Here is a 72,089-nt window from a genome sequence, read left to right on the forward strand (position 1 = left end):
ACCCAGGCGGCCGAAATAGTGTCAAGAAAGGAGGTAAATTAGATGTTGATGCTCTAACTCTTTTAACTAGTTCTGTGCAGGCACTTTCAAGCAAGTTCGATAGATTACAAACTGGATCTTCTAATAATGTGCTAGAAACTTGTCAAATGTGTAATACTCAAGGTCACATCGCACCTAATTGCCCACGAAATTCGAATGAGGTATCAATTGAGGAAGCCAATGCCTTCTACAATTCCAACCCTAAAAGACCATACGATCCCCATTCTAATACTTATAATGAAGGTTGGAAGAATCACCCAAATTTCTCATACAAAAACACCCAGGCTCAGCAAAATCCACCTCCGCCCCCACCTCGAAACAACAATTATAATCCACCTGGTTTTCAACCAAGACCACCCCTAGTACAACAACCCATGCAACCTATGCAACCACTCCCTCAAAAATCCAATCTCGAACTAATGATGGAGAACTTCATCAACACCACAAATAATTCCATCCAACAGTTACAAGCCCAGAATAAGCTCATGGAAAATCAAATAAGCCAACTTGCTCATCAAGTCGGCCAATCTTCAAAAACACCAGGTACGTTTCCTGGCCAAACAGAGCAACCACAAAAGGGGCACATGAATGCTGTAATTTTAAGGAGTGGAAAACAGTTGGAAGACCTTCCCGTAAGGGAACCATCAACGATAGATATTGAGGGAATGAGTGAAAAACAGGGGATTTTGCAAAATTCTTCTTCGCCCGGTCAGACCGGGCAATGTCCGCCCGATCGGGCGCGAGAAGCAGTCGACGAAAAACAGGGGACTGTGCGAATTTCTTCTTCGCCCGGTCAGACCGGGCAAGGTCCGCCCGATCGGGCGCAAGAAGAAATTCCAGACAAACAGAAGAACATAAGCAGCTCTTCTTCGCCCGGTCAGACCGGGCAATCACTGCCCGACTGGGCGGGAGATCCAGACAGCCTAATTCCAAGGAATGATGTTCAAGAAAAGCCACGGGAACCGATCCCACCTCTCGCCCCATACATGCCAAGAGTCCCTTTCCCACAGAGGTTAGCCCAGGCTAAGTTAGAGAAAAAGTACGGTAAATTTCTAGACATCCTTAAGAAACTTCACATTAATATACCGTTCTTGGATGCAATTTCTGAAATGCCTTCTTATGCAAAGTTTTTGAAAGACATGCTATCTAACAAGAAGAAGCTTGCAGAGAATGCTACTGTTTCTCTAACTGCAGAATGTAGTGCCATTCTGCAAAACACTCTTCCTAAGAAACTAGGTGATCCAGGCAGCTATTCAATCCCAGTGAAGCTCGGAGATATAGAGATCAATAGAGCGCTATGCGATCTTGGTGCAAGTGTAAGCCTTATGCCGCTCTCCATCTGCGAAAAGCTTCAAATGGGTGAGCTAAAGCCTACAAGGATATCTCTGCAACTTGCAGACAGGTCAGTTAAATTTCCCCTCGGTATACTTGAAGATGTTCCATTGCGAGTTGGTAAATTCTTTATTCCATGTGATTTTGTTGTTATGGAAATGGAAGAAGATGCCCATGTCCCTATTATTCTTGGTAGACCATTCTTAGCTACTGCAGGTGCAATTATTGACATGAAGAATGGGAAAATAACATTTGAAGTAGGGGATGAGAAAATGGAGTATTCATTACTGAATGCTATGGGAAATCCGTCTATGGGTGAGACTATTTGTCAAGTGGATGTCCTCGATGATCTACAACAAGAACAACTTCCCCTGATCAAAAAGGAAGATGCTCTTGAAACGGTGTTGATAGGGAGTATCCATGATGAAGATTGGGAAGTAAGGGAGTACACGAGGCTACTAGAAGACGCAAAAGCTAATCCAATCATCGCTCCAGTCAAGGAAGTCCTTAGTACATCGAGTGTTGGGGAGAGTTCGACGCCTCCCGAGGTAGAGTTGAAACCCCTTCCATCTAATCTTAAATATGCATATCTTGGTCCTAAAAATACATACCCTGTTATTGTTAATGCTGAGCTTAATAACATTGAATTAGAGAAACTTCTCGCTGTTTTAAGAAAATATAGAAATGTTATTGGGTATACCATTGATGATATCAAGGGTATTAATCCCTCTTTTTGTATGCATAAGATCATTCTTGAGGACGATCATGCCTCCTCTAGAGAACCTCAAAGAAGGCTAAATCCAACTATGATGGAGGTAGTCAAGAAAGAGGTTCTCAAATTGCTTGCTGCAGGAATAATCTACCCTATCTCAGATAGTAAGTGGGTTAGTCCTGTACAAGTAGTACCAAAGAAAGGAGGTATGACAGTTGTCAAGAATGACAAAGGCGAGCCTGTTGCCACAAGAACTGTTACAGGGTGGCGGATGTGCATTGATTACAGAAAATTAAATAAAGCCACCCGTAAAGATCATTTCCCCTTGCCTTTCATTGATCAAATGCTCGAACGATTGGCTAACCATTCCTTTTTCTGTTACTTGGATGGATATTCCGGTTTTTTTCAAATCCCCATCCGCCCTTGTGATCAGGAAAAGACTACATTCACATGTCCATATGGCACCTTCGCATATCGCAGAATGCCATTCGGACTGTGTAATGCCCCAGCCACGTTCCAACGGTGTATGATGGCTATTTTCTCAGGTCTCATAGAAAATTCTATGGAAGTTTTTATGGATGATTTTTCTGTTTATGGTTCATCTTTCGATATTTGCCTTGATAATCTAACAAAGGTGCTCCATAGATGCCAGGATGTCAATCTGATATTGAACTGGGAGAAGTGCCATTTTATGGTACAATAGGGAATCGTTTTAGGCCATGTAGTTTCAAACAAAGGGATTGAGGTGGACAAAGCCAAAGTAGAGGTAATAGAGAAACTTCCCCCTCCAAATTCTGTGAAAGAAGGAGAGCAAGTCCTTCTATTCAATTCAAGGTTGAAACTATTTCCAGGGAAACTCAGGTCAAGATGGTCGGGCCCTTTCACGGTCTACAAAGCATATCCTTATGGCACCATTGAATTATGGAACAACACCGGGGGCACCTTCAAAGTCAATGGACAAAGGGTGAAGCACTATCGAGCGGGAGATCCTATTGAAGAAAAGTCAGATATCACATTCTCTTCCTCACCACAAACTCAATGAGGATGAATACGGTCAAGCTAATGACCTTCTAAACAAGCGCTTGCGGGAGGCAACCCGATTCTTTTTGAGGAGCCGTCGAGATTCCTATGCTCTCCTTACGCTGCAATGAGGCCATTGCCGCATTTAGCTTGGGGGAGTTGCTTCGTACATGTGGTACTCTCTCTCTCCTTATCTCTCTTATCTTTCTTGTTTTATTTTAGTGTAGTTATTTTAGTTGTTTTTTTAAAAAAAAAAAAAAAAAAAAAACATACAAAAAATACGATCCAATGAATAATAAATCATGCTTCCCTGTGCCCCATTCATGAAAATTGTTTTAATTCTTGGTATATGATGACGAGTATTGTGGATAGGTTAGCCATGATTTGATGTTTGATTACTTGGATGTCTTAACATGAGTCAATTTTGCCCAACTACTTGTGAATATAGTGCTTGACTAGTTGATTTGGTTAGGAATGTGTGTTAGTTCCTGGTATGTCAATGAAGTTGAGTATTGGTTTATAACTTTGAGTAATGTTTGCATGACTCATTAATATGCACATTGAGGAGGACGAAGGCATTTGTTCCTCTAGGTGGCTTTCAGACGATATTAGATACATTTGTTCCCTTCTTGCTACCCATGTTGTTGCTTGTGCCCTTTTATTGTTTATTTTGCCACATTACAAGCCTATTTAAGCCCCATTGGTTACTAGTCCCAAGCTTGGCTTGGGGGAGCTAATAGTGAGTGAGGTGAGGGAGTTGTAGTGTGCATGTAATCTGCACAATTTTGGGTGGATTTGAGAAGTTTTTATTTGTTCTTATTGTTGTGGATTGAAAAAATTGAAAATTTATTGTGCAAAGAAAAAATTCCAATGTGAGATGAAAAAAAAGGGAAAAGAAAGAGCAAAAGAAAAAAATTGTTTCAATGTTCAAGTGTTCTAATTGAAGGCTGCTCAAGAAAAAAAAAAGGAGAGTTCAAAGTTTGTTTGTTCACTCAAGTTCTATAATTTTATATTTTGTATATATGAGTGAAATTTTAAGTGTTGGAAATTTTTAATATAATTGGATGTTTGGTGAATTTTTGGTAGAGTTGAGTTGTGTTGGAGATGATTTGGTCATTAATTCATTTTGACCTTGGTTTTATTTATTAGGATTTTGGCTCCCTTAAGCATAGCTTTACTCTTACATTTTCCCAAATATTTCCTACCTTTTATCCTAGCCTTACATTACAAGCTTTGAAGACCTTCTGACCTTTGTGCATAGAGTTGTGTGAATGTGAAATTAGTTGTTTTCCAATGCAAAGAATGATTTGATATATTTCGAGTCGACTGCTAGGTTGAGTGCTTGTTTTCTTTAAACACACGAGTGCGTGAGTTTGGGAGGGCATTGTTCACATTTAAAGGAGTTGGATGGAGAGCGATCGAGTATATCTTTTACTCGCCACATAAATGAGAGTTGAGTGTGTGAACACTAGTCTTGAATTCTATATGCTCTTGGGGTTTGCTCTATTTGACTATTGTCAGACAGGATGAGTAGTCAGATGGATTTGATTGGTTGACTTTGATGCATAACTGTCGAGTTTACCTTTAATCGTATTTATTGATTTGAATTGCTTTTGGGGTGAAGTATTGATTTATTTATTCATTGCTTTGCTTAGGGACAAGCAAAGGTTTAGCTTGGGGGAATTTGATATACGTGTTTTATACAATGGTTTTCCCCGGTTTTACTTAGTAATTTTATATGGTTTTGAGCTCTACGGAGCCATTTCTTGCTAACAATCTCTTCTTTAGTGTATTCGATTGTTTTAGTAAGCTTTTCAGGAATATGAAGCGTTTCTAGGCAATTGGACGTGTTTTTAGTAGATTCGGAAGAGTTGATAGCCAAGAACTGCAATTTATGTGGAGTGCCCGACCGGGCATGGCTTGCCCGGGCAGACCGGGCAATGAAGAGTTCACAGGAAGAAGCCCAATTCTGAACGGTGCAACGCGCGCCCGATCGGGCAGGCTTCGCCCGGTCAGACCGGGCGATGAAGAAGTCAAGTTATGAAGATGCAATTCTGGAAACGTGTTACGCGCGCCCGACCGGGCGAGGTTCGCCCGGTCTGACCGGGCAAAGAAGGAAAACTGTCGTATTTTACGCAGCCTTCCTCCGCCCGATCGGGCGAGATCTGCCCGGTCTGACCGGGCGATGTTCAAGATTGCGCGATTTCAGCTATTTCCGAATTTCTATCTTTTGGGGGTATAAATACCCTTTTGTAATTAACTTTTAAAAGGGGAGTTTTTCATTAGTTTTTCTCCTTAAGCCCTAGAAAACTCTCAAGAACCCTAGTTTTATTTCCTTTAAGAAATTTCAATCTTTTAATCCCAGATTAATCAATTGTTCATCAACAATTTGAGTTCTTTCAATTGGAGTAATTGGTATTTATCTTACTTCACTCTTTTCTGATATTCACTGTTCTCTAAATATGTTTTCTTTACTGTTTCTTGTTTTTGAACTTGATTTTGATTTTATTATGATGTGTGAGTAGTTTCCTTAATCCGGGATCTTGCTAAGCCCGATTATGATTGATGTATAAAGTAGATCTTTAAATTCCCCAATAATAATCCCAATTGACATGCTTAATTGATTGTGTTTATGCCAATACTAGATTAGGAATAATTAGTATTGTTATCATCCCTTTGTTCTTATTGCAACGGAAGTTGGGTATTAACGGGATTAGGTTATTCCAATTAAGGGTTTGAAGATCATCACGGAAGTAGATGATTGAATAATTAGGAATCTAGGCATGGTGTTTAATGTCCCTTATTCGCTTGATTCCACGGAAGTAGGCTTGATAGTTAATTTGGGAAGCCATTGATAACTTGGAAGAGACCTTTGGTATTATTATTAGGGATTGCTTTTCTTCTTGTCAATTGATTTATATATTGGGGGTAGATTTATTAGTTTATCAATCATAATCGTGGTAATGCTTGATCTTGGATGCTTTAGTTTATTGATTAATATTTCCTCTAGTTAATTGTGTTATTTAATATATTAGTTGATTATTATCATCCATTATTGATTGGTGACGTGCTTAGTGATTAATTGAGTCTGATTAATTGAATGAACCATAGTCTCTTGGGATTCGATCCTTACTTGCCCTACTACACAGTTAGAAGGAATAGTTAGGTTATTTTTGTTAGGTACGCGATAAGCCTATCAGTCATCTCTGTCAGTCTGGAAGCTCGCGTCAGTATAACCTTCAACAACCAAATCATTACAGCCACCATAGACTAGGAATTTATCCTTGTTCCTTTTCAGGTACTTTAGGATATTCTTGGCCACATTCCAATGCGCCTCTCTTGGGTCTGATTGGTATCAGTTCGTAGCACTCAAGGCATACGATTAATCCGACCTAGTACATAGCATGGCTTACATGACTGATTCAATAAGTGGAGCGTATGGAATCTGACTCATTCTCTCTCGATCATCAGGTGTCTGTGGACACTGTTTCTTGCCGAGAGTTATGCCATGGGACATAGGCAGGTGCCCTCTTTTGGCCCTTTCCATGTTGAATTGTGCCAGCACCTTATCTATATAAGTACTTTGGCTCAATCCAATCATCCTCTTAGATCTATCCCTATAGATCTTGATCCCCAATATGTACTGTGCCTCTCCCATGTTATTCATTGAAAAACACTTTCCCAGCCAGCCCTTTACGAACTCTAACAGTTTAGTGCTGTTTCCAATGAGTAATATGTCATCAACATATAAGACTAGGAATGCGATGTCACTCCCACTGACCTTTTTGTAGACACAAGATTCATCTAGATTCTTAATAAAACCAAATTTGCTAATGGCTTCATCGAATCCCAGATTCCAACTTCTGCTTGCCTGTTTAGTCCATAAATGGACTTCTTAAGCTTGCATACCTTCCCGGCATTGCTTGGATTAACAAAACCTTTCGGCTGTGTCATATACACAGTTTCTTCTAAAATCCCATTAAGGAAGGCGGTTTTGATATCCATTTTCTATATTTCGTAATTGTAATATGTAGCAATCTCTAGGATGATCCGGACGGACTTAAGCATTGCAACTGGCGAAAAGGTTTCATCATAATCAACTCCGTGAATTTACCTGTAACCTTTTTCCACCAGTCTAGCTATGTATATAGATACATTTCCATCTTTGTCTGTTTTCAATTTGAAAATGCATTTGCATCCGATAGGTTTGTAACCTTCGGGCAAATTAACCAAGTCCCATACTTGATTTTCAGACATGGATTCCATCTCGGATTTCATGGACTCTTGCCATTTAGCAGAGTCAGGGCTTGTCATTTCTTGTTTGTATGTCGTTGGCTCATCTCCATCCAAAACTAGGATGTCTTGATCTTTGGTTAAGACAATACCAAGGTATCTTTCTGGTTGAGATTTTAGCCGTTGCGACCTACGTAGGGTAATAAGTTGAGCATTTGCATTGTCAGTTTGACTCTGACCAATGTCGACAGCTGTTTCTAAAGCACCTTGATTAACAGTTTTGTCATGTTGACTTTGTTGCTCTACCTCTCGAATTTTGTCGAGTTCGATTTTCCTCCCACTTGTCAGTTTGGAAAGGTGTTCCTTCTCCAAAAAGACACCATCAAGAGCAACAAACACTTTGTTCTTGGATTTATTGTAGAAGTAATACCCCTTGGTTTCTTTTGGGTATTCCACAAAGAAACACTTGTCTGATTTTGGGTGAAGTTTGTCAGAAATAAATCTCTTGACATATGCTTCGCAACCCCAAATCTTAGGTAAAGACAACCTCGGAGGTTTCTTCGTCCATAATTCATATGGAGTCTTTTCGATAACTTTTGACGAAGTGCGGTTCAGTGTTAGTACCGCAGTTAGAAGTGCGTGTCCCCAGAAAGAGATAGGAAGTTCACTAAGACCCATCATTGATCAAACCATGTCTAACAAGGTTCCATTCCTTCGTTCGGATACTCCGTTCCATTGTGGATTTCCGGGAGGTGTCAACTCTGAAAGAATACTATTTTATTTCAAGTGATTGTCGAATTCATGGCTCTAATACACGCCACCTCGATCCGATCGAAGTGCTTTTATTTTCTTGCCAAGTTGATTTTCAACTTCACTCTGAAATTCTTTGAATTTGTCAAAAGATTCAAATTTGTTCGACATAAGGTAAGCATAACCATATCTAATATAGTCGTCGATGAAGGTAATGAAATATCGATAACCTTGCCTTGCGGGTGTACTCATTGGTCCACATACATCCGTATGTATTAGACCCAATAAGTCACTTGCTCTTTCTCATAACTTGGAGAATGGCTGCTTTATCATCTTGCCCAATAGACATCCTTTGCAATTTTCAAACGACTCTAAGTAGAATGAGTCTAGAACACTTTCTTGAAGAAGTTTCTTGATGCGTTTGCCGTTAATGTGGCCAAGACGACAATGCCACAAGTAGGTTTGATTCGACTCGCTGGTCATAGCCCTTTTGACAGTATCATGAATTTGTATGAACATATGAAATTTTATAGAACATATAAACAAGACATTTCAAAAACCAACCATTGATTAAGTCTTGTGATCAAAGTAACTTGGTGTCCAACACCATAGATCAAAAGTATGTTCAAAAGCATGAGAAATAACCATTGTTTAATTACAAGCCATAGACAAAATAAATGTGCCTACAAGCACGATCAAAAGACCATTTTTGTCGTCCGCTTGTCGATGCACATGGTATCCAATACCCTCTCACTTGTGATGCCCTTTCACTTGGTTCCTGAAAAGGAAACATAAAGTGAGTTACACACGGTATCCAATACCTATGAATATCTTTATACATAAGTGTTAATGAAGATATCTGAGGCTGATGCCACATTCCTCTCCTCCTTATCCTTTCAGAAGAGCTTGCATTCCCTCTTGTAGTGGCCTTGCCCACCACAATAGAAGCATCGCATCTTCGCCTTGTTATTGAACTCCCTCTTCCTTGCTCTCAAGGGCCTCTCGGTCGCTCCATAGGAGGTGGCTCAGCTAAGCAATTGCACCACCTCTCTTAAAGAGCGTGTCTCCTTTCCCGTAGCTATATGTACTCTAAGTGCATCATAGCCCGAATGGAGTGAAGCAAGTAAGATATGTCCCGCCATCTCATCCTCTAATGAGATTCTGAGAAGCTACATGTGCTTGAAGAGCCTAGTCATTCCAAGCACATGAGGCATACCGGGTCTCAATTTGGTATTGTAGACCCTTGACCAAAGCCAACGTCTTTCCTTAGCAAGACAACCCACATCCGGTGGCTTTATCTTCATGTTTGAGAGTGATCTAGTCAAATCAAACACGAGTCCATCATAGTTTCCATTGTCACTCTTGGTGACTCTTACATTGGCAACATCCTCAAGTGCTTTAAGGAAAATGTCCGGAAAATAGAAGGAGAGCTTTTCCTTCCAATCTTTCGGGATGGAATTAGCCATTAGATGTGTGACTTTCTTGTAATCGAAAGACCATTTATCATGAGCTTCATCGCTCATGATTCCCTTAGAGAAGAATCTGGGAATAGGAATATCAAGAGTGTACTCCAAGGAACAATTCCGAAGAGTTTTCCTAAGTTCCTCCTCCCATTCCTTGAAGTTGACCAAGTTAAGGCTAAAAGCCAACTTGTCGGGGAGTTTCGGGCATATAGAATTGTTGTTTTAGTTACTTGCAGACATGTTTCTACAATTGAAAGAATTTGAAATGAAAAACCATTTATAAACCAATAAGTTTGAAATTTAAAGCGTTCATGCGAATTTTCAATCTTATTGAGCATTTTATCCACGCATTAACATTAGTCCCTTTAGGCGAGAATAAAATGATTCGAAGATCCCAAAAATCAAAAAGTGATTAAGCATGCTTTGACTTGTCTTAACACTTAAGATTTTAGGGCAAGCAATCCAATTGCTAATAGCTCTAAGCTACTCTTGGTTTGATAAAACGTCGCATCCAATGCTTCCTTGACATTTTATCTCCATTGCCACGACATCTAAGGACTCCTTACCGATATCGTTAAGCTTAACCAAGTCGACTTGTATACCTAGTATACCGTACGTTCCTAGGGAAGCGCTGATGCCTCGCTTTGGCGTAGCCCATCACAACGCCCATTAGTTCGGTAAGTGTTGTTCTTGTAATGGAAAATTTGGCTCAATATTATAGGGACTTAGGGTTTCTATGTTGGTTGATTTAAGTGAACTTAATTAATCCTCGCAACATTTGAAATCCTAAACATGCATCTATCATACAATTCAATCATATATCAATAATATATATCATAAGTATAAGATGCATTTGGAAACTAGCATGACCCCTTGAAATCATCAAATCTTCAAGGGTCTCGATGCAACTTCTTTGGCTTGTTTTCTTAGAAACGTCGTCTTCGAGATATCTTCTCCAGCAAATCATCTTCTAGCTACAACGACTAGGAATAATCTAAATATTAAGGTACAAAAAAATACGCAACTGTACGCAGACCGTATTTAGATTTACAAAAATACATAACGGATCGCAGTCCGTATTTACTATCCTAGTCGGGCCCCACTAGTTGCCATTTTCACAAAACCTGCGAAACAATGTACACATTTCATTCATCCATTCAGTATATGTGACTGACCCATGCATTTTACAGTGATAAACAAGTAACAATGCATAAAACGCGCAAACTAATAACTAATTTAGGTGGTTAATCTAATTAACGCGCCTAATTAAAACTAGTCAAAGTTGTTAAATATTTTATGTGATTAAAACGCAATTAGTTCATGCAATTAACGAAGCTCCCACTAAATTCCGCATCCAACTTAATTAATCCAATTAATTAAGCCGGTTAACCCAAAATTTTGTTAAAAATATTTTTTCAAGAGCCGGAAGAATCGAGACCTAGCCTCGTTAAAATAATTAAATATTAAAACGGCAAAAAATCGCAAAACTCATAGCCTACGTAACATAAAAATCAGCCCACTAAAACCGAGTGCCTAGCATCCTAGCCATGGGGCTAGGCTTGCTAGGCACCAAGGCTTGGGATGGTGTGTGCTTGGGCTCAAGCATGCTTGCCTAGCAAGCCATGCTACGCGTACTAGCACCAGCAGCATCGCAACATGCGTGCTGGCGCTGGGAGTGTGGGGCTGGGCCTGCTGGGGCTCGCTACGTTGCTGCCCAGCAGCTCTTGCGAGCAATGTCTAGCAACCATGCACCACACAAGGCACGCAATAAGTGCACACTCCTAGCCATGCGCACCTAGGCATCACCATGCGCACCTAGGCAGCCACATGTGGGCTGCGTGAGCAGCCCGGCTAGCCTTGGTGGCGCTTGGGTGATTTTACCTCGATTTGTGTGCTTTTATCTTGGGATTTTATTCCCGATATATGTCTGACATAAAATTAATTCTTATTTTATTTTAGAAACAATTTAGGGCAAAATTAAAAATAAAATAAGTCCAACTTAATTAAATTCAATTTTAATAGTGCACAAGCTTAAATTCTTCAAGAATCATTCTTTAAATCAATTAAAGTTCCAACCAAATAAACAATTAAAGATTGGATCTTTAACATATTAGGGACTTCAAAATTACACATTCACCATACACGTTTACATTTGAAGAAAATTATTTGAAAAAATGTGAGAATTTCAAGTTTATGTGAAAAATGAACTCACCAAATTAAGCAACAACTATGACTTCATAGACCTGCTTAATAAGGTTTATAATTGCAGTAGATTAGTGATGCAACCATACATTTAATCTACCTTTAACATGCCATAATTATTCAAGGTTTAAAGATTTAAATTTTTTCGTCAAAAATGGACAAACCCCTCGAAAAACATGTTTCCGGGTGGATTTTGGCTTTTGGACAGTTTTCATAAGGGACTAAAACAATTTAGAACATCGATTCCACCCAAAAATCACTATTTTTGAGTCGAACTCTAGGTTCGTTGGCCAAAATTAGTAAAACACGAGATTAAAATTAATTAAAACAAGCTTCTAATCTAATTAGAAAGCAAAACCAGAATTTAAATCGATTTTAAATCACCTCAATTAATTATTAGTTACAATAATTAAAATGAGCGCGGCTCCGATACCGCTGTTGGGTTTCATAGCGTCTAACGTTACGCAGAAGAGAAACCTGCCCAAGACCCGCTCACTAATTAAAGAACCTAAATATTTAATCACATAATTAACAACATAAAAGAGAGAAAGAGATAAGACATCCGTACCCTTGACGCGTGCTTCACTCGATTCACGAGCTCTAACTTCAAAGCCCGAGCCTCGCAAGTGCGATGACCTCCTACGGCTCGCACCCTCGACCCGACCCGAACGGTCCTAGTCCCGAAGGTTGGTCGGGACTTGACCAATAAAAACTAGAGTATTACGAACTTAAGGTTTTCTCACTTTACTAAGGAGATGCCTTTTTAGTTCCACTCAAGTGAGTTTCCTAAAACCCAAAACTTGGGTATTTATAGGGAAATGAACCTTGATTTCCCATTCTCAATCAATGTGGGAGATTTGCATTTTCCCTTATTTTATTTTAATCAAAAATAAAATAAAATGCTAAATCAATAAACAAGGTACAAGTGGCAATGGGAGAGGAAGAATTAGGTGAGAACCATTTTAGGGGGGGAGGGGGACCATAACCTTGCTCATCAAGCAAGGCCCTTGAAATCGATCCCCACTCAAAACTGGACCACTCCACCACTTGGCTGGCTGGCAACCTGCCTTGGTTGCCAAGGGTGCTAGCTGGCGCCTAGCACCAAGGCTGGGTATCCTAGCCAGCCAGTACGCCTATGCATGCGTGCTTCTATGCGAGTACCGCTGTTGCCTATACGCTGCTATGCGAGGTGCTGGGCTGCTGTTATGCGAGGCCTAGCACGCATAGCGTGTTGCTTCTTGGTGCCCCTACGCTGGCACGCAAGCACAACATGCAGCAGTGCCTTGCCCAGCTTGTCTAGCAAGCACGCGCAGCCTAGCACTTACATGTGCAGCACGTTGCTAGGCATGTGCGATGCTTAGCTGGGTGCTTGGCCTAGCATTCTAGCAAGCACGCAACGCACCATGCTTGCGATGCTTGTGGGCTGTGCTTTCCCATGCCTAGCATGATGCGATGGCTAGCACTGCTATGCTAGCACGCCTAACCACGCATGCACATCCACACCACACGTATGCACGCATCTTGCGATGCTTGTGCCATGCGATGTGCATGTGCTAGGGGATGCTAGGCACCCATGATGCGCATGGGTTCGTGACCTCGCCTAGCCTAGCCCTTGCATGGCTAGGCCAATGCGAGGCTACGGCTTGGCACGAAGTTTTCGCTTGCTTGATTTCACATCTCGTCAACTTCTAAATTCGACTCGACTTGCGACGCTTGGTCTCGACGCTCTAAGCTTGATATTCAACGTCTTTGTTCGTAATACTCTAATGACTTATCTAATCCTTCGGATTAATTCATCGATTCGGATCGATTCGTCGATTCGGATCGGTTATTCCATTGGGGTGCGATCCGAAGGGTTCAGTTAAGATTAAGCCGTAATATTAATTATGCATTAATATTACTGATCGGAAGCGGCCTCCACCTAGGCATTTCGATCACTTGACCTCATTGAAGAATTAGCTTTCTAATAATTCCGAACCCTCTATCGGAATAATACACTTGTTGGAAGGACACCATTCATTTCATGTCCCTTCGTAGTTTTGAGTCACATTCAAGGGATACCATTAGAAAAAACGTTAAAAAAAATCTTTAAAAAAAATAATAAAAGACAATCGTTCGAAAAAAAATTAAAAAAAAAATCTTGCTCGAACAGGTGGCACGCGCAACTCATTGAGTTGCGTGACCACACCCAGCGGAAGTCCAGAGGTCGCACGCACAACTTTAAACCTTGCGCGCGCCTTTTGCTACGAGACCACTTTGATTCTTCGTTAACTGTTTGCTGGTCCAAACAATATCATTATTTATGAATTGTTGAAAGGCGATGATATCCTTTTGAACATAATTTGCGTCTTTTTTCTTTCTTCCTCTTTCTTTACTTTTTTCTTTTTTCTTTTTCAAGAACAAGCGTGTCAGTTTTCTTAACTTGTACTTCCTTTAGGGCTTGTTATCAAGCTTGGGAACGACGACATCCGGGCACTCGCATTCTACATTTACCATCTAACAATCCACCCTCTTTTCCCTTTGTCAACTCATCTAAAAGTCCAACAATGTCAACTATTGAACAACTCCAAGAAGAGATTATTCTTATGAGAGAGAAAAAGGCTCAAGAACCAAGCTTAGAAGAATTAAGAAACTTGAAAAGGCCGAAAAGAAAGAGGACGAGGCTCTAGCTATAAAACAAAAAATGGATGCTTTAGCCAAACCAGAGAAGACGTTGGAGAAACTTGTTCTTCGTTCTATAATGGGGAACAAGTACTTTGACACAGAAAAGTTTGCTCCTCCTGTTGGACTTAATCTACCTGAAAATTTTATAGCTACAGACTTACCAATGTTTAAGATGACCAATAATCCAAAATTCATTTGATGAGTTTTACTGGAACCATAGCTTTAAAGGGAGTTGATCCTAAGCTCTATGCTTGAAAATTTCTTTTATCTCTAGACCCAGTCGCAAGAGAGTGGTACTATGGGCTAGATGCCAAATTTAAAAGTACTTGGAAGATGTAGAATCGGCTTTCATCACCCAATATGAGAGTAACGTAGAGTTCAAATCAACTTTGCGTGAACTTGAAATGCTTAAGCAAGGCGAAGATGAAGGTTTCCTTGATTTCTATGGTAGATGGCGTGAAAAAACGGCCTACCTTGCCCAAAGGCTGCCTAAACTCGAGTTAGTACAAAAATTCATTGACAATTGTCATGAAAAGTATAATAAACATCTATGCTACCTTGGTTTAGACACTTTTCAAAAGGTCTATTCTGTGGCCACTAGGATTGAAGATGATCTAGCCAAAGAAAAGGCAAACAAGCCTCATCATCATCAACCTAAGAACAATTACAAGAAGGGGAATGATAACACTTCATCCTCTATTAATGTTTTCGCAAAGTCCACACAATATAATAATAACAATAATCGAAGAGCATGGACGAAAGAAAGAAAATTTACACAATTCCCTTTAACTTATAAAGAACTCTTGGAAAAATTAACTGAAAAGGGACTACTCTTTCGAACTGGGCCAACACTTCCTGCTTCCATAGAAAAAAGAAATCCTCAATGGGATGACAATGCTTATTGTACTTATCATAGGGGTGTTAGGCATGATACTGAACGTTGCATTATTTTGAAACAAGATCTAGTAGACATTGGGAAAATTCATACGCCTAAGCCCAGTAATAATGTTTCCCCACTGGGAATATTTCACGTTGATGAGGACCATGTGAGGAGTGATGTGTTTAATTCCTTGGATTACATCACTCCCATAGGGAAACCTCTAACCACAACACTCATAGGGGCAACTAATAAGGTGTGTGGATTATGGGACGATGACTTTAAAGACTTATATGTCTCAAAATATGCCGTCGTCCCACCTCCACCTTGTCTTCAAGTGGAAACAGGTGGAGCGCTTGATTGAGATCAATATCTGGTAAGATCAAAAGAATTATCAAACCTTTCCCTAGATGAACAATGACATCAAGCACAACTCATGGAACATTTAGAAACGGAGACACATGCGACACCTTTAGAAGAAAATTGGTTCATGAGTGCTAAGACTAACCCAAACGAGATCGATCACTTGACTCGTTCTGGGCGAAACTATCTAACACAACCAAATGGATCTTCGACCAACCAAGGTTAAGTTAAAAATCCAACACCACCTCCCCCTGAGGTTGAGGATCCATTAGTAAAACAACTTCGTCATCTAAGGCGAATGTTAGCATTTGGGAACTCCTAAGTACCTCTAAGGAACATAGGAATTATCTAATGAATTCTTTAATTGCTTTGTCTGTAAGTACGGACACAACCCCTGGGGATCTCGTTAGCTTGCTTACTAGCGAAAAATCTAACAAGTCAATCACCTTTACTAGTGATGATTTGCCATTGAAAGACACCACCCATAATAATTCATTATATCTAACTATGGGGTGCACGGGACACAATATCCCACTTACTTTAGTTGATAATGAGTCCGCTATCAAACACGATATAGAAACCTATTAGAAACATGCTTAGCATTAGTGTAGGCAACTAAAAAACTACGACATTTACATGCTTCCCCACACCACTCATGTGATTTCTCAACATAATCCAATAAAGTATTTGTTTGAACAACCACACATACAAGGAAATATATCCAAATGGTTGGTAATGTTCGCCGAATTCAACCTCAAATATATTCCTAAAAAGTCAATAAAAGGAAAAGTAATATCCAATTTTTTGGCTCAACACCCCATTCAAACAAGGCATGAAGAAACCACTCATCTTCCGGATGAGGAAATTCTCACCACACAAGATGACAAATGGGTAATGTATTTTGACGGCGAATCTAACCAAAAAGGGTGTGGCGTAGGAGTATTACTCATAAGTCTAGAGGGAGAACATACCTCATCGAGCAGTGAATTGATGCAGTCTATATTGACCTGGTTCACGCTCAGCACCGCCTCCTTCTCGGACCAGGTGAGGGTCCTCAGCATCCTCTTGGCATAATTTTAGAGGTCCGGCCAACGAGAAGAGGAATCCGCATCAATAGATTTATCGGTTAAGTATTGAGCTTAGGCGGCACCTATATTCAGCCGGCTGCTTGAAGAATCCCCTTATTGGGTAGCTTGGGACTTGACTCGCATAGGCCCAAGCAGCCAGGGGGGGATCAAAGGTGAGAGCCATACCTTGATTTTCAGGCTGAGGGGTCATCCCACCGCCAGCCGCATTGGAGTCGGACGCTACAGCAAGCACCCGGCTTGAGGGAATTTCGGGCTCCCTCGTTCCAACCTTAGCCAGCCCTGTGCTTAGGACAAGGTCTTTCAGGCTTTTGACTACTGAGGTAGGCCTCTCAGGCACAGGCGGCCTTCCGATAGAGGCAGGGGCAACCGGAACCCTTCTTGATTTGGAAGCAGGCTGGGAGGGCTCCTCTCCCGGTCTCTTCATCATCCGTCTTAAAGAACGAGGATAATTCTTGCTCCCCGTCTTAAAAAGAAAACCAAATGGCCGGTTAATATCAAATTAGCTTAAAACCATACAAACGGTAAAAGAGCTCAGCCGGCGCTTACCCCATCATCTTTGGCCGCTAGTTGGGCCTTCTTTTTCTCCAACTGATCTTTCCAAATCTCTGCAGCAGATTTAGTCAGTGTGTTTTCAGGAGGCACCATCTCTAATCCTTTCTCTACAAGGAAGAAAATTCAAAAAGTTAAAACCCATTCAAGTATGATACAGACGCCATAAAGTGCAGGTTAACAATAAACATACGTCTGCTCCACATTGTGCTAAGGCCACAGGCGGAAAGGAACGCCTAGTATTTAAGCCAGTCCAGATGAGGGACCCAGTTCTTGGGGACAATTACTTTTGTCCCATCATCCAAAGGCAAGGAGGTCTTTTTGAAGAGACCCGTCTCCATTATTTGTGTCCAAGCCTCTTCCGATACTCTAGGAAGGGTGCACTTCTTTCCAAGGAGAGCCGGGTGTGTATTGTAGCGACGCAGCCGGTGGTTTTGTTGCAGCGATGGGGAAGAAACCATGTAAAACTTTCTCTTCTAGTTGCTCCACTTTGACGGCTTGTCAAGCGTCATCATGTATTCCGGATGCGTGGTCAATGTACACCACGCATTCCAGCCGCCTAGGGCACGGTTGAGGTAGTGCATATATGCAAACGTCTCCAAGCTAGGCGTTATATCCTGCATCTAACAGGCTGCTATATATCCTTGTATATTAACCCAAGAGTTGGGTGTTAGCTTCCAAACGCCAAGGTCGTAACCCCTTATAATGGCTTTTATTGTATTATGGAGGGGGAACCGGAGGCCGGCTTCGAACGCCGCCTCATAGCAGCCGAAATAATCATCGGCATGATTAAGGTCGTCATCCCAAACGACGGTTGCCTCAAAAGGCGGCACAACAATCTCCCATCCTACCCTAACCGGGCGCTTTTTCAAAAATGCGGGTAAGGTGACATTTAGAGTGACCACATCCCGGGCGGTCATGTGCGCCTCTGTTGGATTGTTGACAGAGGGCCATTTATATGCCTCCTCATCCTCTTGAGGGGCGTCCGGTTCAAAAGTAGAATTTGTAGAGTACAATTGTTGGACGGTCTCTTCGCCGTTCGTATCCTCGGATTCGTCCAAGATATCATTTCCGGGCGTGCTAGGTACACCTGGCTGGTCATAAGGTACGAAGTCAGCCGGAGCTTCGGCTGAGCTGTCTGACTGATATTCGGGATCTACAGTCGTCCGTCTCGTCCGAGCCATTCTGTCCTACACATGAACAAAGACGGTCGGATTCGCAGAAGAGTAAGGGTAGTCCAAACACCCCCAGACGGTATCCCCAGTCCTAGACTCAACCGAATCCGATGACCAGATGATAACTGTCCTAGGTCGTGCTGTGTGTGTGTTGGGTGAATCCATTATTATTTACAAGCTATACAACCGAAAAAAACTCAAAAAAGTTGCAAGGGGTAGAGACGGTACCTTAAAGATGCTTTGAGTGAAGGGAAAGTAGGCTATCCGGATCAGCAGCCAAAAATCTTTTTGTTGCTTGCTAGATACACATACGAAAGTCCGGATGTATCCCCTTGAAGTGCAACTGAAAATTTGAGAAGCAACCTTGACGGTTGTCCGGATGTACCCTCTTCAAAGAGAAACTGAATTGTTGAAACAACCCAACCGTTTTTCTGCAATCTTGCTTAATGATACCCCAGATGGTAGACCAGATGAGGGTATATTGAGAGCAAAGGGAAGGAATTTGAGTATGGACAAGCAGGACTTATGAATTTGGAGCAAAGAGCACTCAAACGGTGATCGAAGGAGTAAAGAAAAGGAAGATGGTTTTTAATAAAATAACAGTCGGTATCAGAGCGTTCTCTCAGAAAATTCTCTCAACAAAAGTTTGCAAAGTGGGCAAATAAGAGAAGGGGAACAGTCATCTCCCCAGAACCCCAGAAGGCGAACCGTCATCTCCCCAATTCGAATTCAAAATTTGAATTCAAAAAAAAGGAGACGAAACATCACCTTCTAAGAGCGTGACACTTGTCACATGTGCCACGTGGCAAGCCACGTCACACTTGTGAGGGGAAAATGTTTAGGGTAAAAATAACCTGTCCACGTGGCCCTATAGCATGCCAACACATGTCAGCCTCAAACAGGTCCTAGGGGATCCAATCCTCTACTAACACATGGCACTTTAACCCTAAAAGGAGAACTGATCCCCTTCCACTATAAATAGAGGAAAATCCTCATTTATTACACATTCTTAAATATACACACAAAAACCGAGCAATATTAATTGTAGAATCCTCTCGGAATCCGAGGGAAAAACCTTTACATTCCGCACTTTTATACATCCAGAAACGTTCTAACTTGATCGTCGGAGGCAGAATTCCACCCAACCGGAGTTTCCGTGGTTTTGCAGGTACAGACGGGCGACGCGCATTCTTGGAATTTTAACTCTCCCAAGGGACTCCAAAAACCCCGAAACAATGGGTTCTAATTAAGTTTGATATGGAGCGAGACTTTCACTCCTCACCTTCCACCTTTTGGAAATTTGGTTGATAATAAGGGAGGAATCTCCAAAAATGCGAAGTTTCTTAACTCCTAGTGTTAACCCTGTTTCGAGGCCTACCACACATGCTTCATATTCCGCATCATTGTTGGTAACGTCGAAGTCGAGCTTTATGGAAATTGGAATATGCTCTTCCTTGGGTGACACTAATAGGATTCCTACACCACATCCTTTTTGGTTAGACGCACCTTCAAGTTATAGTGTCCAAGTGTTATCCTCAGTGACCATTAACTCTTCGTCATGAAATTCATTTTCTTGCATTGGTGTTAAGTCTTCAATTGAAAAGTCTGCCAAGAAATTAAAGACTACGAATCCTTTGATGGACTTTGGAGGCATGAACCTTAGATCAAATTGAATTAAGTTGACTATCCATCTTGATATTATTCCATTAAGTGTGGATTTCTCAAAGAGATACTTGAGCGAATCCATTCAAGACACCACATGGACTATGTGAACGAGCATGTAATGTCTGAACTTCTTGTGGCCAACATAAGTGTGAGGCACAACTTCTCAAGTGGTGTGTAGCAAACTGCATATTTAAGCATTTTCTTACTTAGGTAATAAATGGCATTCTCTTTTCCTTCCACTTCTTGTGCGAGCATAGCCCCTATTGTCTCTTTAGTCACTGTCAAGTATAGACGAAGAGGAATGTTTAGTAATGATGGCGCTAGTACGGGAGGATTTGCAAGGTAGGCTTTGATCTTACCAAAGGCTTCTTAACACTCGTCGTCCCATATCACAAGCACATTCTTCTTAAGTTTCTTGAATATTGGTTTACACACCAAGGCGAGTTTTTTTATGAACCTACTTATGTATTGGAACCGGCCAATGAATCCTCGAATTTACTTCTCGGTCTTGGGCGGCGGCATTGACATGATAGCCTTGATTTTAGTGGGGTTTATTTCAATTCCTCTAGAGCTAATGACATAGCCTAGAAGTTTTCCTAAGGTAACCCCAAATGCACACTTGGCTGGATTTAGTCTCATGTTGTACTTGCTAAGGCTTTCGAAGGATTTTATCAAGGCTATTTGATGACCAGGGCAATCTTTAGATTTTACAATCATATCGTCCATATACACCACGACTTCTTTATGCATCATGCAATGAAGTATGGGAGTTGCTGCTCTTTACTACGTGGCACCCGCGTTTTTCAACCCGAATGGCATCACCGTATAGTAGTAAATGCCCCATGGCCTTATAAATGTAGTCTTTTCCATGTCTTCTTCTACCATAAGAATCTGGTTATATCCTATGCACCCATCCATAAATGAGAGAAGTGCGTGATTGGTTGTATTATCTACTAGAATGTTGATGTGTGGTAGAGGGAAATCGTCCTTAGGGCTAGCTTTGTTGAGATCTCTGTAGTCGACACACATTCTTATCCTACCATCCTTCTTAGGGATTGGTACTACATTAGTGACCCATTTTGGATACTTGGACACCTTGATAAAACCTATAATTATTTAGTGGGGGTTATAGTCAAGAGGGGTCTTTTCATCTTCTTCAATAAAAAAGACCTCTTCGGCATTGAAGCCCCATAAATCTTCGTTGTGCCCATCGTGCTCCATATGAATGCTTGGTTTGTCAATCGCTTTGATTCTCATGGGGGATGCATCGACCGTGATATGAATTCCTCCAACTATAGCCTTTACTTGTTGGTGGAAAGATGAAGGGATGGCCTTGGGTCATGGATCCAAGGGCGTCCCAACAATAGGTTGAATGAGGCCTTGTATCTACTACTTGAAAAGTAGTGCTACGTTCAATGACTTCTAGAGTAACATTCATGGTGATGGTTACAAGGGCTTGGCGACAAGTGTTGTCATAGGGCCCTTATGCCTTGTGTGGATGGAGTTAAGTCTTCATCCTTTATTCCCAACATTCTAGCAGCGCGAAGTGGGCATACATTGATTGTTGAACCATTGTCTACGAGGGTCATTGGCTCATTCATTCTTTTGCACACCATTGTGAGGTTTAAGGCTTTGTTATGTTTATCACCTTTCGGAGGTAAGTCTTTATTAGAAAAGGTGATTAAATTGTTGAGACAGGGGAGGTGACTTGTGAGGAAGTTGGCCAACCCTTCTTGAGTAGTCTCAGAATCTATTCCTACCTTTTCTAGAGCATCAATTACTTCAAACTATGCTCATGAGATGAAGCTAGAAGCTTCTAAATATTCATCTCCACCTTGGTCTGTTTTAGTTGCTTAACAATGTCATTGTCTTCAATAATGGGTGTTGGAGCTTGTTGAGTTGTAGGTATAGGCATAGTTATGACTGGTTGGTGTACTCTCCCGGACCTTGTAAGCATAGTTATTGGGGAGTCCTCATCCCAAATGTCATCATTGTCTTCAAGTCGGTAGAGTGCAGCAAGTGGTGATTCCACCATATCTTTGCGGTATACGTCCTCATTGTCACTGTCCTAAATCCCATTGATGTAGGCATCATTGTCCCACATTCTACTAGCATCCACTCTTGGGACGTTGATGAAAAGTTTCCCATCATCTATAAGTCCTTGGACAAGTTCCTTGAACTTGAAGAACTTTTCAGTTGTATGACCTCCGGATTTATGATACTTGCAGTAGATTTTGTCCATCCTTTTAAGGGACTCGAGTTGTTTGGGTTCAAAAGTCTTGACCATACCCCTGTCGAGGAGCATGTCAAAGGCTCTTTCATAAGTAGTGCCTATAGGTGTGTAAGCCCTCGTTTTCCTTTTTTTTCTAGGGGTTCAACAGCATTGAAGATAAATGGCTTTCTTCCAACATTTTTTGGTTTATGAGAGGGAGAAGAGGTATCACAGTTTCTTTTAAGGATAGACTTGCTTTCCAGGTTGTTTACCTTCCTGTAATGGACTTGAAGTTCGAGGCTTAATTCTTGAAGAGCGCCACAAAGGTTACTCAAATCCACATTGATGGAATTTTGGGAGGAACTAGCAATGTCCTTATTGGTAGTCTCATCATGGAAATCAGTGGCATCAAAGAAAATTCCCTCTTCTTCTTCAATGGCATGAATTTCTTCCATTGAAGTATTTTCAACCGGCTTAAGAAGGAGTGGTGGATCTAATGGATCTTGATCATCAAAAATTGCCAAAGAATCAGAAAGTGGAGAATTATTGATGCTTGGCTTCTTACTAGCAGGAGGCACTGGAAGTTTGTTGTTGTCAATCAAGTATTAAATAGCTTCTTTTAATTTCCAACAACTTTCAGTAGAGTGGCCCCTACCGTGATGGTATTTGCAGTGTGCATTTAGATTCCAATTGGATGTTCTCCTTTTAGGTAGAGGATCTTGCATTGGTACAATGGGAGTAATAAGCCATTTGGCACGGAGTCGATCAAAGGTGGTGTCATAGCTCATCCCAATATGGGTGAACTCTTTCCTTAGTTTCCTTCTTGTCCCTTAATTATCCATGCCTATGACATCATTAAGATTAAAGGTACTAATATTATTACTAGAGTGGGTGTTCTTGGAAGAAGAAGGATTGTCGTTCTTCTTTCCTTTCCAGCCATCGTTGCTACCATTGTTACCAGCTTTCTATTTCACAAGGTCATCTTCAATTACAATGCCTACATTATAGACAACTTTGAAGGTATTCAAATTGCATTGATATTTCAAGTGTTTTAGGTATTTTTCTTGGAGATTCTTAATGAACATCCCTACAGATTCTTTTTCACTCAGAACTTTAATCATTCTAGCGGAAGTTTCTTTCCATCTATTATAAAATGTAGTAAAACCTTCATTTGCTTTTTGTTTGAGAATTTCAAGCTCCCTATGATCGATTTCTACTTGAATATTACATTTGTATCTATCAATGAAAACATGTGTAATAGTCTCCCAAGTAGCAATTTTTTCGACACCCATAGAGAAGAACCACTGTTGGCATACTAGTTCAGGGGAGAAAGTAAAGAGCGAGGGGAAAACCTTCTTGTCAATCCCCTTGATATCCATGATTGTCTCAAAAGCCCTCAAATGAAAGTAAGGGTAATTAGTAGGTTTGAACTTAGGGATGTCATTGGTGGAGAACTTCTACAAAAGAAGATCTGTGTCCACTAAGACCCTCTTAGAGCTTATACCAAGGTACTTGTAATCGTTTGAGATTTGACTTAGACTGTTTTCGATGCGCTTGATCGTCTCTGTTAATACTTGCGTGTTAGGATCCTCAGCCCTTTTCATTTGAGTGCTAAGTCCCTTGAGCATTTCTGCAAGGCCATTCATAGTTTCTTGGAGTTTATCAAAATCTTCTTGACTGGCTGGCATTTTTATCTTTCTTCTTTTTCGAACCGGTCTATTAAAGAGGAGAACTTGTATAAAGTTGTTGTCTTTGATTGAACGTCCTTCTCTTCTTGACCAAATGTTGTAAAATAAACCATTGAATCTTTTGATGATTGGACTCGAATTGACTCGTACTTTTATTGGGTTGAAAAAGCAAAAGAATTGGTGCATATTTTGGAGATCAAGTATGGGGATAAAAAAAAATGGTGCATATTTTGGGAATCAAGTATGGGGATCAAATCAGGTTTTCAAACAACATGGTTCATGTTGGGAGGATAATATCCGACTTACCCCCCTAAAAAAATGACGAAAAAACGCACACAAGACTCTAGACATGGTCATGGTGAAAAGACATGTACAAAAGTGTGTGCAATGACTCGTGAATGAAAATGATACGTTCAAGACTCGTGTGATGACCATGGGATTAAATATGTGATTAGACTCATCATAAACCAAGTTAAGACCTCGTATATTCATTAAACCGGTTAATTATGGGAATTAGACTCGACGCAAAGACTCAGAAAGAACGAACCGAACCATCACGTGGCGATGGAACTATCGCAAAACGCTAGTTCCATCGCGGCGCGATGAAGCTGTCGTTTCGCGGCACATACCAGAAATCTAATCTATTTTCGGTGATTCTCTTGAAGGTGTAAACCTATAGACGGCTAAGTCGAGTATGTTTAGACTTTATAGTTTCAAACTAAATAACCAATTTAATGAGCAAAGTCTTTTTTAGTCCTTGGTTATTTTGTTAGATTTTATTTAAAAGAAAAAAATCAACAAAAAGGGTTAGTTTAATCATAAGTAAGGATATACACAAGTAAGAGATGCACAAGTAGTCAAGTAGTCACAACATAAAGCAATGATTTTGCAACCTAACCATGGCTCTAGTTCTCTAAGGTCAAGGATTATGGTGTCAAAAGGTTCCATGGTTATGACTCCAGATGCATCGCGCGGAAGCCTTACCTTAGAAGGGTTGGCACGATGGATGGGACCCCGCAAGTTAAACTCGCTTCCACGGTTTGGTGAATTCAAAATCTCGGATGCACCCATTGTTGCACGGAGCATTCATTAGGGACGATGGAGCATGAATTCCCAAGGGCTAAGACCATATGTAGAACACATATGGGTTCAAAAAAGTCGAAAAAACTCAATCAGGAAGTAAAACCGGTAAAGCAGTATTAGAATTAGTCAAAACACGAAAGCAGAAAACTGGCGCAATGTCGCGAGAACTCGGTGCGAGAAAACAAAGACTATCGCGTAGCGACAGCTCAATCGCACTATGATAGAGTTGTTGTTTGGCGATGATCGATGTCATCTCGTGACAATTCCAGCACGTTGTGGCAATTTCAGGAATTCCATGTTTTTCCCAAATATTCATAGCGCTTATTCGATATTATTTGTGAAAGATATTTTTGGCTTTTCCTACATGTAAATTTCTATGTTTTTTATGATTACGGATGGTCTTTCCAATGCAAACCTTTTTATGCTTATGCCACAATGTTAATCAAAATTACGCACAATGAATATCTAGAATCTCTCAAGTCTCATCCACTCATTCTAAATCAATTGCCAAAATAAATTTTAGGTATCAAAATTAGAAATCCTCCCCAATGGATTCGCCAAAAACTGTTGGGAATTTTTCAAACTCAATTTTGAGTCATACTGTGGTTTATGATTTTAGGCATGGCGGCGTTTCAAGGAAAAGAAGCTAGATAAAAGAGTCGACAACAAGTTTTAGGAGCTTGTAAACTGTTCACAAGTGCGAAGGTTACACACCATTCACGATCACGAAGATCGCTAACTCTATAGTGGTCCGGAACCATGACTGGATATTCGGGGATGATGGTACGAATCCAACCTTAAAGAGATTGAACCCGCCCTAAATCGGCCTCTACTTAATTCTTATGATAGTCATGTGCGCTTTCCGATCAACATACATACATCAAGATAGTCCTAACCTGTTTAATCTACGTTAGTTGATTATTAATGCACAATCAATTCTATTATTGGCGATCACTTGAATTGAAATCATATTAACCTAAAATCAAATTATGAATTATCTTATTAAGCGTGATTTCAAGTACAAATTCTCTTTAAACCTGCAAGAAAGGGCGAGATCAAGCAATAACAATCATTCATGAACAATCAAGCAATGTACAACAATCATCATCATAATAATATCGTCAACAGAATATTATTAGTAAGATTCTATGCATGATAATAAGCGAATTAATAACAAACCCTAGCATGTCACTAATAAAAATCATAATCAAAGCATTAACCAAAACATGATACTAGGAATCATAAAGAGCATCCTAAAATTAATACAAGAAATCATAATCAACATCCTAACATGATACTAGAAATCATAAAAACATTCTAACATGATACTAGGAATTATGATAATATCCTAAACATGATTCCTATATCAAATTAAGGATTAAGGATAATAGATCTACTCAGTTTGATGTTCCTCCCTTCTTGATATCAAAACAATAAACACGTTCTTCAAGAGAGATTAAAATCAACAAAGTAAATAAATCAAATAATAATTGAAATAGAGATTTGGGACCAAACCCTCAGAACTATCAACCCTTCACGTCGAGGTCGAAGACAACGTCGAGAATGGCTAGGTGTATTCGAATCAAGTGAAGGAAGTATGGTGTTTGATTGAGGAAAATATCAATGATGTGTTTAGGCTAGGCTAAGAACATGAAGAGAGAGAGAAAGAAAGAATTAGATAGGGTATTGATGATGATTGTTGGTGAATGAAAACGGGGTGATACAACCTCTATTTATAGGGGAAAAAAAGATTCGAAACGATCATAAAAGAGTCAGAATTTAAATAAAAGTTAAACAGGTCCCATTCCAGCGTGACAGCCTTATCGCGGCACAATGAGCCTATCGCGGCGCGATGGTGCTGATGTCAACGATGGTTTTGAAAAAGATAGAATGCATACGGATTTTGATTCCCAATCGGATTGGGTTAACCAAATATCCGTATGTATTATATTTGACCGAGATTAGGATCATTGAAAAACAGATGTTTAATCTGATATAAAATTCTTAAATCTTTATCTTTTCAAAAACAGGATAAATTAGAACCTTCTAGAGCATTCTAGAAGCTTATAATAAATCCTAATGGGTTTAGGAATGAAATTAAGGTAAATGGACCCTCCATATGATCATTGGGTCGTAGGCAAGGCGTAGTTCGGGCTCAGTTTAGTATTCTGACCATAAGTTATTCGTTATATGCCGGATTTGAGCTTTTAATTTATCGTCGGAAAGCTCATTTCAAACCCCATCCAACCATAAAGCCACGCGTAAGACCTAAGGAACCAAATCACTTGCGTGCAGCAACCGCGCGCAACCTTTATACAGATAGAATGGAGCACCAGTATAACATGATCCTTAAATCCTCTAATTTAAAACTAATGTTTTTGCTATCAAACGCAGCAAACAAGAACTTAATCACATCATTAGTTGTTACCGCACCCATAACATGCAAGTCATCCTTCCTCACTATACCTAGTAAAACCTTCTTTAGATAACTTCATCAAATCAGTAAAAATAAACATAGACACATACACATTAGTACCATAAACTTCACATACCAACGAAATATAAGGAGATTGCTTCAAATTCACATAATACTTATTAACAGGATCAATAGATGCATCAAACACATTCTTAAACAAATTCATCCAACCTTCAAATTCTAATAGATTATTTACTTCAGACATAGTAGGTATCAAAATTACCTTCTTTACACACCACATCTAGAAAGAATAGTACGCTTTTTTAAAGGAGTAGCACCAGTATCAAGAGTAGTAGAGTGTTTATTGATATGTCGTGTTTTGTGTATTTTATTTGGCTTATTTTTAGTTAGTTTTGTTAGTTTAGTTGAGTATTTGAGTCCATTTTGGCGTATTTTGGTTTAGTTTTTATAATCTGATGCTTTTATGGGTAGTTTTATTATTTTTGATATTTTTCAGGAATAATGAAGCTAATTTAGATCCATTACGAAGCCATGAAGTTAAGCCAAGGCCCATGAAGCTTGATGATTGAAGAAAAGGCAAAATAGGGAATTTTAGAGCTAGGCACGGCCGTGCCTACTCTGAGGCATGTCCGTGCCTCCAAGCCATATGCAGCACCCTTTGTTTCGACCCTAGGCACGTCCGTTCCTAGCAGGAGGGCACGTCCGTGCCCATCAGAGCAACCAGGCACGTCCGTGCCTGGAAGACAGAAGCTGCAACAATTATGCTACGTACAGAGGCACGTCCGTGCCTATGAAGAGGCATGTCCGTGCCTCCTGGGATTCTTGTGCGCCAAGGCTTGACCGATTTTTCTTATCTTTTTAGGCTTATATAAATACTTTTTAGCCTTGTTTTCTAGGGGATTCATTAAGTTTATATTATTTTTCAATTCCTATTATTAAGAACTAGTTCTCCATTATTATTTTCTAAGTTTTTTGTAATTCAAGATTCAAGCTTTCTACTTTCAATTCTATTTAAGATTTGGTATTTATTTTTCATCCGTGTTTATTTAATTATGTTTTCATTATTTATTATTGTTTTTGTTTCTTTAATCATGTGTGAGTAGATTGTTTAATTCAAGGTCTAGTGTAGCCCTATTATTATTGATGCATAAATTAAATCTTTGAATTCTTTAATAACTTTAACAATTGAATTGCTAAATTGATTGTGATTATGCCAATGCTAGGTTAGACATAACTATAGTATTGCGATTATTCCATTGTTTTTATCACAGCGAGAGTTGGGTATAAACGGATTTGAGTAAATCAATTTAGGGTTTGATTCTCAACACGAGAGTAGTTGGGTTTGATAATTGGGAAGTGAGAGTAATGTGTTTAATGTCTCTAATATGCATGATACCATGAGAATAGGATTGATTGTATGTTAGGGAAGCCATTGATACTCGAGAGAGATCCTTGGTATTTATTAGGGTTTACTTTTCCCCGTTCGATTGAAATCGTATGTTAAGGGTAGAATTACAATTGCATCGATAATAATTGTGGTGAAACTAGATCTTGGATGTTTTAAGTACTTGATTTAATCATCTTATTTAGTTTATTTTCGAATTCTTCTCATACTTAGTTCCGTAGATAATTGATTATAATTGATTCTTGCTTAGTAGATATTCGAGTCTATTTAATTATTTTTGAACCTTAGTCTCTTGGGATCCGACCCTTACTTGCTAGTCTACATTAGTATTGGTCTGTTAGGTTATTTTTGATAGGTACGCGACACGCCTACCAACTTTTGGCACCGTTGCCGGGGACTAACGGTTTCATTAGAATTATTTTTGATTCATCTTTACTAAGTTTATTTCGTTGCTTCGGCTATTTTCCCTTGTGTTTTTGATACCTTTCTCTAGTTTTTCTTGTGCATGCCCACACGACGCTCAGGTTCAGAAGATCTTGAACCATTTGATTCCGAGATTGAGGCAACTATAAGAAGAAGGAGAACAAGGAACAGACGCAGGAGAAACATGGTAGACCAACCAACAAAATCCCTCTTGGAGTACGGTATTCCTGATACGACCACCAGTCACGGCTCAGCACTTCGAGCTCAAGCCACAGTTCATACAGTTCATCTCCAATGATTCATTCGCAGGGCTACCACATGGTTGCCCCGTAAGTCATATAGATAGATTTTTGGAGAAATGTGATACTATGAAGTTGAATGGTGTTACAGATGATGCAATCAGACTACGCCTTTTCCCCTTCTCACTTCGAGACAGGGCAAAGGAGTGGTTAAGAGATGAAGGCACTGTCTCGTTCGATACATGGGACAAGTTAGTGAAGGCCTTCCTAGTGAAGTTTTTAGGGAATGAGAAGACTGCAAGATTGAGGAATGACCTACAAACTTTTAAGTAGTCAGATGATGAGTCTCTCTATGAGGCTTGGAGGAGATTTAAAAGATTGCAGAGACAATTCCCTCACCATGGCATTCCAGATTGGATTTTGATGCAGACCTTTTACAATGGCATGACTCATGAGTTCCGTATTTACATAGATGCTGCGTCAGGAGGTTCTCTCTTGATAAAGAACCCCACTGAAGCTAGGGAGCTCATAGAGAAGATGGCGGCCAATGATAACTATCATCCTGGAGGCCGAAACTCTGTGAAAAAGGGAAGTAAACTTGATGTTGATGCTTTAACTATGCTAACTAGTTCTGTGCAGGCATTAACAAGCAGGTTTGATAAGTTCCAAGCATGAACTTCTAACACCCCACATGAGTTGTGTCAGTTATGTCATGTGCAGGGTCATGCTGCTCCAGATTGCCCACATATTTCGCAGAATGCGGAAGAGATGTCAATCGAGTAATCCAATGCTTTCTACTCCTCTAACCCAAAGAGGCCTTATGACCCTTATTCCAACATCTGCAATGAAGGATGGAAACACCATCCCAACTTTTCCTACAAAAACTCCCAAGCGTAATAAAACCCTCCACCACCACCTACTTCCTTGGTCGGAATCACTTCGGGTTCTTCCTTTTGGTCCTCACCAACAGGTTAATTCCCCTTAGATGATTCAATGGGAATATGTTCTAGGGTTCATCTAGATTACGAACAACCTTAATCACAATTTCCCCCTTAACAGATGCTTTGGAAGATTTTTCTAGGGTTTGGGGCACATTTAGTGGTGGAGAAGTTTCTTTTTGTGTAGTTGGTTTGGTAGGGGTTGAAACAGATTCATTCGGTTGAGAGGATGTTGGAGGAGGAATATCTGCTTGAGATACTTCCTTTTCTGGGTTTGAAGATGATGGGTGGGATAGAGGTTAGAGGAATAGCCTGATGAACAGTGGTTGTGTCTTCCATATTAGAGTTAGAGGTGCCGGTTTTCAGGTGGGGGAAAGGGAGGGGGGCCGATTCCGGTGGGAGGATGAGGAGGGAGGGTTGTTTTCCGGTTTCAGGGTGGGGGTTGGGGCAGCGAGAAAGGGATAAGGGAGGGGGGTGGGTTGCGTTGGTGGGGGAAAGGGATTAGGGTGGGGTCGCCGGCGCCGGTTGCCGGCAGGGGGGAGGGTGGCTGACGGGAGGGGGCTGGCTGGGTAGTTGAGGGTGGTGGGCTGCAAAGGCGAAGGAAAGGGAGGGTGGCAGTTGAGGGTGGTGGGTTTTCTTTTCTTATTTTTTTAAATTTTACTTTTTTTTTTAATAAACTTAATAGAATCCTAACCCATTCCGTTAAGTGGTAGCAAATTTTAACAATGTGTTTTTGTGTGGTAGCAAAATAAAAAAAAATTAAAAATAAAAATAAAATTAATTGGAGGGGTAGCAAAACTAAGATGCATGCCTTTTGGTGGTAGCAAAAGTGAAATTGTCCTTATTATTATTATTATTATTATTATTATTATTATTATTATTATTATTATTATTATTATTATTATTATTATTATTATTATTATTATTATTATTTTAGAATGAACTAACCATAGTTAAAGTTAATAAATCATTTAATGAAATAGGGTTATAAGTGGAATAAAATTCTTAAATAAGGTCGTATCATATAATTCATTTTCAAGAGGGTCACCATTTCGGTGCAACACAAATAGAGTGTCACCATTAACAATTCCAAAAAAAAAAAAAACACAATTGTAGTGTCATATTAATGGTTATATCACTACACTTAAATAATTTGCGAGTAGATGTAAATCATGCATCACCCATTTCGGTGCAACACAAGAGAGTTGTAGCCTAAAGCTACTTAGAGACTCATGGCCTCAAGTCATGTTTTGTAATCAACCCTCTGTTATTTACTTTGCACAATCAATCAAGTCCTTGCGTAGCAAAATTACAATCTCAATTGCTTCAATACTATTCCTAATTAGTCAAAAACCGCTCTATTACATTGCTGAGTTTTTTTTCCGTTAACTTGAGTGTGTATCGGGGAAGTGTCGTAAGGGTACAGTAGTCAGACGGAGGAGTGGTCGGACTTGGCCGGAAAAGTCAGTTCCAGCCAATTGGTATCAGAGCAGCCGATTGGGGAACAACAATGGTTAGTACGAACGCACAACGTTTCGAGGCTCTGGAAGGAAAGTCCGAGGAGCTGGATGCACGGCTGTCCACCATCGAGAATTTGCTAGCAAGTCAGGCAGAGAGCCAACGTAACTTGGCTGAACAGATGGCGGCAAACCAGCGAGCCTTGTCCGAACAACTAGTCGCACTAGAAACAAGAATAACACAACCCCACCCAATCCACACCACCATTCGAAACATCATGAATGGAGGGCAAGGGCGCCACAACCTTCACAACCGGGACGAGGGCGAGTACAGCCGTACTAGTGAAGAAGACGCCAATAGAACTCCGGACGGAAGAGGGCCGGGATGGGGTGACGTACATGGTGGCGACGGTGGGTGGCGACCACGACGAATGGAGATGCCCATTTTCGAGGGGAAGGAACCGAATAATTGGGTGATGCGGATTCGCAGATATTTCGATTTCTATGGCCTAACAGAAATCGATAGGTTGGCAGTAGTGGAGGTGGCTCTGGATGGGGCCGCGCTTTAGTGGTATTACTTGGAGGCAGATCGACGGCCTTTCCTTTCATGGGAAGATCTCCGGGATCGGCTTTTAGAGGAATTCCGGTAGATGCAGGGTGGGGAGCTTGAGGAACAATGGCTGACGTTGACACAGACAACCACCGTGGAGGAGTAGCGTCGGAAATTCATTGAATTGGCATTTCCGTTGAAGGAAATTCCGGCGAAGGTAATGAAAAATTCATTCATCAATGGTTTGAAGGATGAAATCAAGAGGGAGCTGAGAATGTGGGAAATTGAGAGCTTAGGGAGGGCAATGCAGCTAACAGCAAGAATAGAAGAGAAATATAGAGGAGGGGCAAAAGGGAATTGGGCTCATGGAAAGGGGGTCAGAATGCCCTGTTGTCAAATTCAGGTGGAGGGGGTAGTAGGACAAATGGAGGCCTCATTTCCACTTATGGGCTGCCTTCATCTTCGGGCCCAAACCGGAATTGGAACAAGGCCAGTGAGTCTCACGGATCCGTGAGTGGAAGCAAAACTACAATCACTCAAACTTTTCAACCCTTTTCTGAAACCCGAAGGCTAACGGAAGCCGAATTACAAGATAAAAGGGCCAAGGGATTGTGTTTTCGGTGTGATGAGCGTTGGGGGGTTGGACATCGTTGTAAACGGAAGGTGTTGAGTGTTTTTATGGTGGCGAATGACTTGGGGGAAATTGAGGAAGAACCGGAGGGCATAGGGGAGGAAGAGGAGGCGGTTGAGGTGTCACTATGCTCGGTAGTTGGGTTAACTAACCCGAAGACAATGAAGTTAAAGGGGGTGGTGCGTGGAAAGGAGGTGATAGTCATGATAGACCCCAGAGCCACTCATAACTTTATTTCCTTGAAGTTAGTAGAATAAGGAGGCTTAGACATAGAGAAGAAGGGGGAGTTTGCAGTGTCTCTTGGAAATAGGGAGACCGTGCATGGAAGTGGGGTGTGTAGGAGGGTAGAAGTGAGAGTTGAGGGAGGAGTAACCATTAAGGAGGATTTCTTGCCATTAATGTTGGGGAATGCTGATGTGATATTGAGAATACAATGGCTTGAGAAACTTGGGTCGGTTACCACCAATCGGAAGACTCATGTGATGCACTTCACCATAGCCGGATTGCCGGTCACTTTGGTAGGGGATCCCACTTTGGAGAAAACGCAAGTGTCCTTGAAAGCGATGATTCGGACCCTTTGCAAGAATAAAGGGAGAATGTTGGTGGAGATCAACCGGATGGAGATGGAAGAGGAACCGAAAGAGAGGGAGGTCCCGACGTTTTTGAGGGGGTTAGTAGAAGAGTTCCAAGGAGTGTTTAATATGCCCCATGGAATGCCACCTTCCCGAGGGCATGAGCATGCAATCTTACTTAAGGAAGGAAGCAACCCGATGAGTGTAAGGCCATACCGCTATCCTCAAGTACAAAAGGATGAGATCGAGAAGCTAATAGCGGAAATGTTGGAGGCCGGAATCATTAGGCCATCCACAAGCCCATTTAGTAGCCCGGTCTTGCTTGTGAAGAAAAAAGATGGATCATGGAGGTTTTGTGTAGATTATCGGGCCTTGAATAAGGAGACGGTCCCCGATAAATATCCTATACCGGTAATTGATGAGTTATTAGACGAGTTGCATGGAGCCACAGTGTTCTCGAAGCTTGACTTGAAATCGGGTTATCATCAAATTCGGGTCAAACCTGAAGACACTTACAAAACCGCCTTTCAAACTCATGAATGGAACTATGAATTTTTAGTGATGTCGTTGGGTTAACCAATGCCCCGGCCACCTTCCAATCTCTCATGAATGATTTGTTTTGACCCTTCTTGAGGAAATTTGTCTTAGTGTTTTTTGATGATATCTTGGTGTATAGTAGGAACGACTTGGGACATAGAGAGCATGTGAAGAATGTGTTGGAGATACTTGCTAGAAATGAATTGTATGCCAATCTAAAGAAATGTGAGTTTGGAAGAATGGAGGTGGCCTACTTGGGCCATGTTATTTCGGCTAAGGGAGTAGCCACGGATGGAGAGAAGGTTGAGGCAATCTTGCAATGTACGGTGCCTCGAAATTTAAGGGAACTACGTGGGTTCCTTGGGCTTACCGGGTACTACCGAAAGTTTGTTCTACAATATGCTCAAATTGCGGGCCCCCTAACGGCCCAACTCAAAAAAGATAGTTTTAGTTGGACAGAGGAGGCTACCCAAGCCTTTGAGGCTCTTAAAAGGGCCATGATCACGGCTCCCATTCTAGCCATGCCTGACTTCACCAAGGAGTTTGTGATTAAAATGGATGCTTTTCGGTGTGATGATGCAAGGCGGACGACCCATAGCCTACTATAGCAAACTACTTGGCGTGAAAGCACGAGAGAAATCGATATATGAGAAGGAACTCATGGCCATAGTTCTTGCTATCATCAAATGGAAGCACTATCTCCTTGGACGACATTTCATTGTTAGAACCGATCAACAAAGCCTTCGCTACATTACCCAACAAAGGGAGGTGGGCAGCGAATATCAAAAATGGATGCGAAAATTAGTGGGGTTTGATTTCGAAGTTCAATATCGACCTGGAGCTTCCAAACGAGTAGCCGATGCATTATCACGAAGGGATCACTATTTGACACAATTGAGTGCTCTGACTTGTTTCCAGGTAGTGGAATGGAAAAAACTGGAAGAAGAAATGAAGGCCTGCAAGTGGTTGGCCCAAATTCGTGTGGGCTTGGGAAAAGGGGAGGGAAATTTGGTGGTGTTTCACTTAGATGTTGGGCTCGTGAAGTATAAAGCAAGAATAGTACTCCCTCCCACCTCTGCTTTCATCCCCAAACTGCTTCATGAGCACCATGATTCTCCGGCCGGCAGTCACAAAGGAGAGGTCAAAACTTACCTTTGAGTTGCCGCCGAATGGTTTTGGGTGGGGATGCATCGACAGATAGGTGACTATGTGCGTCGATGTGAGGTTTGTCAGCGAAACAAGAGTTCCCAACAAACACCGCTAGGGCTGCTACAACCTCTACCGGTGCCAGAACGAGTATGGGAAGATGTGTCGATGGATTTTGTTGAGGGTCTTCCCTTGTCTAAGGGTGTGGACTCGGTTTTGGTAGTGGTGGATTGACTTTCGAAATATGCTCATTTTATTGGGCTGAGGCACCCATTCTCGGCGATCAAGGTGGCTGAGGCTTTCACTAGGGAGGTGGTCCGTTTACATGGAGTCCCGAATTCCATTGTCTTTGACCAGGATAGAGTTTTTTTTGAGTGGTTTCTGGAGGGAACTTTTCCGATTACAGGGGACGCAACTCAAACGGAGCACATCCTACCACCCCCAAACAGACAGACAGACCGGAGGTGGTCAACAAAGGGTTGGAGGTATATCTCTGGTGTTTCATCGCAGGGCAACTGCGGAATTGGGCTTCTTAGCTGCATTGGGCAGAGTATGCTTACAACACTTTGCCACACTCTTCTACCAAACTAACACCCTTTCAGGTGGTTTATGGACGAACACCTCCGCGATTGTGGAAGGTTGGGGCTGGTCAGACTCCGGTCAGTTCGGTGGAGGTCCAATTACAAGAGAGACTCATGTTGGATGAATTGAAGATTAACTTACTCCGGGCTCAACAAGTCATGAAGGGGTATGCCGATAGTAAACGACGGGAAGGGCAATTTGAGGTTGGAGACTCAGTGTTCTTGAAGCTACAGCCGTATCGCCAGCGATCACTGGCAATTCGTCCAAATGAGAAGCTTGCAGCTCGATATTATGGGTCATTCACGGTCGTTGGGAAGGTGGGAAAGGTGGCTTATCGCCTGGACCTTCCACCCACATCCCGAATCCACCCTGTGTTCCACATCTCCCAACTCAAGAAGGCGGTGGGGGCTATACCGGTTAATCCAGCAATTCCGATTCAACTGACCCCTGAAATGGAAATGGTGGTAGAACCCGAGGCTGTTTTGGATTCCAGGAAGGTGGCTGTGGGCAGGGGCGTACTGATGGAGGTATTGATTAGGTGGCAAGGGCTGCCGGAATTTGAAGCCACGTGGGAGGATAGCAAGATGATAATTGATCGATTTCCGGCCTTCCACCTTGAGGAAAAGGTGAATCTCGAGGGGGCGGGTATTGTTATGGACCCAAGCACAGGTCAACAATTTCAGGGGTACACTCGGCGTCTAAGGCAACAACAACAACACACAGGGCAGCAACAACAATTTAGAAAGGAAGCAAACAGCAGCAACACCGGGCATTAAGCAATAACATACAAGAAGCAAGACTACTTTTTGGAAGAGACCATTTTGAGCAAGGCAACAAAAAGGAGCAGTTATTTCACTAATTAAGAAAAAAGACTTTAGGCTCTCATTTCATTACTTTTGTTTTATCTATTTTTAGATGTAAGGAGGCAAATTGTAATACTTAATGTTTAGGGGATTTTTCCCCGCCACGTGGACCAATAAGCACCTGCCACGTGGACCAATCAGGGGGCTGCCACGTGTCATATTTCAAGAGGTCCAACATGGACCAACCATGCCACGCCACCTGGCACCTAGATTGCCAACCTGGAGAACGGCCTAGAGAAGCCTAAACACACGTGCATACTAATAGCTAGACCAGACTTAGCATTATTTTCACTCCCCGATCACTCCTCCCTTCCGAGGAACTAGATCACCCTTTTTACTTTCCGCACCTTTTACTCCACACACAAGTACTAACTTGATCGTCGGAGGCGGAGCTCTCACCACCCGGAGTTTCCGTTGTTTTGCAGGTACAGGCGCACGGATCCAGTCCCGGAATTGTAACTCTCCCGCAGGACATCAAAAAAACCCGAAACACTTAAGTTTAGGCTGAGAAAGGAAAAAGGCATCCAGAAATTGTAAGGAAAACACAAGAGAGTTGTAACCTAAAGCTACTTAGAGACTCATGGCCTCAAGTCATGTTTTGTAATCAACCCTCTGTTATTTACTATGCACAATAAATCAAGTCCTTGCTTAGCAAAATTACAATCTCAATTGCTTCAATACTATTCCTAATTAGTCAAAAACCGCTCTATGACATTGCTGAGTTTTTTTCCGTTAACTTGAGTGTGTATCGGGGAAGTGTCGTAGGGGTACAGTAGTCAAACGGAGGAGTGGTCGGACCTGGCCGGAAAAGTCAGTTCCTGCCATAACCCCTAACCAAGTAACCCTTGAATGACCAAATAACCCCTAACCGAGTGAGTAACCCCTGACCGAGTGATTAACCTATGATTGAGCGACCGAAATTCCAATTCATTAAAAAACCAGCATATCATCCAAAATTCCAATTCAATTAAAGTTCCAAAACAAAATCCATATATGATCAAATATAAGAAAGCAAAGAGAATATTATTAGCAGCCTTGAGTTTAAGATTAGGGCCAACAACAAGGAACCCTTTAAAGCATTCTATTCCTCAATATCATAATGAATAGCAAGATGCTTCGTAATAAGAGCGATTTGCGGCTCGGCAAATTGCCTTTAGGATTATTATGGAAAGTGAATTTCAATTTCACCAATCCATTGAAAAGCTTCAATGATACTTTGTGGAAGAACACCGAGTTTTCGCTATCAAATTTTGTTGTTACTCGCAACAGCAGATGTTTTCGGAATTAGAACAACCCGAACGCTACCGGCGATTTCTGCGAACGACGAAGACGGCGATGGAGGCAGATATCTGGCAATGAAGATGGCGGCGGAGGTGGTGGAGGTTTAGGTTGGAAGGAGGAAAGGTTGCTGAAGAGGATGAGGGTTTGGAGGTTGTGGAGGTGATTAATGTGGCTGGCCACACGCTGTGCCCAACTACATATGAAAGTTTGTGTTTGGAATGAGTAAAACACAAGGTTTAAAAGAAGAAGAGAAAAAAAAAAGGAAAAAAAAAAAAAAAAGAAACCACAATCAAACATAAGTTATTAAAAATCAAGTTCTAAACGATACTGCTTCGACTATTTAAAATTCCAACAACTTACCTTGCATTCATAAGTGGGGGAATTCCTCCAAACTTTTATTCAAAACTAGGGGTAGTTATTGGGCGGGTCGGTGTAGGTCATTAGCGGGGCGGGTAGGTTGTGGGTCATGATGATTATTTAGTGGGTCAGGGTCAGGTCAGAGTCGAGGTAAAAGTTAAACAGGCCATTAAGAGGCCATCAATACCTTTACTATAACAAATCTCATTTAATACCATCTAATTTCATAAACAAATAAGATAAAAAAAATCAACAGCTCGTAAATTAAGAATAGGGGTAAACAAAATGTTATTCTAATTATACCACAAATTGTTGCTAAAATAATTACTAAGAACTGAAGAACAGCAAAGAAATTCAAATCATACCATAAATTGTTGCTATAATAATAATCAATAAAAATAACTAACTTAATTTTTTTTAAAAAAACCTTATGTTTGCGGGCGAAATCCTCGAGCTGAGAGCGAAAAGTGGATAATTGCTCCTTCATAACATCAGTTTTCATGGAGGCTATATTTTCTCCAACAACTCGAAATTGATTCTGCAATATTATTCAAAATCAATGTTTAAATTAAATTTTTTTTTTCAGGTGTTTTTAAATTAATCGAAGAAAATTGAAAGATGAAGATGACAAAGGACTAACCCTAGTAGCAGCAGATGACTGTAAACCTCCGATTTCCGGTCGCCGCCTCATTTTTCCAGCGAGATTTCTCACTCGGATAAAGAGAAAGAGGAGAGAGAATGTGTGTGTGAGTTCAGTTTACCGATCTAATTTTTTTATTTTTTTTAAATTGGGTTTTTTCTTTTTGGCCTTTAATATTTCTTTGATATTAATGGGCTGTCAATAAAAGTTCATCATTGACCCTATATCTTAAAGCCCTTTAGTGACCTTGTCCACAAAAATATTAAAGGGTCAAGACTCTTTAAATTTTGGCCCGACTCTATTATCAATGGACAACCCTGTCCATTAACCACCCCTATTCAAAACTAACAACACTAGACCATTATGTAAATGTTTTCTACTCACTTATTTATATTACTTATAACCAAAAGGAAAAAACTTTAGGGGTCCTGACTGCCTCAACTAAGATCTGCCTCTAATTAAGTGCATTGCGTACGATTCAACCACTTAAAAAAAAAACTTACCAACATATCTGTTTCAAACATATTAATGGAAAACCATTTGCATAGTATTTTTAAACATTTTAATGGAAACCATTTCCCATTGTAAACATTTTTTGTCTAACCAAATGAAACCATGATCATGAGTTTTAGAAAGCAGATGATGTGGTACTGTGGTAGCATCAAAGATGAGACACAAAAATCCAAAGTACGACATTTCATCAAAGACAACAAGACAAGTAGAGATAATTTGCGAAATACAATCGTATAAAAACCTTATCTTCAAGCTTCAGACGAAAATACTTCAGTTGATAGCCACATAATCTAACTTGCTTAAGGCAAAAATTCAATTTTCTAATGTTGCTGAATAGCATTAGCAGTTTACGGCCTGCATTACTTATATCACAATCTAATTCAACCAATTTTCATGGGTATAAAAACGTCGATTCTTCTTATCGAAACTTAATTTGCAATTTATCATGGTACAAATTCTGTAATACGAGCACCCCAACTGGTAAAACATTATGTTGCAGGGCAAGGAGAAGAGTAAGATATGACAAAGAAGATTATGAAAGTTATGGTTACAATGAAGAAATAGCTATATTGGAAATGTATAGCCAGTCAGCCAGAGGAGAAGCTCTGCTTGTGACAGCTATGGTTGATGATCAACAAGTAGAAGTTCTCATCTTTAAGGTGACACCATTATTCATAGTTCTTGCATCTCAACTTGTTTAAATATTTTTTCCTTTACATTATACTTTGAATACGATATGTATTTTCTAACTCAAAAATTAATTGTCACGTTATTCCCTCGTCTCATCATAGACTTTTCAAATTTCATTCAGTCCAATGGAAGTTAGTTTTGTGATAGCAACATCATCTATCCAACTCTCACATCACTCAAATAAAAAAAAAAAAAAAAAAAAAAAAAAAAAAAAAAAAAATAGAGTATTTAAAAGAATAAAAAGGAATCTTTTCTACGTAGTAACAAAAGAAATGATTAGTTGATTAAGTAAATAACACCACATCAACAATATTAGTATAATTATAAAATAATTAAATTCACCACTTAAAATGGTTGTAAATCAATAATTAGTTTATTAAATTTTTCCTAAGAAAATGTTGCTAATTTCAATTTCAAACATTTTAGTATGGAAAACATGATTATAATTTTTAGATGGAAGGAGAATCAAGAGCATGTTTCAATGGAGCTTGATTATCGATTGCAGGGATTTTCTTCATGCTTGAGTTATGGGACATCCCCAGATCCATCAAAAAGTGTTCTTCCACAAAGAGCAAGAATTATGTCAATAGACAGGATTAAGGGTCCTTTCAACCCCAACAATATTGAGTACATTGAGAAAGGTTTGACATGGGAGACATTTAAAAGCCGTTTTGCTTCTACTAATACTAATGAATAAACTTCATTATTCTTCAATTAGCGTTTCCCAAGATTTGATTCACATCTTGATCTTTTCTTTTTTAAGATCTCCAGCTCTTTAAGTCAAGCCCTGTAAATCAGCTATTACAAGAATAAAATTTCATAGAGATACGCATTACATATGCTCTCTTTGTTCGCAATTTTTTGTCAAATTAAAATATAATTGGAATTAGTAATATGACAATTAAATGTATTTAATCTAGCTAGATAGCTTTAATTGATGTCTTTCCTGAATGCAAGTAAAAAAAAAATATTTCTTTTGTGCAAAAAAACTGGATTGATTCCAAGTATCATGTAGTAATTCTATTAACAATGTTGCATTTGTTCTTCCATGACCCTAAATAAGTAGTGCGAGTAACAGAAATAACTGATTTTCTGCTGGGTGAGTCGAGCCTCAAGTTAAGGTCTACGCAGATCAATCACCAAAAGTACGCTACACAGCCGAATTATAGTAAACAAATTAGATTTACTCAATATGCTCTCATCGTGTAAATTATCCGGCAAAACACAAAATTTACAAGTATACACCCTGACTTTTAGTTAATATCAGATATCTGAAAGAGCCATTGTGTTTTTCACAAAAGAATTACAATAACAAAGGACCAAAGCCATAATGATAGTGTGTAAGAAACACTTTGATATCTTCTCGGAGAACATTTTAAATCACCTACATTCTATATCTCAAAATTGGTGCTCAATACAGAAGTAATGTTCTCAATATCTCATGAATTGTGTCATGGATGAATGTGTAGGTGTGAATTGAATAATCAATCATACGTAGCTTGTAAGAGGGGCCTTTTACCTTTCACTACTGCATAGTTCGTTTACAACGGACAGTGAGAACCTAAGAGACTCAATCATACGTGAGTCTTCATCTGTTCCATGCCACGGAATCAATATCATCCCTTGCTGACTTGTAGAGTTGAAGCCTCTTTGATAGTGATTCTCTTCTGGACATTAATGCAGGATCTTCATCTAACATGGCACTAAGCTGATCTTTCTGCATATTGATGAAACGCAAGTATTACTAACCTAGAGAAATATTCTATTCGACGACTTTCTAAAAGGAAACCATGCACAGACACACACACACACACACAACTCCTATTTCTAATACATATCTCATTACCAATTCTATTACATGTATCTGTACAGGACGATTCAGATAAAGTAAGCAAATGCATTCTTGCAAACAAAGAGCTGGGAAATTATTTATAATACCGAGTAAAAAAGAATCATAATTTATGTCTTCTGTACAACAATGCGTAGTAAAATAGTCGGAAAATGCTAAGAGAACACATAAACTGTCTTAACTAAATTATTAGCTGAATTCAGTTTGTCTTCTGATCTAATAAGATGCTAACTACATAGAGTCATAGAGTGCTCATCCGAGTACACCAGAAAATTCCCTTTTGTGTTGCTTCATTGATTTTAAGAATGTCAAGTTTTCTTACTTTCTATGCTGCTAATAAAGATGTTAGTACTACATTAAATCCAGAAATATTCTCTTGTGCTACTTTCCACAGGAAATAATCTACCAGCTAACTAAAGTCTTAAAGATAATCTCTTAAAGATACGGCAGCTGACATTTGAACCTCTCCAAGAGTGGAACTTGGTAGAGAATAAGCATATTTTTTATGGAATAAGTTCAGTAATTTACCAGATAATTAATCAAGACAGTTGAGAAAATAGAGGACAAAAGAAAAGATATAAGAAGTGTTACTGTGGGAAAAGGAGGTGATTAGTTCATTAGGTAACTGATGCAATTTATCATAGCCCTTGAGAAAAATTACTATAACTACTATACAACAAGTTCAAACCTGGAATCACTAACAGTGCAGAGGAGCTTCAATTGAAGATAGAGATTACTCTTCAGGAGCAAATAGATAAGGCAATGTCAAACTAATACAGACTTTACCTCTCTTTTCCCAATTTGAACATAGAAGTTGTTTAGAAGTGCTCTTTTTGCCTCTCGGACTTGGCAATGTACAACTGCCTTTGGAATAGAATTTTTCAATGTGTCACAAACCATACCGACATATGCTGTGACATTTGATCCTGGAAAGGAAAGCAAATAAATTTTCCAGCTTTAGCATAATTGTGATTAGAAATGAAGCTTATGGCAACATGAAGTGATATGAGCAGAAAATTTGACTACAGTGAGCTAAACCCAGATACAGGGATCAACACTTGAAGCATAAATGAACTTACCAATTCTTCTAAGGTGATTATCAGTGTAACGATCAGAATTTGAAGCTGGTTGGTTTCCAGTATTCTTCTCTGGTTCGAGTTGAAGTTTTCTAAAAAATTCAACTGTTAGGTACGTGGACTCCATCTCTACCAGACGCACAACAGTTTTCCGACTTTCATCACGGAATCTTTCCAGTGAGTTATTAGCAGCTGCAGCTATATCACTTTGAAGTGATGGGAATCTCTTGAGCTCCTATGAGATGGAAAACATCAAAATTAGCAGAGAAAACTTTTGTATTGGTATAGTATATACTTCCTCTGTTTTTTATTAGATGCATCACTTTCTATACATGAAAGTTTCAATTTAGATACATCACTTTTCCTTTTAGCCAATAAATTCTCTCTCTCTCTCTTATATCACATGGGCCCTCTTTATTTTTTCTCTCTACTCCAAAAATTGTCTAGGAGTCCGCAATTTCAAAAGCGATGCATCTAATAATAAACGGAGGAAGTATGTGTAACACATGGAACCTTATCCCTTTATTATTTAAAAAGCATGGAGATTGGAGACACAAGGGGCATTTCTAATTCTCTCACTTATCAAATTTTTTTTTTTAAAAAAAAATTACAATTTACAAAACTAAAATACTTAAATATGTTTAGCACCAAGGTTTGACATTACTTAACAAATTTTATAAAAAACACAAGAGCAATATAGGCAGTAAAATTGCCATATTACTTGAGCGAATAATGGTGATGTTTTGAGCTGATCAGCCCCAAGCTAAAATCTTAATGCCTTCATTGTACTAATTTCTCTCCGTAATACTATACTTGAAAGCTGAGTGGCTCGATGCGGATAATCTTCAAATTTTATTTTTCCTATAAAATAAGAATCGATTCTTCTTTTCCTAATTTTCATTAGCCGTTGTTTAATGAATCGGTGAGCCACTTTCTGCTGTGTTGTAAGCTTACGTCAAGGTGGTAAAACCTTAGAGGCTAAGCTATTCAACTACTTTAATTTTCTCATAAGGGTTTTGGCTAATTTAGTTTCATTTCTTGGAGCTTAATAATCGAAGTTAGCTTCTACTTTGTGACTGATTTCTATCTGTTCCCTCACACAAGGCATCAACATGCTGTAAATGTAATAAAAACCAATGATGTATTATTAGTGCATATACATTGATCACTACCACTTCATTTTGCTCATAGGGTTTTTGGCTTCTTTAGTTTCAATTCTTGGTGCTTAATAACCGAAGTTAGCTTCTAATTTGTGACTGCTTTCTACCTGTTCCCTCATACTAGACATTAACATGCCATGAATGTAATTTTAAAAAAGGATGTATTATTACTGCATATACATTGATCACTACCATATAATTTTGCTGATAAGGTTTTTGGCTTCTTTAGGTTCATTTAGTGGTGCTTATTAATCGAAGTTAGCTTCTAATTTAGAAACAGGTTGCGGCCATTTGCAGGCAATGAATGAAAATAATGCAAGACTAGATGAACACTCAAACTTACGAATATTCTAAATTCAGCAATCCTTATGGTTGCAACTATGGTCAAAGTTTCATGAGAAAGGTTGCCCGTCCCTAAGCAAGAATCACGAGATGTTATAACTCAGAAACCAATAACTGATGTGGAATACGTGTGTAACTTATGTGCAGAAAGACTTTACATAAGCATACATACTTTTCGCAGGGGGGGGGGGAATGGATGTATTAGTTTATGTTCATTTTCTCACCAATGTTGCAGCTATTGACTTCCTGACGAGTTCTTTCAAAATCAGGTGCACCTGTGAAAAACAAAGTTTAATGAATTAAACAATACAGTACAGAGAATGAATTAAACGATATAGGAGGAAAGTATCCCTTTGCTAGTAATCTCTAACAATTATGAAAAGTACAACACTTGAAAATTGAACATTTGAAACAATAGAATGGCTCCCACCCATGGTATAAATTGGTCCAACATAACCTTGACCCAAAAATGCTGCCTCCTATTTATATTGGTCAACTAAAGTTGCATTTATTAACACAACAGCGTGAAAAAAATTGTTCTAAAAGACACATCATTAGGAAAATTGATTTAGTACATTGTGATTCAAAGTTGCATTATTGTCCAATATCACTTCATTCAATTACTCATGGTATGATAAGATAATAAGCTACAACTAAAAATAATTGGTCATTGAAAAGATGATTTCTGAGAGTCAGATAAGTAACATCTAAAAAGTAAACAATCAATTATACACTCTGAATTTTTGAAATTGAATTTTTGGTTTTATCCCAGGGAAGACAAATGATAGAGCTTTATAGGGTAAAGAAGAAGGATCTGCATATGGTCTTTATTGATTTAGAGAAGGCATATGACAAGGTGCCAAGAGAGGTGCTTTGGTGGGCAATGTTGAAGAAAGGTATCCCACGAAGATACGTGGACCTGGTTAAGGATATGTATCGGGATGTGTCAACAAATGTGAGGACACGTGGAGTGTTGACAAAAGATTTTCCTATTACAATTGGATTGCATCAAGGGTCTACATTAAGCCCTTTCCTTTTTGCAATGGTTCTAGATGATGTAACTAGACCAATTTAAGATGAAGTCTCATGGTATATGTTGTTTGCGGATAATATCATTTTGGTGGATGAAACTAAAGATGGGGTTAATGCCAAGTTGGAGCAATGGAGGCAAAGATTGGAATCTAGAGGGTTTAAGCTAAGTTGGAGTAAGACTGAATATTTGGTATGCCGCTATGGTACTCAAAAGACCATGAGTGAATGCTTTAAATATCTTGGGTCTATCATCTAGAAAAATGGTGACATTAATCAAGACGTGGCCCACAAGATTAAGTCGGGGTGGCTTAAGTGGAGAGCGGACACGAGAGTGTTATGTGACCGAAACATTCCCTTACAGTTGAAAGGGAAATTCTACGGGACTGCCATAAGATCAGTGTTGATCTATGGTTGTTGGGCTTCTAAGAAGGAGTACATTAAAAAGATGGAGGTTACGGAAATGCGAATGTTAAGGTGGATGTGCGGGAACACTCTAAGAGATAGAATCAAAAACGAGGTTATTCGCACGAAGGTAGGTGTGGCAGGCATTACAAACAAACTAAGGGAAAATCGTCAACGATGGTTTGGGCAATGGTTTGGGCATGTAAGACGGAGACCCGAAGGTGCACCGGTACGAAGGGTGGGACCATGGAGGGATTAAACAAGGGAGAGGGAGACCGAAAATGACTTGGTTGGAAGGAATTCGGAGGGATATGAAGTTTTTGGATTTGCATGAGGATGAGGCATTGGATCGTAAGGGATGGAGGAGGATCTTTGTCGATAATTACACAGAATAATCAAATTTGGTTCATGTAGCCGACTCCACTTATGAGATTAAGGCTTTGATTGATTGATTGATTGATTGATTTGGATGTTTCTGCAGATTGATGCTTTGGTAAGCCATCTCTTCACTCTAGCATGTTGACTTCCAGTGTAGAATAACGTTGTCATGTAATAAACAAGATACCATATAAATGTAGAAATGAACTTTACCGCATCAACTGTTGCCTCAGCAGGGCCTTTAAAGTATCCAAGTGATCCATCAATGAGTCTTCTGATTCCTTGTTCAGGGGCAATTAAATGGGGCTGGTACCCATCAGCTTCTGATACAACTTTCCGGACATTTGATGTTGAGAGATGACGATCAAGAGGGAGTTTTTTCATAGCAGCTGGGAGTTGGTGGTCAAAAACCAAATAAATTCGATCACCACCAGGCCGCCTGAAATAACATTGTGCTTTAGATTTTTGCAGCCAAGATAGATATTCAGGTGCAAAACAGAGCTACAAATAGTCCAAATTATCTATTACTTCATATAAAAAACCTATCAATATACCAACAGCAAGGTCAAAGTATTGAGTCAGAAGACAATTAATAAAAGAAAAAATAGTCTCCCAACATCATGTAAAACATGTCTCGTTTGCATAATACAATCCAGCAACTAGGTAACCTATTATTGGTTGTCATTGTGTCATGTATTTTTGACTCAGACCTGCATGCATGGCATGTAACGAATTGTACAACATTAAACAACTTAATAGCAGTGTTGAAAATTTAGCATGCTACCATTTAGCTATTGCAGGTGATTTCGAATGATAATATTCTCAATTTGTTGTTTATATAGATTCAAGCAACATATTTTGACATGCAAATATTTCCATTATACATGTGCATGTTTTCAAATTGGAGCTAAATCATACATAAACCCACTTTAATCTTGGTCTAAAAGTCTTACTGGCCAAACATCATAGCTGATGAGGTCAAAAAGTTCAAAGACATAAAGTCAAATCAATTAAAACCCCCCAAGTCTTGATTTTAACTGTTAAATTTACGATGCGCTATCAGAATTGAAGAAAATTGGAGAGTTACAGCTCAAGGAATTGCTCATAGTAAGAGATATATAGAGCTGAAGAAGGGTAAAAATTAAAAAAAAAAATAAAAATAAACATATATATAATTGGATCTTGTTCCTAGACTCCTAGTACTAAATGTCAATGACATAAGAGAAAAGCTTAAATTATCAGAGCTAGAGACCATAATGAAGCTTTTATTCTGACGTAGGATTTTGTTGAACTGCCTACCAAAATTACATTTCAGCTACAGCCCTGAAGTTTAGACTTCCATGCCATTCAACTTATAAGTGAGAGCTAATTCTGAAAAGATCAATAGTAATTACTCCATCCATCCACAAGAAATGTCTAGCAAAAAAATGTGACTCCAATAGTGTGAGTCACAATGTTCATGGTAAACAATAAATTGGGGCAAAGGTTGTACCATATTAAGGGGAACTGGTATTATTTAAGGCAAGATTACACTCATTGCCATATATATAGGCTAACAACAACTATTGACATGAACTTGTCACTCATAATAAATCGGTATGAACTTGGTTGCTAAAGACAGTGGGTCCTACACTCTTACATGTCGGAAAGTATGTTTAATTCATTAAAATGTTATTAAAATAATTACAGTCTACAAAATTAAATAAAATTTGCTCACTGAAATCCAAAAATGCAACCATTTGATTTTGCACTTTTATGTAATGTATTGTTGGTAGTTAGCAAATTTAATAATAGTTTGTTTTAAAATGTTTTTTAGCTTTTCTAGCATGTGGGGCCAACTCTTGTGGTTGCAATGCCATTGTCTTTAGTAACCAAGTCCGTGTCATTTTATTAAAGTGACAATTTTATGTCAATAGATGTAGTTGGACTATGATTCATGTTAAATGAGTGTCATTTTGCATCAATTTTCTAGTCTGGTTAAAGTGTTAAACACATGTCTTCTACTCCTCCCCTAACATTCTGCAATTTTGCAAATGATGAGCCTGAATACCTGGTTTTCAAGGGTGGTCATCAGTAGGGAAGGTGAGGTTCAGCATTAGATTTGGGATGGTACAAAGAGGCTTGTCATATTGTAGTTTCTATTTGGGCACAAAAAAGATTTTATTCTGAAAATAAGAATACCTCTCTGGCACAAATTATACAAGCACAAGTAAGGTAACTAGGGGGAAGGAAAGATAAAAGAAAACAAACAAATAAATAAATAGATAAAAGATAAAGCATTATGTGAGGCAATATTTTATATGAATTAACAAAAATTACCCGCCCTCAAGATGCTCCTTGAACACTTTATCAAATGCACGGCACATTTCCAATATTGTATATAACTGGGCCTACACATATTACGTGAAAAGGTTAACTCTATAACGTGCCACCATAAAGGACTTAAAACTTTAGTGGGACTCAATACTTACCCCTCCATCTGATGCAATAGGCCTGCCTATACGGTCCAATTCAGCATTGATTTCATCAATTGTCTTATTGATAAGGGCAATGATACTTGGAATTTTCTGTCTTATTACAACCTCCAAATGCTGGTTGAAAAAAACAATATTTAAGCCTCGTGAATAATTGACAAAAATTAAGATATGTTATAAATGTAGATATGAAAACATTATGGAGCATAAAACAAGCTTTATATTCTAACCTGAGACAAAAGTTTTGCCAAATATTCAGAACCCATTTTATGAGCTAAGTGAGAATATTCTGGGCTATGTTCAAAGTACTCCCTCTCCTTCCTACGAGCAAAATTTATGTCGACATTTTTGTTGATATCAGCTTGTGAACGATTCACTATACCAACCCAGGGATGTTGTAGCCTATATGCTCTTCCTTCAAGAACCTTTATATATGGAGTAAGAGTTCATGAGTTTTTTTTTTTTTCTAATAAATGAACTGAAAATACCACCAAATCATTCACAGAAAGAAATATACATCAAGAGCATTTGTTCCTTGGTCCATCAGATCAAGTTTTGTTAAGACACCAAACGTCCTTTCACCTGCAAATGCAAAAGATAGCTGATAACATCAAACATCGGCCAAAAAAAAACTAAATAAATAAAAAGGGGGTTCTGGGAAAGTATTAACTATTACCATAATATCCACTAATAGCATAACAAAAGACATCTAACTTACCTGAAGGATCAACTTCTCTCGCCAACTTTATAGCATCTGATGTGGCTATATCTTGATTAGCAGGAGAAATAGCCAAGATAATGCAATTAGGCTACAAGAAAATCGGAAATAGGCATGTTAAAAGACTATTAATTGTTCTATACGTAAACATAACTAACTACATGCAACATATCCTTGTAGAGATAGCCTGCATTTCCATTCCCATAGACCCATAGTTTACACCCTGCAACCTAAACAGCAAGATATGTTGTTACTTGCAACAACTACTAGACAGACAGGGGGCTTAATTAAAACTTGGTACCCAGCTACAACTTGGTAGCCAGCACTTCAACCCCAACCTTCCTTCCCAGCTCTTGAAAAGAGAATCAGAAAAGAAGAAACAAAAACCATTGTTTCCAACCACATAGAGCAGTTCTGGCTGTAAATTTGTGGCAGAAAAGACCAAGCAAGCAACAAATGAAAAACAACGGTTCAAACATCAACTAGACAATGCTGAAACTCGCTATATAATATTGGTCAGCGCCAACATCCAGACCAGACCAATCATAATCCACCACAAATAAAATGACCTAAACAGCAAAGAAATTACTCAACAACAAAACTACAAGCAGAAGACCCATATTTAGACCATAATCGTGGAAATGAGCACCAAAGGATGACCAACACGAGCACCAAAGGATGACCAAAGTGTTCAATGATCCTAGTTTACAGTGATCATGGTAAGCTCATCCAGTTGTTTGACAGCCGATAAAGACTAGAAATGAGCTCTCACATCCTTTTTGTAACTTGCTCAAGCTTAGAAGTGGATTTGAACCACTACACAAGGAATATTGCAACCCTTCATAGCTACCTTTAAACTCAACTGTTCAGCTGATTGGACAAGCACTGCTGCAATTATCATGGCGGTTCTCTTCTTTTACACAGCCACAAAAATAACACCATGCGTTCCTACTTTATTTATCAAGATTCAAGCAACATCAGAATCAATCAAAGATGGCCTGACATGAGATCTACAGCCTAAAAAGAAACCAAAATTTTTGACTATAGAACTGCCTCGCTCCTACATTTCAATAGATATAAACAAAAGAGTAGTTCATGTACCTTCTCGACATAACTGCGAACCATGTTCTCAATGTCTTGGACAATACTTTCTTGTTGTCCCTCTGCAGTAGGCCAAATAAAACACAAGAGTTTAAAAGGTTACTAAATCTCACCGTGTCAGATTATGCCTGCGCAATGTCCATTATGTGATTGCATTCGTTATTGGTATACAAAAAAAGTCAGAAAATTACCTACTGCAACCTTTGTCAGCCCAGGAAGATCTATAAGTGTCAAGTTCACAACTGTAAAAAGAAACAGAAAATGTATTAGCAATAATGATGCTTTTATAAAATATGGCAAATATAGATTTCAGCATATTAATTGTGATAAAAAGGAAGCAGCAAACAGACAATTTTTGTAATTTGTACTCGGAAAACGATCCAGAAACATGTATCTCTCCTCTCGGTTCTCTCTCCAATTATTATCGTTTTAACTGAAAGTGTCAATACCCTATGTGAGTATGTGTAAATATAAAGGCACTGCGCAAATAATGTTTATAAACAATAAACATGTCTGCTGGAGCTCAAGTGATAAGCCAAATGTAATTTTAGATAGACATGTTGCGGCTAGCAAGATGATATCGACTAAGGAAAAACTGTTTGATATCCAGTATGAACTATTAGTTGTATAATTTGATGAAAGTGGCAACATATAACTAAAATCTGATGTTTGCACACAATGAAGGTTTACTAAAGGTACAACTTTGGTGCTAAATAATCTACCCAAAGAGAAGAAAATTGGAAAAAAGTAAAAAATTACAGCAAAAGTTATTAAAGTTGGTTTTCCATGAAGAATGAAATAAGGGACAACTATAGGCATCATCGAAAAAAGAACAGGTGATATAGTACAACAGTATTGAGTCTATTAACTCTAAGTCGGTTACACAGGTGGTTACTTCTGGAGGTAGCTATGACAGTCACATCTGCCCCCAAACTACAAAGCAAGGAGCGCAAAATATACAAGTCTTAATGAAACCATAAAGCATAAATATCAGTATAGATGCATACCATTTGGTGAGTAGATGCTCAGGTGAATTGGGATATTAGAAATTGCTTTTGTTTTTCCAGTTATACGATCAGTTTCATCAGCTATTTCTTTGCGGACAGCAGCTGCATAAGAAAAATAGAAAGATATAATATATGTATATATTCAAGAATTGCATAGCCATGAAAAGTAAGCAATAAGAAAGCCACCAACAGGAAATCTTCCTCTAATAGGAAATGGCCAATAACATAGAGCCTCCAACATCCACCAGGGTAACGAATCATGTAAAAAAGTACAGGAATAGACTGAACAACTAAAAGTTCAAACAGGGACAAATACTTAATCATGCTAAAATAAGTTTTAACGGTTTCAAGCCAGCTCCCGACAGACGATTTCACCATTTTCAACCAAATAATAATTGAGTCAGAGGTCAATTACCAGCTTAGTCGGTAATCTACTTATACATGACTAATATCACTAGAAAAATCACCTTCGAACCCTTACATAAACCTAAATGACTCTACACTTGCATTTTCCTCAGAAATGTTCTGTTAAAAAGCAATTAGCTTCACGAATTAACAAGACTGTGTCAAATACAACAAAAAGACTGTATCAAATACAGCAAAATTTCCCACCAATTAAAGTTTATGTATCATTAATCAGAGATCAACATATAGTTGGCATTAGCTCAAATAATCACAAAATGACCAGAAACTAACAGTCAATGCAGCACTAAAGCCGAAATTACGAACCAAAATCGGTATATTTTCTCTTCGGTGCGTGAAGAAATTCTGCATAATCAGATCCACCATCGGTCTTGTGCAATTGCAGCACTAGCGGCCGCCGCGTAACAATCCCTTTCAACAACAAAAAAAACCGTATTTCAATCAAATCAATGAATCGGATCTCAAATATTAGGCATCCTCAATACGAAATGAAATCGAAACAGTACCAGATCCACGAGGAAGAAAATCTCTTCCGACAACACTTTCCAACACCGATGATTTCCCAGAACTCTGAAATTTCATTCAAATACTTCAAATTCAATTCAACAATTTGAACAAAAACAAATGCAATTTCAAATGAGGTAATCAGAAATTCAAGAAAAGATTGAATGTATGACCTGACCACCGACAACAGCAACAGAAGGAAGAGCTTCCCAAAGAGAAAGACCTTCACCGCCATGATCACCGAGAACAGTACAAGCTCTTTGGATTTTGTTAACCAATCCGATCAAGCTCTCCATTGTCGCCATTTTTGAATTAGTGAGGAAGATCTAAATCTCGAAAATGTTGTGTGAATGGGATCAAATAGGGTTGTTGTGTTTCTGGGTTTTAGAGTGTGATGAAGGAGAGCGAGAGAGGGGGATGGATGAAAGTTGGTGCGGAGATTTGGGCAGATCCGCAATGAGGGTGGAGCGAGAGAGAAAGCACGAGCACGATGATGGGAATATAGTTGCTTTCTCGACAGCTATGTGTTTGTAGTTGAGGGGAGGAACAACGACAAAATATTTGAAAAACAACGTAGGGACTAGGGAGTTATTTGCTACACGGAGTTTTGTTTCACCGGAGAAACTTTTCCAAAGATCCTCTCTTCGTTCTTTACACTTGTACTCCCTCAGTTTTTTTAAATGTTATAGTTTGATTGACATATATTTTTAGCAATTTAATTGATTAATTTTTCAAATGAAATTTTTAAGAATTTGTTAAAATTGTTTTGTAGTGACAATGAAAGTTAAAATTCTCATGAATTTTGAGTAACTTAGGAGGGTTTGGATAATTTACTTTATATGTTTCGTGGGAAGTAGAAATTCCCATGAATTCCAATTTTTTCTATTTTTGTTTTTTGTGTCAACTAAACAACTACCCAAATTACAAATTTCCATGAATTTCCACTTCCTCCATTCTATTTTGTCAACCAAACAAGCCCTAAATTCTTATTATATTATACTTCCTCTGTTTCTCAAATATTGCAACATGATATAGAAAGGAATAAAGATAGAGACTTATGATAGAAAGGAATAAAGATAGAGACTAGTGATGAGGAGAGATAAAGAATGAAAACATGTGTAAATAGGGAAATGTTGTTGTTTGGGCATAACCCATTTTCTAAGCTCAATCATATTTAATAACAAAAACACTCTACTTTAGGGTCAAGTTTACTATAATCTAGTTCATAATAATTTGTAATCATCCCATAATTATTTTATTACAGATTCACTCTTAATCCATTTAAAAAGAACCACTTTGCCACATGAAACTACAACTATAAATACTAAACTAATGATTAGAACTCCCAAAGCTACCCATTAACTTTCACCACACAAATCCTAAACTTGGACCACATGCCCTCTCGCTGCTACTACCAACAGCCCAACAACTCTAATTCGCATACATCACTGCTTCCTCCTCTCACTATCCCTGCGTCCCACGCCCAACAACAACCCCCTACCATCTACTCTCACACCGCAAACCAACAATTCCAATCCCGCATCACCCTCTCAACCGCTTGACACCCTCACTCCACTCTATTAATTACCACCGCAGCGGCACCCAAACTTCCACCTACTCACATCATCAACAATAATTGCTTAAGCACTCGTGTTGCATTCGATCACCATCAAACCGCCGATTTGCACAAAGCAATAGCAACAATTTCCAGCACCAATCTCGACCACCAAACCGCAAGCAACCTGAAACTCTAGCCACCCCGCATAGCTACTCATGCAGCAAACAAGCATAGTCGCAGCTCGCGCGCAAAAAAATGAGGCAGGAAGTTCTTGAATTTTGAGACTCGCAAGCTACGCGCACACTTCCGACATTCTGCGCTCGTAGGATAAATAAAGAAGAAAGCGTCCTTGTTACACCCAACTTTAAAATTTCTTAACTTACGTGATTGTAATGTTTGACCTATGAAGATTAACTTTGAAAATAGACTTATTTTACTAGAAAAACGCGGTCCAACGATGGAGGATCTAATTAAGTCACAAAGCCCAAATGAGAAGCCCTAGAGACAAGTTAAATCCGATTTTGAGTAGTTAGAGTATTTGAATGCAAAGCAAACTAGTGCCAAGAGTTATAACCAACTAGCAGTTATGGAATTAAGTGGGAGAAAATTGCATGATATTCGTCTAAAAATAGAGAAAGAGTTCCAAGAAATTAACATCAGCAATCAATTAAAACAAAGCATTTCATTTCCTTTAAGCTTTCTTTACAGCTTTCTTAGTTTTTCCTTGGCTTAGTAGCTAAGCGATAATGTAGTTTCCTTAGAATGTGTTGAAGATAAACTGTTTCATCCAATTGAGTGAAACGTGGAGGTAACCTATCCTTCAACTTGTACAACTGTAGCCCTAACTTTATCTATCAATTAATAAAAAGCATTTGCATCTTTTGTCATATGTTTACCTACTCATTTCTTTAGCAATCTAACTCGTCTAAACTTCTTTGAGGATAACTTCTTTACTTTTTTGTTTCTGTTACGTTAGCGAGGTTATAAAACTTGAAACCAGTAACAATAGGGGCAGCTCCTTAATACTCTAGAACAAAATATTGTATTTGACTTGTTGGTATAAAACAATACTTACCTCAATAAGTTTTTTGGTGAACACCGTAGGAGAAGACTGAACTAGATAGATCCATTTTACTTTAAGTATTTGGAAGTTATCCCATGACTCCTAAGCATTCAACACATAAAGGAACTAATCAGGAAGATGTTAATTCATCTGAACATAATCCTAAAACCATACTAGAGGATCAACAAGATCTAGAAAACCAACTTCAAACTGATTATGTTGCAAGCTCTTCTGAACAACTTAAGTCTCACACATAAAGATAAAAGGAGATTCTTAACAGAAGAGATAACCATTCTCCTACTAGAAATCTACTCAATACAATATATATACGAAATATGTAGATATTATAAAGAATCTAATGGAGGATTTAAAAGAATATAATAGAAAGCAGTTTGATAGCTACTATCTTGTCATGGTGGAAGAAACCACTAGATTCATAATTGTTGAATTAAGGAATTTTGATTCTATTTCTTAACAAGCAATCACTATACAAGTGGATACGATTATTTGATCTAGATATAAATAAGACTTTGGACGTTACTAACATGGCTCTATCAAAGAGTATAGCAACCGAAGTAGTTACAAGACTAGAGCCTTTAGTGGAGAAACATAACCAACTAAATGAAAAGTTATGAGTGTTTTAACTACTCTAGGGAATGGGGTTACTAAAGCAAATCAAAAGGAAAATATTCCTCTAAGATACCCTAGACAACAACAGTGCGAAGCAACCAAGCAAGAACAAACAATGGCGCAGGAGAAAGAAGTGCGAGAAGATTGAGAAAATTTTGAATTAGGAAGATGAAAAGAAAAGAGCCAAAATTATGAAGTAAAAGAGGAGGCAGTAAAATAAATATGACATTAATGAACGGTTTTACGTAACCAACAAAGTAAAACCGTCATATAGCCACAACAAATTAACTGCACTCCTGATGACCGACACGTGTCCACACATGCAAGACGACGTTCTCGCAAAATAAAAAAAATAAAAAAATAAAAAAATAAAAAAAAAACCCTCCTGCTTCAGCGAGTGTAATCGGAATCCTCACTCCGGCTCGTCACTTCTTAGACTTCAGCAAGAGTGTTTGAAATTCCTCACTCCAGCTCTTCATTTCTCAGACATCAGCGGGAGTAATCTAAATTCCTCGCTCTAGCTTGTCGTTTTTCAGTCTTCAACAGGAGTAATCGAAATTCCTCGCTTTAACTCATCATTTCTCAGACTTGAGGGGCTGTTATCACTCTCACACGGTAACGACTACATCTTCATCACTTCGCAACCTACTTTCTTAAATCTTAGAACTGTGTACGCAATCCTAAGACTTGAGGGGCTAGTTGTACGGAGGGAATCTCAATCAGATGACCTGTTGAGTAATTACTGATGAGGTTACACACTCAAAAGAGTTGGCATGAGTGACCTCATACCACCTCTTGAGGGGCTAATTTTGTGGGATAGTGTGACGAGGGTAGCCCGTTGTTGGGGATCCCACTTCCTCTATGCTCATGGCCCTCTAAAGCCTAAGATTTTACACTTTATAGGGTGTGTCAGGATTTTAATTCCTGACTGTTTGGGAGACCTTGAATTAGAATTGAGTCTGTCATTACTTTTTTTTTTTTTATAAGAAACCAATAGAGAGTCGCCAATGAGTTTTAGGAAAACTCATAAACCTCGTTCATACCTTTCTCCCACGTAGTATTCAAGGGATAATTAGCATGAATCATAAGTTTACTCATGCCCAAATTGGTCTACTAAACCAGAAATGAGTTCGTGAGTAAGGGTACTAGAAAAACATTCACTTTGAGAAACTTCGTTGATTTTATTTACAAATATTAATTACACAAATTGTACATTGTAACAAATGTCGTTATTCTTTTTTAATTAAATTCGTGAAAAGAACAAAATAAACAATATTCGCCTTGACTTAGGTGATAAAACAACAATTTAATTATTCCAATTCTAGTTTTTATTTAACGAGAGAATACTACACGAATTAATTAATTAAAAAAAACTGTTTCAAAGTGATTAAATAACAATACTTAAATGCTTAAAGTTGATAAATTGATTAATTGATTAAACATGAAGAAAAAGGTGATTGATCTAAGTGTTCAGGAAACTAACTATTCTCCTTTGTTTGCTAGATCTCCATTTTGGGCGTTTATGGACTTTCCTCCTTCTTCGTACCTCCAAGGACTTCAATGGAACAAATTAGGGTTGAAGAGTACCTGGGAAGAGAGGGGAAAAGTAGTATGATAGTAATAGAGGACTTGAGTGATTAGGGTTTTTAGAATTTTACGGTTTTAATTCTGATTTTCCGTTGTCATTAGGGCTAACGAAGACCTCTATTTATAGGTGTAGGAATCTAGGTTTAGGGTTTTAGAGCCGCAGCGTCAGGAGGCGCGCGCAACTCTCAAAGTTGTAATGCAGTGCTGAGCGCAACTCTAGGACTTGTGCGCGGCTGGCGCACGCAACTTTGGAAGTTGCGCGCGGTGCGATTTTCCTTATACAAAAACATGTTTTTAAAACTTCCATAACTTTTGATTATAAAGTTGGATTAAGGAAAATAAGATATCATTGGAAAGCTCTGAATGTCTACTTTCCAATGCCGTTAAAATTAGGTTAAAATCTGTTATAAATCAAAAGATATGGCCGTTTGAATGCAAGGGTGTCTATTTTAGGGTCCGGTTTAGTATTTTAATGATAACGTCTTCGTTTTAACTCGGAATTGGGGTTATAATATACTGTTTGAAAACTCTTAAAAAGAGCTACCCATAAGTACAGGGCATGAACATATATTAGGTGGTTAATTGTTCTGATTGGCTCGGTTTTCAACAATGTAAGATCCATTTGATCCAATCATTGCATTTGACGCATTTAGGTCCGTTATTAATCAAGACTAGGCTCTAAGATAATTTGGTCTCAAATATGAGTTCTATCTTACTTCATAATGCATTTCGGAGTCCATAAACACTTCAACTTTGATCTGGCATGAAGAACGAGCTTTTGTAAGATCATCACACTTCCCGTCGGGATAGGAGGCTAGCTGTAGGCCAAAAGTCGGTGTCAACAGTTAGCCCCCACTTTGATCAAGTCTAGAATAGACGAAGATCAAAGTAGTCAAGTAATAACTTCGAGACTCATTATGCAAAGTTCTTTAAAAATAAAGAATCTTTCAGTAGTGTTGAGAATGTCGAAACTATTCTCGGTTCGCTAAATGTTCAAGACAAGTAGCTACTAAGATCAAATTAAATTTTTCTTAGCGCGCTAAAGAATCTAGGTTGATCCCTTGAAAGTATAGGACGCTTTTACAAGTAAAGTCTATCCTGGGTGATGTTATGTCATGAAAAGGTATCGGGTTTAAAAAAGATTAAAAGAGGATGATACCCTCTCAAAATGGCATCGGCGATCTAAAGTCCCTTGATCTATCATTGAAACTTTAGTCCATGATGTTAACAAAAGAAAATATGATAAGTAGGAGGGTATTTCAGCGTTCGTAGCCTAACACTTGAATAAAAATTGACATACGCTGCCAAAACATCGATGTCCACAAGATAGAAATACATGTCTCAAGACTGGAGGCATGTATCCAAATCCAGTGAGAGAGATAAAAATCGGCAACTCTCTCTACAGTTTTGTACATGTAGGGAGTTTTTCAAACTCATCATTGAGCCCTAATGTGGTTCATGCTTTTAGGCATGGCGATGTTCTAAGGTAAAGAAGCTAGAGATAAAAGAGTCGACAACAAGCTTTAAGAACTTGTAAACCATTCATAAGTGTGAAGGTTACACCCCATTCACGATCATGGAGATCGCTAACTCCATAGTGCTCTGGAACCATGACTAGATGTTCGAGGATGATGGTACGAATCCAACCTAAAAGAGATTGAACCCGCCCTAAATAGACCTCTACTTAATTCTTATGATATTCATGTGCGCTTTTCGATCAACATACATACATGAAGTTAATCCTAAACATGTTTAATCTACGTTGGTTGATTACTAATGCACAAACAAATCTATTATTGGTGATCACTTAAATTAAAATAATATTAGCCTAAATCAAATTACTAATTATCTTTTTAGGCGTGATTTCAAGTACAAATTCCCTTTAAACCTGCAAGAAAGGGCGTGATTAAGCAATAAAGATAAATCATGAATAATCAAGCAACATATGATTAATACAACAATCATCATAAAAAAAACATCATCAAAAACATCGTTAATAGTAAGATCCTAGGCAGATACTAACCGGTTTAATCATAAATTCTAGCATGTCACTAATAACAAAAATCAAAGCATTATCCTAAACATGATACTAGTAAAAGGAATGTTGTCCTTCGAACAAGTGTATTATTCTAATAGAGGGTTTGGAATTAATTAGGAAAGATAATTATTCATTGAGGTCAAGTGATCGGAATTCCTAGCTGGAGGCCGCTTCCAATCAGTAATATTAATGTATAATTAATATTACAGCTTGCTCTTGATTGATCCCTTTGGGTCACACCCAATCGTGTTACCGAACAAAGGCGACGAATTATCCGAAGGATTAAATAAGTCGATAGAGATTTTACGAACTACGACGTTAGATTTCGATGATAGGCGTGTCGCGTACCTAACAAAAATAAACCAAACAAGACCACTACTATGTAGACGGGCAAGTAAGGATCGAATCCCAAGAGACTAAGGTTCACCTAATTAATTACACTCAAGCAATCACTAAGCAAGTAACCAATCAATAGTGAAGAACACTAATAACAAATATCTAAATGGCACAATTAATCTAGAGAAATGATATTCAATAAATTAAAGCATCCAAGATCAAACATTACCACGAAAATAATCAATGCACGAATAAATCTACCCCCAATAACAAATCAATTGACAAGAGGAAAATCATTCCCTAAACAATACCAAAGGTCTCTTCCGAGTTATCAATGGCTTCCCAAATCAACTATCAAGCCTATTTCCATGGAATCAAGCAAATAAGGGACATTAAACACAATAATTAACTTCCTAATCATCCAATCAACTACTTTCATGATGAACTTCAAACCCTTAATTGAAATACCCATATCCCGTTAATACCCAACTTCTGTTGCGATAAAAGAACAAAGGGATGATAACAATACTAATTATTCCTAATCTAGCATTGGCACAAACACAATCAATTATGCATGTCAATTGGGATTATTATTGGAGAATTTAAAGATTCAATTCATATATCGATCATATTCGGGCTTTGCAAGATCCCGGAATAAGGATCTACTCACACATATTAACGAAATAAAAAACAAGAATTAATAAAGAAAACATAATTAACGAGAAATGAAAAGTAAAGGAGAGATAAAGTAGATGAATACCAATTACTTCAATTGAGAAAGCTTGAATTGTTGATGAACAATAATCTAATACTAAGAGTAGAAATTAATTGCTTAAAGAGAGTAAACTAGGGTTTTTAAGTAGTTCTAATACTAGGTAAAATAATAAGTCATCTTCTAATTGTGATTACAATGGGTATTTATACCCCTTAAAAAGATAAAAAGCCGAAATTAATTAAAGATGGTTTCCGCGCCACATTGCCCAGTCTGCCTGGGCGAAGCCTGCCCGATCGGGCGGCCGAGGTAAAACTCCTTCTTCCTTGTGTTCTTCTTCTGCCCGGTCAGCCAGGGCTTTGAGTGCCCGGTCGGGCGCGCAACACAACTCGAGAATGAAGCTCTGAAGATGACACTCCTCACTGCCTGGTCGGCCAGGGCATGTAAGATCTATGATGATTCTTCGTAGTTAGCTCTTCCTTCCTTTGCCCTAGCAGCCAGGGCATGAGGTATTTGGTAGGGCATTGGGGAATTCTTCATATTTCACTCAACAACCTCTTTTATAAATATCCAAGACAAGTCCGATTCATCCAAGAAACCTCCGTATTCCTGGGAAACTCAATAAAATAGATCGAACACACTAGAGTAGAGATTGTTAGCGAGAAATGGTTCCGTAGAACCCAAAACCATGCAAATATACTCTATAAAACCGGGGTAAAACATGGTATAGAACGCATACATCATTCGAGCTTAGAGTATCGAAGCCAAGCGTTAAGCGTCGAGTCAATTTTCGAAATCGACAAAGAAGAGAAAAATAATTTAAACGACACGAGGGTCAAAACCTTTGTCGTAGCCCCGCATCGGTCTAGCATAGTGCTAACCATGCGGGGGTAGAGCAAGGATAGCTAGCCGATGTCGCAAGCATGGCAGCTAGGCCGGCTAGTCATGCGTGTAGCATGACAGCCAGCCTAGCACACCATGCGGTTCATGGCTAGCAGTTCCTAGCTGCGTGTGTGTGCCAGCTCGCACGCTAGCAGCTAGCTAGCAGGTCGGTATGCACACCAGCCCACCAGCCAGCTGCGCGCACTGGGATAGCAGGCCTAGCCAAGGGGGTCAGGTCTCCAGCGTGGCGTGCCTTAGACCCCAAAGCTGGGGTTGCCAGCTGGCCGAGGCTTGTGGGAGGTCGGGTATGCTTGGTGAGCAAGGGAAGTGGAAGTGGAAGTGGTCCTCCTCCCTCCTTAGTTTTATGCCAAGTGTCGTTTAATTATTTGTTAATGCTATTTAAATTAATTTAGAATTAAATTAATTACTTATTTTTCTCACTTATCATTTCTCCCACATGGAAAGAAGATTGAGGTTTTTGGGAGCCTTTGCCTATAAATACCAACCTTGGGAGTTGGGATTATACACTTGAGTTGAACTTAATAAGGTATCTCCCAAAAGCGTGAGAAAGCCTTTAAGTTTGTAATACTCTAGTTTCTTTTTGTCTAGCCTTTTCTAAGCTACGAAATAGGGACCTGTTCGGGCGTGTTGGTGTGCAAGGAAGGAGGATATGCACTTGCGGGTGTAGAGCTTTTCGTGTTCGTGCTCGGGGTTCGTGCAAAGCACACTTCAAGGGTAAGGAAGTCTTTTCTTTACTTTCTCTCTCTCCCTCTTTATCTATTTATCGCTTTTTATAACTACATGTTAGGTTGTTTAGTTATATTAATTATGCATGCGGTCCTTTGCGGGTTTTGTTTCCGCGCGATGTCGGACACCGCAAAACCCAATAAAAGTAAAAGAGCCTCTTGCATTTAATTTTTACCACTAAAAATTAATTAAGGTGATTTAAAATGGATTTAAATTTCATGATTAGCAACCTAATTAGATTAGGACCTTGTTTTTACCAATAATGAAAACCCCCCATCTCACAACACTCGTGTGTTTAAAGGGTTATATTATCTCTCAACCTAGTTAAATGTCGACTCGAAATGTGACATATATTCCAGCATTTTGACAAGGGACTCATTTCTCATGAACACAATACCATGCACGAAGGTCAGAAGGTCTTTTCAAGCTTGTAATGTAGGCTGGGTAAAAGTGGGTAGGAAGTAAATTTGGGAGATTTAGGCAAATATAGTCTAACCGGGGAGCTATCGAACATAATCAATAAACATCCTTGATCCATCATTCTCACTCACAAGAGCACATATCCAAATTACATTGTGAACATCCACCACTACCTTTATTTTTTTCATTCTTTTTTTTTTCTTCATTTTCAATTTTTTTTTTTCTTTCTTCTTTGTTTTTTTTTCTTTTTCTCTTTTTTTTTTTCTTTTCATTCATTTTCCAAGGATAAAACCTCCATGCTTGTGATTCCTTCTTTTCTTTTTTTTTAGAGCTCCACATTAAACGCCAATTTCACCACAAAATTAAACAAACACCACGATATAAAGCTCCCCCAAGCTAGATTAGGGAAAAGTCCAATTGGGGCCAAGGGGTTAATTTTGTGACTTTCATGAAAAATATAGACAAGGCTACAACATGGGTGAGCAAGAAGGGAACAAACATTTCTAAATTCGTCTCGAGGTCACCTAAAGAACATGGCCTTCGTCCTTCTCAACGTGCACGTGCAATGTATAATGACACATTACTAAGAGTCTAAAGTCAAAAGTAAGATCAATATCACACCAGGAACTAGACACACATGAATAAATAATTAAGGCTCAAGGCTCACAGTTAACACAGTCAAGCTCCAGACTCATACATGGTTAACAAAGTTGACTTCTACTAGGGATCAAAACAATTCAAGGTCAAATCATGATCATTTAATTCGTAGTGCAAGCCTTTCAATCAAGATAAGTCAAAAGCTTTTGGCGTCAAGGATAGGGGCACAGGGAAGTAGTTCATTGGCCATTCATTATCATGATTCTCGTATTTTTTTTAACACAACCAAAGCAATAAAACAAACTAATCAAAGCAAAAGTAAATAAGAGAACGTACCGAGAGACACACATATATACACAAACCTCCCCCAAGCTACACTCGGCAATGGCCTCATTGCAACGTGTTGGAGGTGGGAAAAACACCTATGAATCCTCACTCGATTTCATCATCATCATCATCTCCATCATCATCGTCACCATCATCATCATTACTAGCTGCCCCGCTACTACCTGCAATGTCTCCCATATCGGGAAAGGTATACCACGAAGAATGGGAAGCGTCTTTCGGAATAGGACCTTGCCTGCAAAAATAGTCATAAACAGGATGCATAGACAGGTGATAGTCGGTCTCAAGTGTCTAGAGACGGGAAGATAGATCCCGGATGCCAACCATGATGGCCTCATTGTCAGAAGAGATAGGTGGTGCAGGGTAAGATGAGGAGGGTCCAGCAGACTTTCGCCTAGTAAGTCTCGTGGGGGAAACTGGGCAGGTGAACGACTAAGGACCTCTAAAAGATATGAAGGTTGGTGAGGGCGAATCTTAGTAAGATCAGGAGAGGGTAAGGAGATGGATCGCCTATTGTTCTTTCCAATAAGCAATTTGTAATTGCCAAGTTCAACGGACAGCCAGTTGGTGGCAATGAAATAATTTTTGTCCAAGGTAATAGGACCTGGCACTAGTGTGTGGTGGAATTCATCAAAACTCTCCTTAACTTCCAAGTGGGTCACCAAACCGCCTAGGACTATAGGGTCTCCATTAGGTTTAACAGTGGTGAAGGTAATCCCTGTTTCCTAAGATGAAGGGAAAAAAGGTGAGAAATATTCATCCGAAAACCCTCATCAGAATCCCCATATCTTAGGTAACTACCCAAGATTGCAACCTCGTCTGCCCTAACGTTATTAGGTTTTATCCGTCCAAAAATAGTCCACCCAGAAAAGCGAGTCCAAAGTCTAAGGACGGGTTGATGGATTTTGTTAGCGGGGGCATGTTGCATAGACTCAATGTTTTCACCTGTCATGGCAAACCACAAATTCCCAGACATGAAGTTGTTCGGTTGCATGGTTAATCCTGTGGACGGAAGACCAAACTTCCTAGCAAAACCATCTAATGTAAGACGATGGGATTTATTCAACAATCTATAAACTACATGTGTCACCAAACCATCTCTACCTTTTACTACATCAAAAGAGCTCAAGAATTCAAGAGTGATGTCTTCATATGTATAATGGATCATGTTAAACAATCGAGACATGCCAAGTTTAGAAAACAAAGTTCTCCAGAATCAATTCCTAATTTTGCAAGAAGAGAACAATCTATAAAACGAGTAGGAATTACCTTCCGATGTTGGAGCTCTAGGAAATTCGACCACGAGATTGATGTGTGGAAAACCTGGAATTCTCTCCAAATCAAGTTGTGGATCTTGGGGGGCGCTCCTATTTCTCTTCCTTGTAGCCATTGATGGTTCTCAAGCTTTATCTCCGTAGAATAGAAAAATGAAATTTGGGTGAGATGAGTGTTTGGAGGGATAGGAATAGTAATGGAGGTTGGATATGGGGTAGAAGTGATGAAGTATGAAGAAATTGAAAGGATTTGAGCCAAATTTGTGGGGATTAGAGGAGAGGATGAGAGTTAGGGATTGGGATTTAGGGATTTTTAGAGAGAGAGAGGGCGAGAATAATGAAGATGGAAGATTAGAATGAAGTGAGAGGATTTTATTTTTTTCCTTTCTGAAATACGACTTACATCGCTGCTATCCCTCGCGCCCGATTGGGCATAGGCGCCTAGTCGACCCGGCAGAGAGAGTTAGGAAAAGTTCTTGTTTTCTTTCTCCTATTTTCTGAACTTGGCTTCTCGCGCCCGATTGGGCATCCTATGCCCGGTCTGACCGGGCGGTGAAAGCAACAGACGTTCTGCCTTCCTCTTGCCTCTCACGCCCAGTTGGGGATGACATGCCCGGTCTGCTCGGGCGGTAAGGGTTAGAAAAAAAATTCTACGCTTCTTCTTCCCTTTTCTTCTCTTCTGATCAGTGCTTCTCGCGCCCGGTTTGGCATCCTATGCCCTGTCTGCTAGGGCGATGAGTAATTCCTCGTTTTATCAACCTTCGACGGCTTTCTTGACATCCCAATTCTTGCATAGCTCGGTGTTATCTGAAGAGCAAAAACAAAAACAACACAAACATAATACTAAAAAAAAAGAAAAAAAAAAGAAAAGGAAAGTAGGGAAAGCTAAGAAAACGGGTTGCCTCTCGCAAGCGCTTGTTTATAAGGTCGCTAGCTCGACCATAGTAATGCTTATTGAGTTGGCGATGGGGAAGAGAGTGCGATGTCCACCTTTTCTTCGATAGGATCCCCGACTCGATAATGCTTCACCCTTTGTCCGTTAACTTTGAAAGTGCCTCCGGCCTTGTTCCATAGTTCAATAGTGCCGTAGGGGTAGGCCTTAAAAACAGTGAAAGGACCCGACACCTAGACCGAAGCTTTCTAGGAAACAATTTCAATCGTGAGTTGAATAGAAGAACTTGATCTCCTTCCTTGAATTCTCTTCTCACAAGGCCCTTATCATGCCATCGCTTAGTTCTTTCCTTGTATAATTTTGAACTCTCATAGGCTTCAAGATGGAGCTCATCTAGTTCATTCTATTGTAACAACCTCTTTTCTCCCGCTGCTTTAGCATCAAAATTTAAAGTCTTAATAGCCTAAAATGCTCGATATTCTAGCTCAACGGGTAGGTGGCATGCCTACCCATAGACAAGTCTATATGGGGTTGTACCTATTGGCGTTTTAAAAGTTGTTCGGTATGCCCATAGTGCATCATCAATCTTGGCAGACCAATCTTTTCTTGTCCTTGCAACCGTTTTCTATAAGATAGACTTAATTTCTCGGTTGGACACTTCAACTTGACCACTGGTTTGTGGATGATAGCCAATGCCAAGCCTGTGTTGCTCTCCATATTTTTTCAACATCACTTCGAACCGATGCTCCAAGAAATGTGTTCCCCTGTCACTAATCAACACACGTGGGATACCAAATCGAGGAAAAATAATTTTCTTGAAAAATTTACTTACCACACGAGCATCATTGGTTGGAGTAGCAATAGCTTCAACCCACTTTGACACATAGTCAACGGCTACTAGGATATATCAGTTTCCATGAGAAGAAGGAAATGGACCCATGAAGTCTATCCCCCACACGTCAAACAACTCGACCTCGAGTATGTTGTTGAGTGGCATCTCATTTCTCCTAGAAATATTGCCCGTCCGTTGACAACGATCACAGGTCTTGACATAGGAATATACATCTTTGAACAAGGTTGGCCAATAAAACCCGCACTGCAAAATCTTCGCGGTTGTCTTCGAAGGACCTGCATGTCCACCACACAGTAAGTCATGGCAATGAGAGATGACATTGTTTACCTCATTCTCCGGGATGCATCATCTAATCCCTGCATCCGAACATAGCTTATACAAGAAAGGATCTTCCCAAAAGTGTCACCTTGCCTTATAGAGGAATTTCTTCCGTTGTTGAGACGATTAGCCGTGAGGCATTGTACCTGTGGACAAAAAATTAGCTAAATCAGCATACCAAGGTGACTCAATGTTCAAAAGAGCTAATAAATGATCATCAGGGAAAGAATCATCAAAAGGGAGGTCATCTCCATCCCCATTATCGAGGAGGAGGCGAGAGAGATGTTCTGCGACGACATTCTCAGTCCCCTACGTGTCCCTTTATCTCGATGTCATAATCTTGCAGTTGAAGGATCCAACGAATCAACCGCGGCTTGGCGTGACTTTTACTCATTAAATATCTCAATGCTGCATGATCTGTATGATTTATTACTTTCGAACCAACTAGGTAAGAATGAAACTTGTCTATTGCATAAATTACTGCTAGCATCTCTTTTTTGGCTGTGGCATAAATCATTAGAGCAGGGGTAAGAGTTTTACTAGAGTAATAAATAGCATGAAGTTTTTTGTCCTTTCGTTTCCCCAAAACGCCTTCTGCCGCATAGTCACTAGTATCGCACATAATTTCAAAAGGTAGGGTCCAATCCGGGGGTTGCATAACAGGAGCAGAGATCAAAGCTTCCTTCAACCTGTTAAAAGCTTCAAGACAAGCATCAATAAAAATAAATGGAGCATCCTTAGCTAGAAGCTCAGTTAGAGGTTGAGCAATTTTTTGAAAAATCCTTAATGAAGCGACGGTAAAAACCTGCATGACCAAGGAAACTTCGAACTCCTTTTATTGAGTTCGGAGGGGGTAGTCGCTCAATGACCTCTATTTTGGCCTTATCGACCTCAATACCCTTATTTGACATGACATGACCTAAAACGATTCCCTATTGTACCATAAAATGACACTTTTCCCAATTTAAAATTAGATTGACTTCTTAACATCTATGGAGCACCTTTTTCAAATTTTCAAGATATACATCGAAAGATGTTCCATAAACAGAAAAGTCATCCATAAATACTTCCATAGAATTCTCTGTGAGACCTGAAAAAATTTGCCATCATACAACGTTGAAACGTGGCTGGAGCATTACATAATCCAAATGGCATCCTACGGTATGCAAAAATGCCATATGGACATGTGAATGTGGTCTTTTCCTGATCATAAGGACAAATAGGAATTTGAAAGAAACCAAAATATCCATCCAAATAACAGAAAAAGGAATGCTTAGCCAAACGTTCAAGCATCTGATCAATAAAGGGGAGGGGTAAATGCTCCTTCCGGGTTGCCTTATTCAACCTTTTATAATCAATACACATTCGCCACCCTGTGACAGTCCTAGTGGCGACTGGCACACCCTTGTCATTCTTGACAACGGTCATACCTCCTTTTTTAAGTACTACTTGTACAGGGCTAACCCACTTAAATTCTTCCTGCAGCAAGCAATTTAAGAACCTTTTTTTTAACTACCTCCATCATGTTTGGATTAAGCCTTCTTTGAGGTTTTATAGAGGAGGCATGATCGTCCTCAAGAATGATTTTATGCATACAAAAAGAGGGATTTATGCCCTTAATATCATCAATGGTGTACCCAATAACTTTTTTATATTTTCTCAAAACAGTGAGCAGTTGCTCCAATTCTGTGTCATGATGCTCAGCATTAACAAAAATAGTATATGTATTATTAGGACCAAGATATGCATATTTAAGAGTAGAGGGAAGGGGTTTCAACTCTACCTTAGGAGGCGTAGTACTCTCCCCAACACTCGATACACTAAGGAATTCCTTGACTGGAGTGATGATTGGATTGGCTTTTGCTTCCTCTAGTAGCCTTGTGTACTCCCTTGTTTCCCAATCTTCATCATTGACACTCCTTATTAACACCGTTTCAATTGCATCTTCCGTTTTAATCAAGGGAAGTTGCTCACGTTGTAAATCATCAAGGACATCCACTTGAAAAATAGTCTCTCCAATGGAAGGAGTTCCCATAGCATTCAAGAGTGAATACTCCCTTTTCTCATCTCCTACTTCAAAAGTGATTTTACCATTCTTTATATTAATGATTGCTCCCGCAGTAGCTAAGAATGGTCTAGAATGATAGGAACATGTGCATCCTCCTCCATTTCCATCACAACAAAATCACATGGAATAAAGAATTTTCCCACGCATAGAGGAACATCTTTAAGTACACCCAAAGGAAACTTGACTGACCGATTCGCAAGTTGTAAAGATATACGTGTAGGCTTTATTTCACCCATTTGAAGTTTCTTGCAGATAGAGAGCGGCATAAGACTCACACTTACACCAAGATCACATAATGCTCTGTTTATTTCTATGTCTCCAAGTTTCACCGGATTTGAGTAGCTACCTGGATCGCCTAATTGCACTACACTCTACAGTCAATGCAACCGTAGCATTCTCCTCTAGATTTTTCTAGTTAGAGAGCATATCCTTTAAAAATTTTGCATAAGATGGCATCTCGGATATTGCATCTAAAAATGGAATGTTGATGTAAAGCTTTTTCAAAATATCGAGAAAATTTCCATAATTTTTCTCTAACTTAGCTTGGGATAACCTCTGCGGAAAAGGAACCTTTGGGACATATGGAGCAAGTGGTGGTGGAGTCGTTTCCTTTGGCTCTTCCTCAATCATAGTACTTTCAACCACCTTTTCATTTGCGCCTACCCCTTCAACAACCTCCTTTGATGGCTCCCTTACGGGAGGATTTTTAATTGCTATCCACTCCTCAAAGTCACGGCATTCATATGCCCCTTTTGTGGTTTCTCTGTCTTACCCGAAAAGGTACCCGGTGTCTTTGAAGATTGGCCAACTTGATGAGCAAGTTGACTTATTTGATTTTCCATGAGCTTGTAACTGTTGGATGGAATTGTTTGTTGTGGTGATAAAGTTCTCCATCATTAGCTGAAGGTTAGATTTTTGAGGAGGTGGTTGCACAGGTTGCATGGTTTGTTGGACTAGAGGTGGTCTTGGATGGAAACCAGGTGGTGCATTATAATTGTTGTTTCGAGGTGGTGGTGGAGGTGGATTTTGTTGGGCTTGGGTATTCTTGTAGGAAAAATTTTAGTGATTCTTCCAACCTTCATTATATGTGTTAGAGTGGGGGTCATATGGCCTTTTGGGGTTAGAACTGTAGAATGAATTGGCTTTCTCGATTGATATCTCATTTTAATTTTGTGGGCAATTAGGTGCGATGTGACCTTGCACATTACACATTTGACAAGTCTCAAGTAAGCTAGCGGATGATCCAGCTTGGAGTCTGTTAAACTTGCTTGACAATGCTTGCACAGAGCTAGTCAAAAAAAGTTAGAGCATCAACATCTAATTTACCTCCCATCTTCACACTATTTCGGCCTCCTAGGTGATAGTTATCATTGGCTGCCATCTTCTCAACTAGTTCCTTTGCCTCAGTTGGGTTCTTAGTCAAGAGAGAACCCCTAGATGCAGCGTCAATATAGATTTGGAACTCATGAGTTAAACCATTATAGAAGGTTTGGATCAACATCCATTCAAGAATACCATGAAGAGCGCATTATCTCTACAATTGCTTGAATCTCCTCCAAGCATCATATAGGGAATCATCATCTGACTGCCTGAAAGTAGATAACTCGTTTCTCAACCTTGTAGTCTTTTCTAGTCCCAAGAACTTGACTAGAAAAGCCTTCACTAGTTTATCCCATGTGTCAAATGAGCCAGACCTTCATCTATCAACCATTCCTTCGCCCTATCCCGTAATGAGAAAGGAAAAAGGCAAAGTCTAAGAGCATCATCTGTAACACCATTTAACTTCATAGTATCGCATTTCTCTAAGAAACTATCAATGTGAGTCACTGGGCAATCATGAGATGTGCCTGCAAACGAATCATTGGAGATGAATTGAATGAATTGTGGTTTCAATTCGAAGTTCTGAGCAGTGCTCTGACAATGCTTGAGAGGAGTCCGGTTGTTGTATCAGGAATACCGTACTCCAAAAGAGATTTCGTTGCTGGGTCGTCCATGTTTCGATTTCTCCCTCTTCCTCTTCCTCTTCCTCTTCGTCTCCTTACAATTGCTTCGATTTCAGAATCAAAAGGTGCTAAATTGTCTGACCCTGAACGTCGTCTTTGCATGCAACAAAGAACTAATAGAAGAGTATCAAAAACACAAGAAACAATAGCCGAAGCAACAAATAAAGCTTAGTAATAACGAATCACGAATAATTAAAATGAAACCGTTAGTCCCTGGCAACGGTGCCGAAATTTGATAGGCGTGTCCCGTACCTAACAAAAATAAACCAAACAAGACCACTACAATGTAGACGGGCAAGTAAGGATCGAATCCCAAGAGACTAAGGTTCACCTAATTAATTACACTCAAGCAATCACTAAGCAAGTAACCAATCAATAGTGAAGAACACTAATAACAAATATCTAAATGACACAATTAATCTAGAGAAATGATAATCAATGAATTAAAGCATCCAAGATCAAATATTACCACGAATATAATCAATGCACAAATTAATCTACCCCCAATAACAAATGAATTGACAAGAGGAAAAGCATTCCCTAAACAATACCAAAGGTCTCTTCCGAGTTATCAATGGCTTCCCAAATCAACTATCAAGCCTATCTCCATGGAATCAAGTAAATAAGGGACATTAAACACAATACTTAACTTCCTAATCATCCAATCAACTACTTTCATGATGAACTTTAAACCCTTAATTGAAATACCCGAATCCCGTTAATACCCAACTTCCGTTGCGATAAGAACAAAGGGATGATAACAATACTAATTATTCCTAATCTAGCATTAGCACAAATACAATCAATTAAGCATGTCAATTGGGATTATTATTGGAGAATTTAAAGATTCAATTCATATATCGATCATATTCGGTCTTTGCAAGATCCCGGATTAAGTACTCACACATATTAACGAAATCAAAA

General features: G+C 39.2%; 3 protein-coding genes across 4 annotated transcripts; 1 reads left to right on the forward strand and 2 right to left on the reverse strand.

Annotated features, from left to right (window-relative positions):
• Positions 1-39,926: 39,926 nt before the first annotated feature.
• LOC110720004 lies at positions 39,927-41,461 on the forward strand. Of its 2 annotated transcripts, XM_021899001.1 has the most exons (3): positions 39,927-40,083; positions 40,186-40,345; positions 40,882-41,461. In XM_021899001.1, the coding sequence occupies exons 1-3, from the start codon at positions 40,010-40,012 to the stop codon at positions 41,071-41,073; spliced, it is 426 nt and encodes a 141-aa protein (XP_021754693.1). In that variant the 5' UTR covers positions 39,927-40,009; the 3' UTR covers positions 41,074-41,461. The 2 variants fall into 2 exon arrangements, with proteins under 2 accessions (XP_021754693.1, XP_021754692.1); XM_021899000.1 differs by having other exon boundaries at positions 39,927-40,345.
• A 97-nt stretch (positions 41,462-41,558) lies between these two features.
• Positions 41,559-53,483, reverse strand: LOC110720002 (dynamin-related protein 1C). The gene is made up of 16 exons (XM_021898999.1): positions 53,016-53,483; positions 52,845-52,908; positions 52,645-52,749; positions 51,916-52,017; positions 51,100-51,150; positions 50,909-50,970; positions 49,808-49,898; positions 49,607-49,671; positions 49,320-49,514; positions 49,087-49,206; positions 48,935-49,005; positions 46,829-47,054; positions 45,028-45,078; positions 43,305-43,536; positions 43,012-43,151; positions 41,559-42,093 (listed from the first exon to the last, which is right to left on the reverse strand). The coding sequence occupies exons 1-16, from the start codon at positions 53,145-53,147 to the stop codon at positions 41,965-41,967; spliced, it is 1,836 nt and encodes a 611-aa protein (XP_021754691.1). The 5' UTR covers positions 53,148-53,483; the 3' UTR covers positions 41,559-41,964.
• A 15,735-nt stretch (positions 53,484-69,218) lies between these two features.
• On the reverse strand, positions 69,219-70,663 carry LOC110719901. Its single transcript, XM_021898880.1, has 2 exons — positions 70,489-70,663; positions 69,219-69,517 (listed from the first exon to the last, which is right to left on the reverse strand). Exons 1-2 carry the CDS (start codon positions 70,661-70,663, stop codon positions 69,219-69,221), a joined length of 474 nt encoding a protein of 157 aa, XP_021754572.1.
• Positions 70,664-72,089: the final 1,426 nt, after the last annotated feature.

The sequence above is a fragment of the Chenopodium quinoa genome, unplaced genomic scaffold (assembly GCF_001683475.1).
Source record: "Chenopodium quinoa cultivar QQ74 unplaced genomic scaffold, ASM168347v1, whole genome shotgun sequence".
NCBI classification, from domain to species: Eukaryota; Viridiplantae; Streptophyta; class Magnoliopsida; order Caryophyllales; family Amaranthaceae; genus Chenopodium; species Chenopodium quinoa.

What these genes read in the sequence shown, in the direction of transcription:
- LOC110720004 (XM_021899000.1), top strand. Translation starts at nt 40,010, where the DNA reads ATGTTGCTGAATAGCATTAGCAGTTTACGGCCTGCATTACTTATATCA. An exon ending in TAGAAGTTCTCATCTTTAAG is followed by an intron (nt 40,346 to 40,881) that starts GTGACACCATTA and finishes TATCGATTGCAG; the next exon opens with GGATTTTCTTCATGCTTGAG.
- LOC110720002 (XM_021898999.1), bottom strand. Translation starts at nt 53,147, where the DNA reads ATGGCGACAATGGAGAGCTTGATCGGATTGGTTAACAAAATCCAAAGA. An exon ending in AAGGAGCATCTTGAGGGCGG is followed by an intron (nt 47,055 to 48,934) that starts GTAATTTTTGTT and finishes ATGTTATTTCAG; the next exon opens with GCGGCCTGGTGGTGATCGAA. An exon ending in TTCAAATTGGGAAAAGAGAG is followed by an intron (nt 42,094 to 43,011) that starts GTAAAGTCTGTA and finishes ATCAATATGCAG; the next exon opens with AAAGATCAGCTTAGTGCCAT.
- LOC110719901 (XM_021898880.1), bottom strand. Translation starts at nt 70,663, where the DNA reads ATGTTGATCCAAACCTTCTATAATGGTTTAACTCATGAGTTCCAAATC. An exon ending in AAATAGTGTGAAGATGGGAG is followed by an intron (nt 69,518 to 70,488) that starts GTAAATTAGATG and finishes TAGTGCAATTAG; the next exon opens with GCGATCCAGGTAGCTACTCA.